This window comes from Pelobates fuscus, chromosome 4 (genome assembly GCF_036172605.1).
Source record: "Pelobates fuscus isolate aPelFus1 chromosome 4, aPelFus1.pri, whole genome shotgun sequence".
In the NCBI taxonomy this organism is placed as follows: domain Eukaryota; kingdom Metazoa; phylum Chordata; class Amphibia; order Anura; family Pelobatidae; genus Pelobates; species Pelobates fuscus.
This window is the reverse complement of record NC_086320.1, coordinates 384,261,794-384,333,882: the sequence shown is the minus strand read 5'-3', so window position 1 is coordinate 384,333,882 and position 72,089 is coordinate 384,261,794. Positions and strand designations below refer to the sequence as shown.

Genomic DNA, 72,089 nt, shown 5'->3' with positions numbered 1-72,089 from the left:
CCCTAACTACAGCATCCTGCTAGAGAAAGCAAAAAAGAGGGGGTGGGGGGGTGATCTGCTGAACCAATCACAAATAAAGCAACATAGCGTATAACTGTGTATATAAACAGATTATAGGAATTGCGTTCACAAGTGGCCACTCACACTTTTACTGAAGTGGCCACTTGTGAATGCAATTCTTATAATCTGTTTATATACACAGTTATACGCTATGTTGCTTTATTTGTGATTGGTTCAGCAGATCATCCCCCCTTTTTTTTGCTTATACTGTGTGGAAGACAAGAGGAAGTCTTTGGGGATATTGTTGGGAACCTTATCCTATGCAGGGAAGTTTCTTTCTGCTGATATAAATTGAGCACTTATTCCACCGTGGTTGGTGCACACACACATTGTTTATTTTTGCACTCCTGCTAGAGAAGGCAGATCAAGGGAGTCCTATAATCCTGACCGGAGCCCAGCTGGCGCAGTATTATATACCAGAGGTAGATGTATCGCCATGTCCAAACCAAGCGACCAGAAGATACAATAAACCATCATAACGCCTTATTTATTTAATAAATGTAATATTAAACATTTCTGGGTTCCCCTTTAACCCCTTAAGGTCACATGACGTGTGACATGTCATGATTCCCCTTTATTCCAGAAGTTTGGTCCTTAAGGGGTTAATGTGCCTCGACCAACAATGAATCTTTATTGAAATTCAGTCAAATGTCCTGATCTTGCAGGTTCCCTCAACCCACAACGTCTGCACTTCTCATTGTGATTACAATCTGGTCTCCTTTAAATTTTATTTATTGGCCTTACACTGCCACCTAGTGGCTGCACTACAGCCAGCATGATCTGCATTTAAAGGAATAATAGGCACCAATAATTACATGATTTTACCATTTCATTACAGAAATTCATGATTTTATAAAAGAGACAGAGGAGAGTATTGCTTAACCCTTCCTTTACTGAACCACAATAGCAGCAAAGCAATAATATACAAATAGAAGAAAAATCATACTGGGATACCCTCAACCAATCCTAACACATCATACTTCCTTTCTTTAATAGAGAGCCAATTAATAAAGACCATAATTGGAATGATATCCATGCTTGGCCCCTTGGGGGGCCCCTTGGGGGGGGGGGGGGGGGGCAGGATACGTGAATAGTGTTTCCACAACATGTTTGTATTCCAGACACTATAGTGTTCCTTTAAGCAAATTAAAGGAACATTCTGGTCACCATAACAACTTCTAAATGAAAATGCTATGATGCAAGAAAGCCCCTGGGTGCTCTCTTTACTTTAAGGGGTTAAACCACTCTCAAATGGTTTAACCCCAAAGGCTTCCTCCACCTCCAGGTGCTCAGTAGTATTCAGCATCTGAAACGGAGTGCTGCTGATTGGCTAGAGTGTTCAGCTGACGCTCTAAGCCAATAACTAGTTCCCAGTTCATAAAAATGTTTTACTTTTTTATGCATGGGGAGCTACTGATTGGCTTAGAGACCGCTCTAGCCAATCAGCAACACCCGTGCTTCCTGACCTCAGTAAATAAAAGTGAACACATTAACACTATTTCTTTTTTTACCTTGGGAGGTGAGAAGGTCCAAGGTTTCCCTGCCAGGCTCAGGTACCAAAGCCTTGTGATGTGGTGTGGTGTCCAGAATGAAGTGGAGGGATTCTGCTTCCTTTGTGTCCTTCTGCTCCTTTCTCTTTCTGATCCCTTTCTGCTACTTTTGCTCCCTTCTGCTCCTTGCTGACCCTTCCTGCTCATTTCTGTTCCTTTCTGCTCCTTCTCCTACTTTACCTTTGTGCCCCTTCCAGCTCCTTGCTGGCCCTTTCTGCTCCTTCTCCTAATTTACCTTTGTGCTCCTTCTGATTATTGTTGCTCCTTTATGTTTGTTCTCCTTCTGTCCCGTCCTGCTCCTACTGCCCCTTTCTGCTCATTTCTGTACCTTTGTGCTCCTTCTGCCCCTTCCAGTTCATTACTGACCCTTTCTGCTCCTCAATGTCCCTTCCTGCTCATTTCTGTTCCTTCTCCTACTTTACCTTTGTGCTCATTCGGTCCCTTCCTGCTCATTTCTGTTCCTTTGTGCTACTTCTCCTACTTTATCTTTGTCATCTTTCTGCCCCTTCCAGCTCATTACTGACCCTATCTGCTCCTTGATGTCCCTTCCTGCTCATTTCTGTTCCTTCTCTTTTCTGTTTCTTCGCCTACTTTATCTTTGTGCTCCTTCTGTCCCTTCCTGCTCCTTGCTGACCATTTCTGCTCCTTGCTGACCATTTCTGCTCCTTCTCTCCCTTCCTGCCCCTTTTCCTACTTTACCTTTGTGCTCCTTCTGTCCCTTCCTACTCCTTGCTGCCCCTTTCAGCTCCTTGCTGACCCTTCTACCTCCTTGCTGATCCTTTCTGCTCCTCGCTGTCCCTTACTGCTCCTTTTGCTGCTTTACTTTTTTGCTCCTTCTGACTCTTTCTGCTCCTTAACCTTTGTGTTTCTTCTGCGCCTTGCTGACCATGCCACCTCCTTGCTGACCCTTCCTGCTCCTTTTTCTACTTAACCTTTCTGCTCCCTGCAGACCCTTCCTGCTCATTGCAGGCCACTCCTGCTCCTTGCTGACCCTTTCTGCTCCTTACTGCCCTTCCCAGCTCCATGCAGACCCTTCCTGCCACTTGCTGCTCATTTCTGTTCCTTTGTGCTCATTCTTATTATTTTGCTCCTTTGCGCTCCTTCTGTCCCTTGCTACACCTTTTCCTACTTAACCGTTCTGCTCCTTGCAGACCCTTTCTGCTCCTTGCTGACCCTTTCTGTTCATTTATGTTCCTTCTCCTACTTTACCTTTGTGCTCCTTCTGTCCCTTCCTACTTCTTGCTGCCCCCTTTCTGCTCCTTCTCCTACTTTACCTTTGTGCTCCTTCAGATTATTTCTGCTCCTTTATGTTACGGCACCCCAGGTAGGGAAGGGGTTAAAGCCACGTAAGATGTTCCCTTTCCGAATGCAGAGGCAGCTACCAATCACTCCAAACAGCCGAACAGAAATCATATGAATCATCCACACTCCAAACAGCCAAACGGGAGAAAACCATACGAATAATTCCCCCAAAATACGAGACAAGGCTCCGTATTGAGGGTCAGCAGGAATCTGGTTTAATGTGGGCTACCTGCCCGGTATTTATGCAGGTCTTCCATCAGGTGGACACTCCCCTAGGGGACCTGGTGGAAAACTGGGACAACTTAAGGCAGTAACCAATCATAGCATGGCACATAGTTGAACACTCCCACAGGTAGATGTATTCCCTCCTCCCTATGCTGGAAATAATTGGGAAGTAACTCAATTATCTCCGGGGATAGGGACTAGATTCCATTTTACAAGTAAACTGAAAATTACATAAAAATATATGTCACAAAATACCGAATGCACTAGGTACAATTAATGTATCCCCAGATAGCTTAGACCTGAGCACACATTATTACTGAATGGCGCTCAGATCACATTCATACAGTTCAATCGCCATGGAGCCAAAGTTTTTCACATTGTCTTTCAGTATACGAATGAGCTCCATGGGATGACTATCTGGGGTAACTTTGTTCACACAGCCAAAGTCCCGAATGGCCCGGTGTTCGTATACGAATGAGAACAAGAGAAGGGGGTCGGCGGCTTCAGCGGTGTTCGTGAGAAATAGTGTCCGTTTTTAGTTCCATGAAATCGTCGACAAACACCGCTGAGCGTTCGTATGTCCAAGATGGCCGCCGCCTCGTGTTTGTTCATACGAAGGACGAACACCCAGCCGACATTCGACACTTAGGAAGTGTCTGCGGTTAACCACAACATTCTGATGGGGCCAAGCAGCACACTTCCATGCTGGGTGGCCAGCCGTTCGGCAGTTGTTCGGTAAAAATAGGAAATAAACGTAGGGGCTGTATGGACAGGGAAATAGCCGAACAAACAGACAAATGAAGGGAAAATAAAAGTAATCCACAGACAGTTGGTTCTGTCACACTTTACCTTTGTGATCCTTCTGTCCCTTCCTGCTCCTTTCTGACCATTTCTGCTCCTTGCTGACCCTTCCTACTCCTTCTGTCCCTTCATGCTTCTTGCTGCCCCTTTCTGCTCCTTCTCCTACTTTACCTTTGTGCTCATTCTGATTCTTTCTGTTCCTTTACCTTTGTGATCCTTCTGTCCCTTCCTGCTCCTTGCTGACCATTTCTGCTCCTTGCTGACCCTTCCCTCTCCTTCTGTCCCTTTCTGTTCCTTTATGCTCCTTCTCCACCTTTATACTCCTTCTGATTCTTTCTGCTCCTTTACCTTTGTGCTCCTTCTGTCCCTTTCTACTCCTTGCTGCCCCTTTCTGCTCCTTACTGCCCCTTTTCCTACTTAACCTTTCTGCTCCTTGCAGACCCTTCCTGCTCATTTCTGTTCCTTTGTGCTCCTTCTGCCCCTTCCTGCTAATTACCGACCCTTTCAGCTCCTTGATGTCCCTTCTGCTTATTTCTGTTCCTTCTCTTTTCTGATCCTTCTCCTACTTTACCTTTGTGCTCTTCCTTCTGTCTCTTCCTGCTCCTTGCTGCCCTTTCCAGCTTCTTGCTGTCCCTTCCTGCTCCTTCTCTACTTCTATGCTCCTTTACCTTTGTGATCCTTCTGTCCCTTCCTGCTCCTTGCTGACCCTTTTTGTCCCTTTATGCTCCTTCTCCTACTTTACCTTTATGCTCCTTGCTGACCCTTTCTGCTTCTTTTCTTTTGTGCTCCTTCTGTCCCTTCCTGCTCATTGCTGCCCCTTTCTGACCCTTCCACCTCCTTGCTGACCTGATCTGTAGTCTGCCCCCCCACCCCTCACTTCCTTGATCTATAGGCTGCCCCATCCTTCACTTCCCTGATCTATAGGCTGCCCCCCAAGCCTCACTTCCCTGATCTATAGGCTGCCCCAAGCCTAACTTCCCTGATCTATAGGCTGCACCCCAAGCATCACTTCCCTGATCTATAGGCTGCCCCCCCCAAGCCTCGCTTCCCTGATCTATAGGCTGCCCCTTAAGCCTTGCTTCCCTGATCTATAGGCTGCCCCCCTAAGCCTCACTTCCCTGATCTATAGGCTGCCCCCCCAAGCCTCACTTCTGTGATCTATAGGCTGCTCCCCAGGCCTCACTTCCCTGATCTATAGGCTTCCCCCCCCAAGCCCCACTTCCCTGATCTATAGGCTTCCCCCCCCAAGCCCCACTTCCCTGATCTATAGGCTTCCCCCCCAAGCCCCACTTCCCTGATCTATAGGCTGCCCCCCCAAGCCTCACTTCCCTGATCTATAGGCTGTCCCCCAAGCCTCACTTCCCTGATCTATAGGCTGCCCCCCAAGCCTCACTTCCCTGATCTATAGGCTGCCCCCCCAAGCCTCACTTCCCTGATCTATAGGCTGCCCCCCCAAGCCTCGCTTCCCTGATCTATAGGCTGCCCCCCAAGCCTCGCTTCCCTGATCTATAGGCTGCCCCTTAAGCCTTGCTTCCCTGATCTATAGGCTGCCCCCCTAAGCCTCACTTCCCTGATCTATAGGCTGCCCCCCTAAGCCTCACTTCTGTGATCTATAGGCTGCTCCCCAGGCCTCACTTCCCTGATCTATAGGCTTCCCCCCCCCCCAAGCCCCACTTCCCTGATCTATAGGCTTCCCCCCCAAGCCCCACTTCCCTGATCTATAGGCTTCCCCCCCAAGCCCCACTTCCCTGATCTATAGGCTGCCCCCCAAGCCTCACTTCCCTGATCTATAGGCTGTCCCCCAAGCCTCACTTCCCTGATCTATAGGCTGTCCCCCAAGCCTCACTTCCCTGATCTATAGGCTGCCCCCCCCAAGCCTCACTTCCCTGATCTATAGGCTGCCCCCCCAAGCCTCACTTCCCTGATCTATAGGCTGCCCCCCCAAGCCTCACTTCCCTGAACAATAGGCTCTCTCTTCCCCCGCCCACCCTCCTGCCCCCCCAAGCCCTCACTTACCTGATCTGTAGGTTGTCTCTGCAGTCTGGGAGTTGCTGGCTGCATGTACGGCTCCCCTGCGGATTCAGTCAGGAGAGAGAAGCAGGGATAAGATGTAGCTTCCTATCCCTGGCTTTCTCCATACTCAGCGCCATCACCACCTACTGGTCTGCTCCGGTATTGCAGCTTATTCTCAATCACACCAGCACATGTTGAAAAATCCAGGGGGGGGGGGCCAAGTACACCCCATTGCCGTTTCTGTGGCCGCCTGTGCCAGTAACACAGTCTCCATAAACTACAAACAACCGTCTGTGATTCCGAAGGAAAAACAGCGAACATAGACTCCAGACCAAACATAGTTTCTGCCAAATCATACTGCAAAGACGAGAACACGGGATCCTAAAGATTAGATCAAATACAAAAAAAAATTCAAAGTGAGCCAACGACATGGTATAACACAGCCAAATAAATGCAATCATAAAGAAAATTACTGCATACCGAAGCACATTTAAACCATGATGCAGATCAGACAATAAGGCGAACAAACAAGCTGACAATAAGGCGAACAAACAAACGATCTGAGGTCGAAGGAGAGACCTGTTCAACTCTGTGCAAATAGTCAGAACCTAGGATAGTGAGAAACTTCACTTCACGTTCCCGAGGAAACCCAGGAATTCCATTGTCGTGGACAAAATTGGGCAAGACCTCTCCCATTTGATCAAGAACCTGAGGAGGAAGAGGAGATCCATTTCCCAACAGAGATTAGGCAAAAGTGTGTGTCGATCCTGCGCCATGATGACAGCATCCAGATAAATAATTAGAAGAACCCCACAACTGCGTGCTAGCTGCCTCAACAACTTTGTATAGCATTAAGGAGCTGACAACCCTCCCACTGAAACCAGAGTAGGTCACGAGAGGTGTCATCCAGGGGAATCCATCAAATCGAGTTTCACCATCCAATTGCCTCGGTGGGGTGAGTCTTGTGACAGTGAAGTCTTCCCCCCCCTACAGGTTGTGATGAAGAAGACAGAGCTAATCAAACTACTAGAGCCAGATGGTCCTTTGTAGAGACCAGGTTGTGGAGCACCCTTTGCTTAGAGGACTGTGCCTTATCCAGAGCTGTGAAGGTTCCCATAAACCTCTCTAAAGTTTTTAATAAAACTATCGACAATAAGAAGACCCTTGACATTCTTGCTGGCTTTGATGAGGGTTAGATTAGCCAATTTAGGCTCAAATTTAAACAAGACGCCCTTAAATAGCCAGGGAGATATTGACACTCTCCACAAAACATATTGCTCTTTGGTCCCCCCTGCTCAGGGCATCTGGGTCAATCAGTTGCTACTGCCCTTGGCCTCCTCGGCTAACTCAAATCATTTGGTAAGAGGTCCACATATATACTGGTGTATATCCTTGCAGGATCGTAGTGCCGATTCCAGACCTTGGATAATGAAGCTCATCCAGGTCAAAGAGTGGTTCACTGTGCGGATCCAGGATCCCATGGTGCGTCCGGCCAGCATAATGCTGCTCTTCCTTAGGAGCAAAAGGCTTTGAAACACCTGCAGAATCATCAGTCGCTAGGCATGTGCACGGGGAAAATTTTCGGTTCAGTTCGGCATTCCGAAATTCGGGATTTTCGCAATTCGGCACTTCAAGACTTCGGAACTTCGGCACTTTCAAACTTCGGCACTTCAGCACTTCGGAAATTCGGGACTTCTCTTGCAGCTGCTTGGTAGATAACTCCCTAATCCCCACGGTATTAGGGAGTTATCTACCAAAATGCTGAAAGACCTAAATTGGTCTTTCAGCCAAATTTACTAATGCAAAGTAAAAATTACTTAGTATTAGTAAATTTTGCCCCTACTCGCTATACCGTGAGTAGGGGCATGTCTAGTAAACAGTGACCAGCCTGTAACTGCTCACTGTTTAAAAAATAAAATAGTGCCCCCCCCCGGAGCAGCGGGTGGGGGCCCTAAAGTAAAATGATGGGGGGGGGACCTATTGTCCTCCCCCCTGGCCCCCACCCCTGAGCGGTGGGTGGGGGCCCTAAACAAGAATATGTGGGGGGGGACCTAGTGTCCTACCCCTGGCCCCCACCCCTCAGCGGCGGGTGGGGGCCCTAAATACTAATAAGGGGGGGCCTAAGGTCCTCCCCCCTGGCCCCCACCCCTGAGCGGCGGGTAGGGGCCCTAAAAAAAAATGTTGTCGTCCCCAGGTGACTAGGGGTCCCCAAACCCCTAGTCACCCCCCTCCCCCCCAATAAAAATTATCCCCCTACCTACCCCCCTCACCCTAAAAACTAATGAGGGGGGACCTTTAACTAAGTACCTGTAAAAAAATAATTAAACTTACCATTCAATGTTTTCTTTCTTCTAGAATCTTATTTTTTCAGCCCCAAAAAAGGCCAAATAAAAAACCATTAAAAAAAAAATCCATCTTCACCCATGGAGGGCTCCGCGCAGACTGAGCTCTGCAGGGCAGGGGAAGGCTTATAAAGCCTTGCCCCACCCTGCAATTAGGCTCAGAGCAATCTAATTGGTGGGTTTAAGCCATCCAATCAGAGTGCTCTAACAGGTAAATGAAGAAACTGACAGGTAAGTCTCTACATTTACCTGTCACAGCACTCTGATTGGTTGGTTTGAAATCACCAATCAGAGTGCTCTGTGTCATTTTACACAGCGTGGGAAAGTTCTTTGGAATTTTCCCACGCTGTGTAATTTGACTCATAACTCTCTGATTGGTTACTTAATTCTCTGCAATTTAGGAGTTAAATCACTTTGTTTATACAGCCCTAGTCACACCTCCCTGCATGAGACTTGCACAGCCTTCCTAAACACTTCCTGTAAAGAGTCATCTAATGTTTACACTTCCTTTATTGCAAATTCTGTTTTATTTAAAATATATTATCTCGTGCTCTGTTAGAAACTTGCTAGACGGGGGGGCGGAGCCTAACTGCCGAGCTAGCCGGACGCATCTTGGCCGAGCTCCTGGGGAAAATTATCTATGCTATTGACTAACCACGATTTTCAGTGAAAAAACGAAGATTACAATACCTACAGCGCTAGTATGAGCCCTCACGCATATTAATCGACCGGAGCTTGACCGGCATCTGGCGGTTCTGGATCTCGGGAGGATGGAGGCCTACTACACGAGGGAGAGAGGGAGGCGGCCGATCCCTCTACCCTCGGGCTCCTACACCTTCGCAGGGTCCATCAGAGCACAGCCAAATCCCCGCCCCCTGCCGGTGAGGGAAATCCCGGCACCTACCAGCCTGCTGTGGGGTCTGGAGGCATGTCTGATCAGCGACAAGAAGAGGAGGATAGCTCCTGTAAAATGGCGGTACAGAGCACCCCTGATAAAAGAAGACAGCTGCCCGACCTCCAGCTCAGACTAGACCAACTATTTGAAAAATTCTGGCACCAGCTAGAGAGCAGAGCGCACCTACCTGCCTCACAACTGCCAAGCAGCCATCTGCCCAAAAAGCAGCCTCAACAAGGGAGAAGGAACCCAAAAGTCCTCACTGCAAACCGAACCTCAAAATGGCGGAAGACTAAGCGGCATTCTCTACCCCAGCGCAAGAACACAAACACCCACATGAAATACCGCCAGGAACATAAAGCACAACTGAATAACAAGAACACTCTAACTTACCTGGCAACTCCGGGGTCCAGAGGACTGCATCGTCCCGCTCCACTCCAGCCTTGGATACAGCATGCAAGCCAGCCACTACTATCACCATATGGGCACGGAGACCCACATGCGGCTTGCATGCAACACCAGCGGCTCTGCAGATTGGGAGTCGGTTGACTTAGAGCTACTCAGAGGACAGAAGCCGAAATATTTCACCCGAGCATGGGAGATGACTTCTGCACGACGGCATGGACTTTCAGTCTCTTTAATTTCTGTTGACCTGTTGTCCCTTTTTATATAATTTAGAATAACCGTGCACTCAAGGTCAGATTTCAAGCTACATCATACTAACATGAAAGCGTGTTTAGGTACTGACAGCTAGACTTAACCTGTTTTCTAGCGACATTTTCCTGTACAGAAATCCCAATGTTTGGCTAGCCTGTCTATCTCACCATACACGTGTCCAGCCTAGACAGGTTGAATAAGCCTGCTCCTGCTCACGGTGTCCCTTACCTTATCATGATCAAATACACTAATTACACTAAGTACCTATCTTTTACCAGAAAGAGGATATACCAAATGCCATGTTTGATAATTACTCTACCATAACTACTCTTAAGTTTCACCAGTGTTATTGCAAACATATACTATAAAATTGTGCAATGCCTAGCGTTTAACCTACTTGTTATCTATGCCGAGCAGCTTGAGGAAAGCAAGTATTCATTATATGCACTGCAAAAAAAAAAGACACTGCAGGAGCCTCCTGTATCTAATTAAAGTTCAATTTATAGAGCAGGAGATAAAAACTTTTAAGGCAATCATGTCAAACTCAAAGGCTAAGATGAGCTAAATAAACAAGGTTTACGTTTATGTGGGCCGCAAAAACAAACAAACTTCAGTTTCCATAGGTTTATTTAGAAAAGTACAGTATAAAAAAAGTTGCCTGACACTGGACGTCCTCGCGCTCGTAGGGCTTCAAAATAAACAAAAGAGTGAATTTATTTTAAGAAATAACTTTGCATATAAACGTTTCCGTCCAACTACCTTGACATATTAAGAAATGTTTGGTAATGGGACTGAAATGGTGAATGTATGCTGTTGCACAGCTGTAAAAAACAAATGAGGTTTTGAAGTTCTATGAGTGTGTTCTTCACTTTGGCTGAGATCATCAAACTTGATGATCTCAGCCAATCCAATGCTTTCCTATAGGAAACCATTGGGAGGCTATTGTGTAACAGACCGTTTTGCACACAAGAGGTTAAAAACCGTGTAGTCGATATTCCCCTTTCAGATGCACAGACAGCTACTGAAATCCCCAATCTCCCGAACTGGAACCATGCGAATCTTCCAACTCCTGAACTGGAACCATACGAATCCTCCAACTCACGAACAGGAAACACACAAATGCTGTTAAACAGCCGAACAGGAAAAACCATACGAACAGCTTACACTCCTGGCAGTCACACTGTAACAGCATACAATCCAATTCCTCCCAAGAACGAGACGACACTTCGTTTGAGGGTCAAGCAGAACTGGTTTACAGGGGCTACCTGCCTGGCTTTTATGCAGGTCTCCCACCTGGTGGACACTCCCCTAGGGGACCAGATGGGAAACAGGGACACAAAGGGTAAAAGTACCAATCACAAGCTTACACATTTAAACAAATCCCACAATGCATTGCAATCCCTCTTTTCTGTCCTGGAGATAATTGGGAAGTAATCCAATTATCTCCAAGGACAGAGGCAAACTCCATTAAGCACATGTTACCAAAAAGACAGAAAAATATACAATGTTGCAAATATTACACAAAACTTATACATTCAACATATCCCCAAATAGCTTATATCTGAGCGCACATTATTACCGAATGGTGCTCAGATCACATAAACATAGTTCAATCACCATGGAGCCAAAGTCTTTCATACAGTCTTTCTGTATACGAATGGGCTCCATGGCATAACTATCTGGGGTAACATTGTTCACATAATGAAAGTCCCGAATGAACCAGTGTTCGTTTATTTGCAGGAGAAGGGAAGCCGGCGGCTCAGCGGTGTTCGTGCAAATAAGTGTCCGTTTTGAGTTCCATAGATGTGGAGCTGAACACCGCTGGCCGTACAGGAATTTAAAATGTCCGCTGCCACGTGTTCGGCAAACGAACAAAGGCCACCCAGCGTTCGTCGATTAAGCTGCGGTTAATTGACGGCACACTCCAGTTCCCAGGTGGTCGATCGGTCGTTAGTTTGTTCGGTAGATTCAATCTACCGAACGCCCAGAAAGAAAGGCACGAATAAGACGTTCTGCAGGGAAAATAAAAGGTTTTTAACATGGGGCCATAGTCCAGCGGCAGGAGGCTGGCGACCAGGCTCCTCCAGTGGCCAGTGGCGAGGTTGGTTCTGCCACATTTCTCCCCTTTACCAATCAGACTAACAGGGTATCTGACCTCCTGTCTGTCAGTGCCGTGGTTAATCCAGCAACACACCCACAACACGTAATCAATAGAGTGGCCCACCCACAAGAATTGGTTACTGCACCTGGGGTAGTGGGTAGTTTGTCCATGTCCAGGGGCTCCACCACGGCTCTGGGGGTACTAGCCCTCCAGATCGGTGGGTTGCTGAGTGGGCAGAGACCAGCGGTGCCAGCGCTACCACGGGGGTAGCCTGGTAGGGGCCCAGCTGAGGAGAAGGGGTAGTAGGCTCCTCCCTCTGGACATGGTGTTGCGGCTGGAGGGGAAGACAGGCTGTCTCCCCTTTGGATAAACAGCCCTGCTGCTGGGGGTCAGGACTGACTGTCCCTACCCCCTGTGGTTTGGGCACAGAGACCACGGTCCCATCTGCACCAGTGTGGGGCTTATCATCTCCCCTTGGTGGGCTACGCTGCCGCTGGGGAGAGGGGGTAACAAGCTCCTCTCCCTTACATACTTTCAGCCGTTGGGAAGAGGGGGTAACAGGCTACTCTACCTGACACTCTCTCTGCTGGTGTAGAGGGTGACCGACTGTCTCCCCTTTTGATAACCAGTCCTGCTGTTGGGGCGGGAGACCGACTGTCTCATCTGCCCCACCTGGGAGAATAGGGTCTCCCCTTTGTGAAATAAGCTACCGCTGGGGAGAGGTGGTAACAGGCAGGACCGGACTGGCCATCGGGCATACCGGGCAAATGCCCGGTGTGCCGCGATGGCCGTGGCCGCCAGGGGAGATCACAGGATCTCTCCTGCCAGCCCCTGCAGAGCCAGCGCTACCCGAGCGTCGGCCCTGCTGTGTGCCTCCGTGGGCCAGTGGGGAAGGAGGGAGGGAGAGAGGAACCGGTAGAACTCTAGCCAGCAGCTCTGCCGGGTCCTCTTGCGAGGTCTGAGCGTTACCGCGGTTACCACGGCAACGCTTAGATCTCGCGAAAGTGAACTCTCACCACTGGACCACCAGGGAAGGCAGCACCATCCTGCATGGCAGAACAGCTCCCCCCCTCCCAGGCTAAAGGTAAGAAGGGAGGGGGGATATAACTTTTCTTTTTTATTAATAAAATAAATATATATACATTTAGATAAAAAATACATTCACACATACAGCACCCTGAGACACACAGCACCCTTACACACACAGCACCCAGACACACACAGCACCCAGACACACACAGCACCCAGACACACACAGCACCAGGGCCGTCTTTAATTTTGATTGGACCCTGGGCAAGCATTTACTTGGGCCCCTCTGACTACATATAGATACGCACAAATACACTACCTGACACACACACGCAGATACACACTGACCGCATATAGATACACACAGACTACATATAGATACACTGACACACACAGATACAAACACTGGCACATACAAAGGTACACACACTGACTTCATATAGATACACCGACACACACACTGACACACATACAGACAATCAAATACACAACCTGACACACATGCAGATATACAGATACAAACACTGACACATACAGATACACACACACAAACACAAATGGACAACATACAAATACAGAGAGACACATTCTGACAGACGTACTGACACAGACAGCCATACTGAAACACACATACACAAAGACATACTGAACCACACAGACACTGACGGACTCACACACACAGACATACAGATGCACTGACAGACATACTGGCACATATACACACAGACAGATGGACATACTGAAACACACATACACTGACAGACATATTGACAAACACAGACATACAGACTCACACATAGACATACAGACATTCTGGCACACATACTCACAGACATACTGAAACACACATACTGACAGACTCACACACACACACACACACACAAACATACTGACACACGGACAGACATACACACATACATACTGAACCACACAGACACTGACAGACTCACACATACAGACATACAGATACACTGACAGACATACTGGCACACAAACACATACACACATACATATATACTGACACACACACACACACACTCAGACACTCATGCAAAATTTGATAACCACACACAGCAACCCCCAGACACACACACACAGCACCATTACACACAAAGCACCCCCAGAAACACACAGCACCGACAGACACACACAGCACCCTCAGACACACACAGCACCCTTACACACACAGCACCCTTACACACACACACACAGCACCCTTACACACACAGCACCCTTACACACACACACACAGCACCCTTACACACACACACAGCACCCTCAGACACACACAGCACCCCCAGACACACACAGCACCCCCAGACACACACAGCACCCCCCAGACACACACAGCACCCCCCAGACACACACAGCACCCCCCAGACACACACGGCACCCCCAGACACACACGGCACCCCCAGACACACACAGCACCCTCAGACACACACGGCACCCTCAGACACACACGGCACCCTCAGACACACAGCACCCAGACACATTCAGAAACCCCAGACACACACAGCAACCCCAGACACACACACAGCAACCCCAGACACACACACAGCATTCAGACACACACAGCATTCACACACACATAGCATTCAGACACACACAGCACCCTCAGACACACACAGCACCCTCAGACACACACAGCACCATCACTCACACAGCACCATCACTCACACACAGAACCCTCAGATGCACACAGCACCCTAAGACACACAAAGCACTCTCACCTCACACAGACAGACCGCACCATCACTCACACAGCACCCTCACTCACACAGCACCCTCAGACACACACATCATTCAGATACACACAGCACCCTTATACACACAGCACCCTTACACACACATAGCATTCAGACACCCCCAGCATCCCCCAGACACACACAGCACCCTACAGCACACAGCACCCTCAGACACACACACACACACTGCGCCCCTCACACATACAATAGTCCAAATATATATATTATATATTATATATACATGCACACACACACACTACAGCACCCCTCACACTGCACCACTACACACATTACGCTCCAGATACACTCTAGATCCCTTACCCTATATACACTCTTAATCCTCTACACACACACACACACACACACACACACACACACAATCTCCTATACACATTCTGGGTCCTTTACACACTAGATCTCCTACACACACACACTGTACCACCTACACGCACTACATTCCTTGTCAGCAAACACATACAACATTCTCTAAACACACCCTCTCTACAACCCCTACACACACTACAGCCCGTATGCACACACTCGCTACATCCCCTATAACACTATGCCCCCTCTACACACACTCTGTACAGCCCCTTGTCACACATATTACACCACAAACACAAATGAAATTGACCTATACAAAATACCACACCACACTCTACACACACACAATCCCACAAGCAGGCTCCAAACACATGCACCATACGCTTTCCTGACCCTTTTGTCCTCTGGTATCCCACTTGTGGAGACACCAGAGACTAGTTAAAAGCAAACACAGCGCAAGCATGTTATTAAATTTGCTTGCGCTGCGCAGAACAAATACAGGGCCTTTTTCTAATGCTAGAGCTCTTCAGCGGGGCTCTGCGCATTGAACTATGCTCACTTTGAGAGGGGGCGTGATTGTCATTAGTGATGACAAAACACACCCTCTCTGGCCCCGCCCCCTTCTTAGAAAAATATACAATGCCCGGGCCTAATTTTTTTCCCAGTCCGGCCCTGGTAACAGGCTCCTCTCCCTGACACTCTCTCTGCTGGTGGAGACACTCTGCCGCTGGGGAGGAAGGACGGCACCTTCAGCTCCCTGTGATACATACTGCCACTGGGGAGAAACTGGGGAGCACACTTCTTTTCTTGCAACTCCCTGGACTGCTGCGGAGGGAGACCGACTGTCCCCTCTCCCAAAGATACACACTGCCGTTGGAGATCTCGGGCCAACTGCCCAGCATCCCTGTAGGGCCGGTTGAGAGACTTCAGTCCCATCTCCACCTGCCATTTGTGGGTCTTCCCAGGACCAGTCCATGAGGTCCCCTACTTCTGCAGTTGGTAGGGAAGCAGGGGGTACCTCAGCCAGATCTTCCCAGTTGTAGGGTGGCAGGTCTGGGGATGTCACCCAGCCCTCCTGTTCTGTGCCACTATCTGCTGCCTGAGCTGCGTCGAGTAGCTCCACATAATGTCTTTCAATTTCCCACTCCATTGCGGCCAGACAGGCAAGGTCAGGTCCCAGTCCTAGGAGTGAGGGAGGCCAGTAGCATGACTGGGCAGGACTGCTGTCCTCCTCAAGGGCCCTCAATATCAGACCAGGGCCACCATAGTCCTTCCCTTCCGGCGAAGCCCCCTCCGACAGCCAGGCATCCTGTTGTATCCCGTGCCACCACAGCGCCCGGTAGGCATCATCCAGTACTAGTTCCAGTTGATTCCAGGCAGCTTACCCACTCCGCCTTGGGTTGCTCCCCCAGAAGCGGCCTCTGTTGAGCTACCTGGTCCCACAAACGCTGGTATACACCGGGGAGTCCCTCTCCTCGCTGAAACTGGATCTCTTCTAAGTCAGCTTCCCAGCGTAACCCTCAGGTTCTACTCCTCCACTCTCATCCCTGCGTGTGAATGCTGCTTGCAGGTCAGCTTGCTCCATTCTGCTGAGCTCCTCTGTGGATGGGGCGCTGCACGAGTGCTAGCATTACCCTCAATTTCTAAATCCAGGAACTGGTGTTGCCCTGTAGCTGTCCTCTTGGGCTGTGGGAATGATCCCGTCGCTTGCCACCAATTGTAACGTACCGTTTTTCACACAAAAGGTTAAAAAACGTTTAGGCGATATTCCCCTTTAGATGCACAGGCAGCTACTGCAATTCCCAATCTCCCAAACTGCAAACACACAAATTCTCCAACTCCCGAACTGGAACCATACGAATCCTCCAACTCCCGAACTGAAACCATACGAATCCTCCAACTCCCGAACAGGAAACACACAAATGCTGTTAAACAACCGAACAGGAAAAACCATACGAACAGCTTACACTCCTGGCAGTCACACTGTAACAGCATACAATCCAATTCCCCCCAAGAACGAGACGACACTTCGTTTGAGGGTCAGCAGAACTGATTTACTGGGGCTACCTGCCCGGCTTTTATGCAGGTCTCCCACCTGGTGGACACTCCGCTGGGAAACAGGGACACAAAGGGTAAAAAGGCCAATCACAATCTTACACATTTAAACAGATCCTACAATGCATTGCAATCCCTCCTCTCTATCCTGGAGATAATTGGGAAGTAATCCAAGTATCTCCAAGGACAGAGGCAAACTCCATTAAGCACATGTTACCAAAAAGACAGAAAAATATACAATGTTGCAAATATTACACAAAACATAAACATTCAACATATCCCCAAATAGCTTGTATCTGAGCGCACATGATTACCGAATGTAGGAATGGTATGATCCATTGAAACGTCCTGTACTGTTTGAAAGCAGAGGATGAGCTGACGTTATTAGCAACTTTACATTAATTGTATCCAGGGTCAGATTAAGAGTCCAGTGGGCCTGGTGCTGACAATTATGATGGGGCCTAATTACAGAATCTTATCGACCAAAAACACTAAAACAGTCATACCTCTCAAGCGCCATGTATCTGATGGAGATGGTGTTGGAGGGAAACTCAAAGGAGGCAGCTATAAGAAAACACATACTCTATGCTAATCTCAATCTATTGTATGCTTTAATCTTTCAAGTAAATCCATACCCCCGAGTAGCAGTGTCCAGTGAAGCAGGAAGTCAATGGGCGGGGTAAAAGGGTGGGCCACTGACACGAATCACGTGACCAGAACTGCCAAAAGGGGCGAACATGCCAAAAAGGGGCCATGTCTGTCCAAAGCATTGGAAGGCCAGCCTGGCATCAGTGTCCCTACGTATCACAGTGTCAGTGTCCCCATGTCACCCAGTCCCCTAATCTCCAAGTGTCCCCATGTCGCCCAGTCCCCTAGTGTCCCCATTTCTCCCAGGGTCCCCATGTCTCAGTGTGTCCCGTGTCACTAGGATAGGACACTGAGAGACCTGGGGACACAGAGACTTGGGGACACTGGGAGACATGGGGCACTGAGGCACTTGGGGACACTGGGAGACATGGGGGCACTTGCGGATACAGACATGGAAACACTGGGAGAAATGGGGACACTGGGGAAAAATAGGGACACAGACATTTGGGGACACTAAGACACAGGAACACAGACACTGGGAGACGCATGGGGACACTGAGGGACATGGGGACACTGAGACACTGGCTGGGAGACACATGGGGACACTGGGAGACATGGAGACACTAGGGACACTGGCTGGGAGGCATAGGGACACTGAGACACTAGGGACACTGGCTGTGAGACATGTGGACACTGGGAGACATGGAGACACAGAATTTGGGGACACTGAGAGACTAGTGGACACAAACACTGGGAGACAAGGAGACACTAGGGACATTGGGGGACATTGTGTCCCTAGTGTATCCATGTCCCAATGTGTCTCCCAATGTCCCTATGTCTCACAGCATCCCCATGTGTCTCAGTGTTCCCATGTTTCCCAATGTCCCTAGGTCTCCCAGTGTCCTCTAGTGTCTCAATGTCCCCATGTCTCCCTGCTGCCCTTCCCCCCCATCCTTCAGTTACCTGAGCTGTAGTTTGTCTCTGCAGGCTGCTGTCTGGACTCGCTTTGCTGTGTAGATGCTCCCCCACGGATCAGTGAGTAGTAGAGAGAGGCAGGGAGATGCTGTAACTTCCTATCCCTGCCTCTCTCCACACACAGTGACCCCCTACTGGCTGGTGCTGGTATTGCAGAGTAATCTCCGTTTATACTGAGAAAAATATTTGCATTTGTATTGCCAGTATAACTGCAATACGGGCACGGCCAGGCAGCCTCAAATACCGGCTGTGCCAGTAAAATACCAGTCAGGTGGCAAACCTTAACGTAGTGGGTAAAAAAAAAAAAACACTTTTTTTTTTTTTTTTTTTAATGGGCCTATTGCATGGGCTGCAGCTCCATCAGCCCCTATGTTAATCCGGCCCTGATTGTATCAGTGACTAGTGGTTTCTTGCAAAGAAATGAGTCCTTCTACAGGATGGCAATTATAAAAAGATAAATTATAGCTATAGTATAAACAAAGGTGAGTGAGGATTTATTGACTAGATTTCAGTCGGCAAAACACATGAAAATAACAATATGTTTATATTCGTATTTGGAATTGAGGTGGATAAAGACTTAAATTTACTTTGGATTCTCACTTTTTAGTCAGTAAATTCAAAACTGTAGCCTGTAAGTGTAAATTACTTCTTTTAAAAACTTCTTCTTCAGGAAAGCATATCAATTAAACTATGAACAGCTTTCTCTCCCTGCACCCTGATTCCTCTCCTGAAACTGTAATCAAAACAAAACACTAAGCCCTCAATGAACACTATCCTAGCAACCTACTCCTCTACTCTACCCTACCTTTGTGTCACTATACCCCACTCCCTCTAGCATGTAAACTCACTGAGCAGGCCCTCAATCCCTCTGTTACTGTGTCACTATACCCCACTCCCTCTAACATGAAAACTCACTGAGCAGGGCCCTCAATCCCTCTGTTACTGTGTCACTATACCCCACTCCCTCTAACATGTAAACTCACTGAGCAGGGCCCTCAACCCCTCTGTTACTGTCACTATACCACACTCCCTCTAACATGTAAACTCACTGAGCAGGCCCTCACAATCCCTCTGTTACTGTGTCACTATACCCCACTCCCTCTAACATGTAAACTCAATGAGCAGGGCCTCAATCCCTCTGTTACTGTCACTATACCACACTCCCTCTAACATGTAAGCTCACTGAACAGGGCCCTAAATCCCTCTGTTACTGTGTCACTATACCCCACTCCCTCTAACATGTAAACTCACTGAGCAGGGCCCTCAATCCCTCTGTTACTGTGTCACTATACCCCACTCCCTCTAACATGTAAACTCACCGAGCAGGCCCTCAATCCCTCCGTTACTGTGTCACTATACCCCACTCCCTCTAGCATGTAAACTCACCGAGCAGGCCCTCAATCCCTGTTACTGTGTCACTATACCCCACTCCCTCAAACATGTAAACTCACTGAGCAGGGCCTCAATCCCTCTGTTACTGTATCACTATACCCTACTCCCTCTAACATGTAAACTCACTGAGTAGGCCCTCAATCCCTGTGTTACTGTGTCACTATACCCAACTCCCTCTAGCATGTAAACTCACTGAGCAGGGCCTCAATCCCTCTGTTACTGTATCACTATACCCCACTCCCTCTAACATGTAAACTCACTGAGTAGGCCCTCAACCCCTCTGTTACTGTGTCACTATACCCCACTCCCTCTAGCAGGACCCTTAATCCCTCTGTTACTGTGTCACTATACCCCACTCCCTCTAACATGTAAACTCACTGAGCATGGCCCTCAATCCCTCTGTTACTGTGTCACTATACCCCACTCCCTCTAACATGTAAGCTCACTGAGCAGGGCCTCAATCCCTCTGTTTCAAAATTATTGCTGTAGTACCTGAAGATAATGTTGGCTTGTTTGGTCAGGCAGTCTCGTTAAACGTCCTCGTCCACAGAATCTCGGGCAGACAGCTTGGCTCCTGTAGTCTCCAGACCTTGTTAAAGGGGAGCACTCATTTCTCGGGAATTTATACCATTAAATAAAACATTGAAAATCACTGATAACTTGTGTTAACACCTTTTTTTTTACTCCCTTTTTCACTTTAAGAAACTCAACAATCTTAATCTTCGTAAACGAGGAAAAAGAACAGAATTAAATATTTATTTAACTTTTAATATTAGATCCACAATATATACACAGTTATGATTTGTCACAGTAATTAATTTATAACTACAGCAATTTATATATAAACCAAATGTTTCAGATTACATTGCTGGAGTAATCTAAATGCTTGTTACAATAGTTTAGAAATAAACATTAAGTGCAACATGTTATGATCCAAAACAATTGTCATTTCTGCTTCTTTCATTTGTAATAAATTGTCCGCTATTAGGATCAACTGGGAATATTTTCGTTGGTGTTAAGTAAGCAGAAGGATCAGTCTGTCCTGGACATGTCGTATAGGATGAGCATTGTAAATGATGCCAGTTTCTGCCTAGGGCAGACGTGTAATGGTTATAGCACGGACCGACACCAGGATAACTAGAAGACGCATGTGGCATTCTAGAGCAGCAGAGGTTATTCATATTGTGTTCCAAAGCAGAAGGGGGAGTAGTTCCCAAGGAATCCTGAACTGGGCAGGTCCTGTACTCTTCACTCCTAAGCCGCAGTGTGTGGTCTTTCACTGAAGCTGTGGGCTGTGCTGTTTAGTAGATCCACCAGCACAGACAGAAGCTCTGTGTATTGCTTTTCAACATGTGGCTGCAAAGAAGGCAATTCCTGGCACAGGCTTTTCTCCACCATCTGGGAAAGAGCTCGACGCAAATCTCCGAGCAGCCTTATTGTGCGAGAATCACTTTCCAGTTTCAGAAGGTCTGAGTCAGAGAGGGCAACCACCATGTTCTGCCCATCGTCTGTAAATAAAGTGAAATATTAGCTACTATAACTCCACAAGAAGATGTGCGCACACGATACAGTGAGGATAACAAATGTTTGATCTCCTGCGGATTTTGAAGGTTTGCCCACTGACAAAGAAATGATCCGTCTATAATTTAATGGTAGGTGTATTTTAACAGTGAGAGACAGAATAACAAAAAAAAAAACAAGAAAAACGCAGGTCAAAAAAAGTTAAACTGATTTGCATGTCAATGAGTGAAATAAGTATTTGATTCCCTATCAATCAGCAAGATTTCTGGCTCCCAGGGGTCTTTTATACAGGCAATAAATTGAGATTAGGAGCACTCTCTGAAAGGGAGTGCTCCTAATCTCAGCTCGTTACCTGTATAAAAGACACCAATCCACAGAAGCAATCAATCAGATTCCAAACTCTCCACCATGGCCAAGACCAAAGAGCTGTCCAAGGATGTCAGGGACAAGATTGCAGACCTACACAAGGCTGGAATGGGCTACAAGACCATCGCCAAGCAGCTTAGTGAGAAGGTGACAACAGATGGTGAGATCGGAAATGGAAGAAACACAAAATAACTGTCAGTCTCCCTCAGTCTGGTGCTCCATGCAAGATCTCACCTCGTTGAGTTTCAATGATCATGAGAACAGTGAGGAATCAGCCCAGAAACACACTGGAGGATCTTGTTAATGATCTCAAGGCAGCTGGGACCATAGTCACCAAGAAAACAATTGGCAACACACTGCCAACACGCCGTGAAGGACTGAAATTCTGCAGCGCCCGCAAGGTCCCTCCGCTCAAGAAAGCACATGTACAGGCCCGTATGAAGTTTGCCAATAAACATCTGAATGACTCAGAGGAGAACTGGGTAAAAGTGTTGTGGTCGGGGGGGGCGGGGCCTGACCGGGGAGCCGAGCAGACACGCTTTTCGTGAGCTCCCAAGACTGGACCCGATTTTCGGCGGAAAACGAGGGGAAACCCACCCAATCTGGACCCTCAGCACACCTAAACTGGCACTGAGACAACTGGGGCACAGAGGGGCACTTTTCAGACCCATTAACCCGCTGGGAATCCGGGCTGAGACTTTGGGGCCTACACCGCTCTCCCAGCCTACCAAATTAAGCAGCACCCGCAGCATCGGGCCCTTTTACCCCCCCCCCCCCCTGGGACCAGTGGGGGTTATCCTGGTCCATTTAAGCAAACACCTTAAGCTAAACTCGGCTGCAGCAGGAGTACACTGTTAAATGCACGAGACACTGCGACAAACAAACGCACCTAAAATGGCGACTACAGGCCATGCGGCAGAGCACGCTCCCACTCAACCTCTACATGAGCGACTGGACGCATTGCTCCGCCGATTCTGGGAGAAGCTGTACAGCCAGACGGCACCTTTGACCCCGCAACACGGAGAGAAGGTGAGGCGGCCTCAGACAGAGAGACAGGGCGGGCTGGCCCCGAGGAAAGCCGCTGTGCACCGACAGACGGCCCAACCATCCAGGCAGGGGAACAGAAGGAGATCCCCTCCTATACACCGGCCACACCGCAGGAGAGCCGCCCGCCGCTGGCGGCGGTTTACCACCTGGGCCCTCCGTAGCGCCCGTCATGGGAATGACCCGGCCCCGATTGGCAACCGAGTCCGTGGCCACATGGTGCGTACCCCACTTGCTGCCAGGAAAGAGGGAGAAGCCCCCTACCGCAATCACCTCCACTCCCTGATGACCCATCTGAAATCTCTGCCGGAATCCAGGACCAGAGAGATCCCAAACGGCCGACACGCGCCCGACCGCACTAAAAGAGCCTTCAGAACGGGCATAGGGTGAGGCAAGTTGGACTTATACAGGCCCCGGCCCACAACCAGCTACCCAGCCTAAACCGCAGAGACTTACTTTATGCCGAACTGAATTAAAGAATTTCTTGCATGCCTCCTTTAGTGGTAATCAGACCAAGCTGCATGTATCACAAACCACATACCTACCAAGGGAACACACTCACCTGTCACAATCAGCAATTTGCAGGCACCACACAGACAGGTAACGCACCAGCTGGAACGCGAGAATGCCCTGCTCAGCAAACTCGGATAGTGTAACTCCACTCACATGAATAGCGGTAAAGCCGCAGCATGCTCACACATAGTATAACACACATGCATTACTCTTTTTGTCACGCATTGTCGCAACCTGATCTAACGAATGCTTGTGCTCCATCACCTAGGCAGCGATTTAATTTAATTTAATTATCATAACGTAATAGCTAGTTATGCCCTTCTTCTTGTTACTTAGCCTGTTGTACAGTATTAGCGAGTTTTAATCTATGCTATATCATAAAGGTTACTCGCCTGCTGCTGTTGAGAACAGATGTTATTAAGCCATGTCTATCACATTGAATGTTCATCACCTTGACCTTTTTACTTTTTTATGTACTCTCTCTTAAGCGACAACTGTTTAAGCGACAACTGTTTAAGCGACAACTGTTTAAGCGACAACTGTTTAAGCGACAACTGTTTAAGCGACAACTGTTTAAGCGACAACTGTTTAAGCGACAACTGTTTAAGCGACAACTGTTTAAGCGACAACTGTTTAAGCGACAACTGTCTAAGCGACAAATGTCTAAGCGACAAATGCCTAAGCGACAAATGCCTAAGCGACAAATGCCTAAGCGACAAATGCCTAAGCGACAAATGCCTAAGCGACAAATGCCTAAGCGACAAATGCCTAAGCGACAAATGTCTACCATTCTAATTTTTTATTTTATTAACCACGCTTGTATAAACCTGTTTACATGACGTTCTAAAAAAACAAAAATATGGCAGTCTTTCTCAGAGGTGTATTGTCCACCACCTTGTTATACTAACCTGTGTTACCCCACAATGCTTCCTCTTTCTCTTCTGTACCCCATGACGCATATGCCATAATAAAAGAAAGATTTACAAAAAAAAGTGTTGTGGTCAGATGAGACCAAAGCAAGCTCTTTGACATCAACTCGCCGTGTTTGGTGGAGGAGGAATGCTGCCTATGACCCCAAGAACACCATCCTCACCGTCAAATATGGAGGTGGAAATATTATACTTTGGGGGTGATTTTCTGCTATGGGGACAGGACAACTGCACAGCATCAAAAGGACGATGGACAGGGCCATGTACCGTCAAATCTTGGGTGAGAACTTCCTTCCCTCAGCCAGGGCATTGAAAATGGGTCGTGCATGGGTATTCCAGCATGACAATGACCCAAAACACACAGCCAAGGCCACAAAGGAGTGGCGGATTAAGGTCCTGGAGTGGCCTAGCCAGTCTCCAGACCTTAAGCCCATAAGAATCTGTGGAGGGAGCTGAAGGTTCGAGTTGCCAGACGTCAGCTGCCAAACCTTAATGACTTGGAGAGGATCAGCAAAGAGTAGTGGGACAAAATCCCTCCTAAGATGTGTACAATCCTGGTGGCCAACTACAAGAAATATCTGACGTCTGTGATTGCAAACAAGGGCTTTGCCACCAAGTATTAAGTCGAAGGGGATCAAATACTTGTTTCACTCATTGACATGCAAATCAATTTATAACTTTTTTGACAGTCGTTTTTCTGGATTTATTTGTGTTATTCTGTCTCTAACTGTTAAAAGACACCTCCCATTAAAATTATAGACTGATCATTTCTTTGTCAGTGGGCAAACATTCAAAATCATCAGGGGATCAAATACTTTTTTCCTTCACTGTACATCCCATCCACATATTGGTCTCTCCCAATGGGTTCAATGTAAAATTCTGGTTGGGAACAGTGCATTACTAGCACCAATATGGCGGGTGTATCATATAAAATGAAGTCACATTATATTTGGTGACCATTCCATGGAATTGCATTTCTAATCAAACACTCTAAGAACCATAGCCACTGCATCCCACAGGTTTTGGTGCCAGGACTGTCCATGGCACCATCGCACTGTAAGTCAAACCATTTTAGCGCATTTCGACTTACCTGGCCCCCAGCTGCACCCACTGCATACGTTGTTCTCTAGAAAGAAAATTCAGACTGCTCTAGAGAACAAAGCAAGGCTGTGCTCATTGTCAGGGCGCCCGATTGATACTCTCAGCCAGTGAGCGCAGTCTTGCATAGTCCATGCTTTACTCTACAGCAACATCCAGCTTCCCCTGCATGACCGGATCAAATGCGCCAGGATCTGGGGAAGTTGTCAAACTGTAGTAAAAAGGTGTGGCATCTTTATCATAGGACAAAGCATCGGCATTCAAGGCACCATAGCCACTATGGCTTGCTGCAGGGGTTATGGTAACTTGAGTGCTCTTGTAAAATGCTTTTATGAATTCATGTTTAATATCTGGCTGTAAAGAAGATACCATATTTTAAGAAGACGGTATATGGTTTTTATATGTTGCAGTTACTGTAACACAATTACACAGGATTTGTTTTTCAGGAGACAGAAGCAGGGCTGCACCTAAATTCCCAAACTCACTCCCCATTCTAACACATATGCAGTAATGCAACATTAATACCAACCCGTAACACTGACTGCACTGTCCGCCAGTAACAGGACCGCCAGCGGGTGAACCATCGAGCTGTCACGTACAAACACAACACCGTTTGACTTCATAGCAAGGAAGTATGTGAGCCAAGGACTGTGCAGGTTCTGTGTACCTCTAAAAAGCAAACGGTAAGAGAAATTACTTCCTACACCAACAGAGGGCAGCGCTACAGCCGGTGCACTAATACAGTCTGAGTATGCGTCTGGTGTAAGAATACAAGAAGTAGTAATATGTACAAATCTGCTTTCTGGAACAAAAGATTAATTTAGTATAGGTTTGTTAGGTTTGTGGCATTCTAATGGCTGCTATATAGAATAACAGGGATTCTGCCGTGACCTTCTAATGGCCGCTATATAGAATAACAGGGATTCTGCCGTGACCTTCTAATGACTGCTATATAGAATAACAGGGATTCTGCCGTGACCTTCTAATGGCCGCTATATAGAATAACAGAGATTCTGCCGTGACCTTCTAATGGCTACAATATAGAATAACAGAGATTCTGCCGTGACCTTCTAATGGCCGCTATATAGAATAACAGAGATTCTGCCGTGACCTTCTAATGGCCGCTATATAGAATAACAGGGATTCTGCCGTGACCTTCTAATGGCTGCAATATAGAATAACAGAGATTCTGCCGTGACCTTCTAATGGCTACAATATAGAATAACAGAGATTCTGCCGTGACCTTCTAATGGCCGCTATATAGAATAACAGAGATTCTGCCGTGACCTTCTAATGGCTGCTATATAGAATAACAGAGATTCTGCCGTGACCTTCTAATGGCTGCTATATAGAATAACAGAGATTCTGACGTGACCTTCTAATGGCTGCTATATAGAATAACAGAGATTCTGCCGTGACCTTCTAATGGCCGCTATATAGAGTAACAGAGATTCTGCCGTGACCTTCTAATGGCTGCTATATAGAGTAACAGAGATTCTGCCGTGACCTTCTAATGGCTGCTATATAGAGTAACAGAGATTCTGCCGTGACCTTCTAATGGCTGCTATATAGAGTAACAGAGATTCTGCCGTGACCTTCTAATGGCTGCCATATAGAGTAACAGAGATTCTGCCGTGACCTTCTAATGGCTGCTATATAGAGTAACAGAGATTCTGCCGTGACCTTCTAATGGCTGCCATATAGAATAACAGAGATTCTGCCGTGACCTTCTAATGGCTGCAATATAGAATAACAGGGATTCTGCCGTGACCTTCTAATGGCTGCCATATAGAATAACAGGGATTCTGCCGGAATGGGATTCGGCCGTACCGAAGCCAGTATGCCTAGCATGAATGCAGTGGCCACACTGCACGAGATCAATGCTGGCAGCATATCAGAACCCCTTCTCACCTGTTAATTGTGGTCTTGTGGAGCTGCACTGAGCCACCTTTTGTCTTGTAGAGGAGACTGTTCGGCTTAAACTTTCCCTTAGCAACGTGACCGCGTCTGACCTGTGAGGACAATAACATGAATGCCGTAAACACAGGTGATGGTTTGGAGTCCCATAAACAAACGTCATAAAATCAGCTTCTAGTTCAGACCTATATGGGCAGGAATGGGCACATTGGAAACACTGTGACATACCTTACAGCAACCAGAACCAATAAAACATACATCATAAACTCTGTCTTAATAATGTCTTCTAGCCAGTCCCAGGCAGGTAACCACTCGATAATTTTCTAGACTCGATAATCAAATACAGATCTTTCTAGACTCTGTAATCAAATATGGTTTCGTGATATAGACTCATAATCGGATTGGATCAATCAAAAAGGAGACCTAGTTTTAAACATTTATTGCCATGAAAATAATTTATGAATACATAGATTAAATGGAAGCACCACCTGAAAATAATTAAACTAAACCACACCATTTAAGCTGTTTTTATTTATTGGGGAGATACCAAGTATCAGATCACAGATAAGAAAAAATTATTTAGACAGATATATGAAAATGTAGGGTAAAGGGAAAGATGGTTAAACAAAGAAAGAAAAAAAATCAAAAAAAGGGGGTTGAAAACAGAATGGCAACACAGAGATTGGTGGAAGAGGCCCCAGTCAGGTCTACACGTCAAGGAGGCCAAATATTGTTTAGAGTAGAGTCTCTCAGTTGAGCAGCGAGAGACCCAGTGTATGAGTTTGAGTGCACACTTGCAAAGATTGGAGACCGTGGGTTTGTCTGATAATAGGTCATCCCTGGTGTCGGGCTCAAGATTAATAACCTAAAATTTCCTATATTTCCGAGTAATTGAAAGACTGTCAGAGTGGTCGTAAAATGACACTGCCTTTAAGTGTGACACTACGAACCAGTCACTCCACACACAAAGAGAGGAATGTTTTAAATTTTACTGATGGAACCAGCGTGATAAGCATTAAGAATTGTTTTTGTTTTTTTTTAAATTACTGTAAAAGCAGTAATTTACTCCCAAATTTTTTCCCCATTGAAACTGACGTGTGTTCTACCTCAAGCACAGAGAGACGGAAGGGTTAAGTCACTCCCATTACGTCCAGATGGTGACTTATACGTTTTAAAGTGAATTAGCCTGTATTCGTCTTGTTTAATGAATTTCTTTGGTGAACTGTGGTTAGTTTGGGCAACGTGCAAAATTCTGCCCAAAACACCTAGAATAAAGCGGGGTACAGCCCAGCCAGGCCTTGCTCACCTGGATGAAGGTGGGGTACAGCCCAGCCAGGCCTTGCTCACCTGGATGAAGGTGGGGTACAGCCCAGTCAGGCCTTGCTCACCTGGATGAAGGTGGGGTACAGACCAGTCAGGCCTTGCTCACCTGGATGAAGGTGGGGTACAGCCCAGCCAGGCCTTGCTCACCTGGATGAAGGTGGGGTACAGCCCAGCCAGGCCTTGCTCACCTGGATGAAGGTGGGGTACAGACCAGTCAGGCCTTGCTCACCTGGATGAAGGTGGGGTACAGCCCAGCCAGGCCTTGCTCACCTGGATGAAGGTGGGGTACAGCTCAGTTAGCCCTTGTTCCCCTACAATAAAGCAGGGTAGAGCCCAGCCAAGCCTTGCCCACTTGGATGAGGGTGGGTTACAGCCAGTCAGGCCTTGCTCACCTGGATAAAGTTGGGGTACAGCCCAGCCAGTAAGACACTCTTTACAAGCTCATCCTCACTGCTGAACTGATTGTACTGGGACGAACGCCGAATGCAGCTGCTTTGTTCTGGCACCAGACGAGCCTCGTAAATATTGGAGGAGAATTGCTTTACGAGACCTGGGGGCGAAAATGCAGAAAGCGCAATGATTGGGAACATCAAGGAAGCGGTGTTGGTGAACTAGAAACAGATTTTCAGCATTATCATATATCATGCCTGTGGCTGTTCATTTCCAACCTACCTCCAATCATCAAGCAGATACATTATTTCAATATTTTAATTTGTTAATAGTGTTGATCCTCCCAGTTATCTAGCACATTTCCTGCTCCCGTTGTATCCAATGTCTCCTAACACTGACATTCGCTGAGTTTATATATAGCAAAGAACCAGCATAAATAATATTAATATTCACAGTTCAAAACATTCCGATTTGCACGGTGCTTGTTAAAGATCCTCAACATAACCAGTAGCACTAAACATAAAGCAACCTTCCAAGGGATCCCAACAAAGTCAAATGATTATGGTGAAAACATATTACATGGTGACCTTATTGGGATCCCTTAGTGTGCGTTCTGTAGCCACAATCGTCCCTTGTTCGGCCCACCTTGGATATAGCGCAGAGCCTGTCTGGACAACATGTTGGTCTCCAGGAAATGTTCGCGGGACCTGGTGCTGCTGTGTGTGCGCTCATCTTCCCAGCCCTGCACCGCTCGGATATAGGCCAAGTGGTCACTGCAGCTGTCCCCACTGAGAGCGGCCTTGGCCTGGGAGAAGAGAAAGACAGGTGAGTGGCCTGAAAGCGATGCGTCATGCATCAAGCAAAACCCAATGAATTCTAAGTGTTTTCTACAAAACACAAACCAGAATTTAAAAAAATAAAACATATACACATATATATATTTATGTCAATTACCTTTGGGAGAGCTGAAGTGGATAGGTTTTCCCTGAGGTCCAGTGGGGCTGCTGTAATGTCTCTGCTCCCTCTCCTGCGCAGTTTCGTGATTGCCGGATTGCCGTCTTATTCCGGCTCCCGGTATTACTGTGGGGCGCGCGAAGGCGATTACAGCTCATTCCCTCCTTGCCTCAGTTCCACACAGCCGGTCTCCTTCCCCACTCTCCCACAGGAGACCAGCCCCTTCACTCACCATCTGCTGACGCCTGCATGCTCCCAGGCACTGCCTTGCACACAGGCTAAATCATTCACGGTGCCGGGTGCCAAAAGCCAGGGCCAATAAACATAATATATCAATGGACAGGCTTGCACTCACGGTCTTGTAGTCTTACAAGGCGATATTTTATTGAAGTTCCATTAAAAACGAAGCAACATCATCAACGTTTCAGTCGTGGGACTTTCTTCAGGATGACTACAAGCCTCTCCATTGAGATTATATATATTTATTTATATCAAGTCCTGGGCCGCTAGCCAAGCCTTCAATATTACTCAACCCTTCCAGGGGAGGATTTTTGCTTGCCAACCGTTATACATAAATATCACTAAAATCCCTGTAGAGAACGGATCACAAGTAACTAATGCTAGGACAAAGCAGAAGAACTAGAGCCGCTGTTTCAGCGTGAGCTTTGCAGTTCTCTTGTCAATCCTTCACTGTACCCAATTTAATAAACTCCATAGCGCACTCTAGTGCATGGATTAGGAATGATAAAATCCTGATCATTTAACGCTTTAAGTGCAAGGTGCCAAACAGCAGACTGACCTGGCATTCAAAGCATTCACAGATATTTACTTTATTCAGCCAATATTATATATCCACGGACTGCATGCAGGATGGGTCAAGTTGTTAAATGTATAATTCCACATTAAAGGAAACTATTTGTACCATAACCACCACAGCACAGTGTACTTGTTATATTTCCAGACTCTCTGGAATGAGTCGCCTGTTTTTTTTGTTAAAACGTTTAGGAGTGGTGTGACAAAACACAAAAACAATGGGCGCTGACCGCCTGAGATTGTGCCCCCCCCTTGTGAATTAATAACGCACCATTTACAGTTCTTTCAATGTCAATCTCAGTCGCCCTGCGTAGTGGTGAAAGAATGGAAACAATGGAGGTGGATTACCTACCAGCTAAAGCCGGTTCCTTTAGCGAGTTATGATGATAATGATAATAATAATAATATATCTGCATGGTCTGCTCACCTTGTTAACCTCAGATCGGTTCTGCAGCCCGCCCTGGAAGGGCTCTCTGGTCAGACAGGCAGCCACCAACAGCATGGGGTGCAGGCAACGGAAGATGGAAGCCAGGACAATGGCCTTGGCCAGCATTGGATCAGTAGATATATTGGCAACTCGATTCCCCAGCAATGTCAGCTGCTCCTGATTGTCTATCACTCCTACAAAGAAAGAGCGTTTCTGTAGAAACCCACAACAGCAAGGAACAGCTCCAACTGTATAGGATCTCTCTGACAGAGTGCATTGCCGAACACCTCCCAGGTTTCCCAAATTGGGGCCTTGTACATTCTGATTTGAACCCAACGTGTGAGAGGATTTAGGGGACATAGGGGGAGGTTTAATATCTGCTGCAATGTCTTTACATGTCTTAAATGTTACGTAGTCTGAACTAAGAATACTGTGCGAATATTCTGCCTTGCGCTCTATGTCCAATTAATTGCAACACAAAACACAAAACAAAAACAGAAAACAGTATAAGATCAAAATGAATGAGCCTCACTAAACTGAGGGCAGATTATTCAAAGACACTTGGATAAATCTCTACTTTCAAAGTCCACCTGTATGTTTCCAGTTAATCCAATAGAAGACAGAAAACAATGGAATGTGGCCATTGAGAGCTAACTGGGCCACACTACCTCCTGAATGAAATCTTGCTGCAGAATCTCAGATTCAAAATAAAAATGGTTTGTATAAAAAGCTCAATGAATCAGGGCCTGGAGTATTTTCTCTTGCCCTTACTGATCTCCTGAAGTCGACGGACGGCATCTCGAATCGCCATTCGGTCGGGACTCTCCAAAGCTTGTGACAAGAATTCCTCTGCCTAAAAAACACAAGATGTCAGGTCAGCAAGTGCCAGCGTTCAGGGTATTAATTTGCCAGTTATGGGGTCACCCATCTTACCGTCATTTCTGGCACATGCAACTTGGCTTGAAGCACCAGATTCTCCAACGGCGTGCGCAGGATCTCTGGCTCCTGGAAAGGAGGCATGGCCTGGTGCTGTGCGCGGGTAAAGAGGTGGTAAGAAAAACCTGGCTGACAGCGACCGGCTCTTCCTCGTCTCTGGGTCACATTCGACATGGACACCCAGGTGGTCTCCAGGCAGGAAACCTACAGTAAATGTATAGACTTATAACGCAGGAAGAATACTTTTAGACAGCATCTGTTTACAGGTATGAGTGTGCTGCTCAGGTAGTGTGTGTTATAGGACGTGTGGGGAGCTGCAGTGAGTGTGCTGCTCAGGTAGTGTGGGTTATAGGAGGTGTGGGGAGCTGCAGTGAGCGTGCTGCTCAGGTAGTGTGGGTTATAGGAGGTGTGGGGAGCTGCAGTGAGTGTGCTGCTCAGGCAGTGTGTGTTATAGGAGGTGTGGGGAGCTGCAGTGAGTGTGCTGCTCAGGTAGTGTGGGTTATAGGAGGTGTGGGCTGCAGTGAGTGCTGCTCAGGTAGTATGGGTTATAGGAGGTGTGGGGAGCTGCAGTGAGTGTGCTGCTCAGGTAGTGTGGGTTATAGGAGGTGTGGGGAGCTGCAGTGACTGTGCTGCTCAGGTAGTGTGTGTTATAGGTGGTGTGGGCTGCAGTGAGTGTGCTGCTCAGGTAGTGTGTGTTATAGGAGGTGTGGGGAGCTGCAGTGAGTGTGCTGCTCAGGTAGTGTGGGTTATAGGAACTGTGGGGAGCTGCAGTGACTGTGCTGCTCAGCTAGTGTGTGTTATAGGTGGTGTGGGCTGCAGTAAGTGTGCTGCTCAGGTAGTGTGGGTTATAGGAGGTGTGGGGAGCTGCAGTGAGCGTACTGCTCAGGTAGTGTGGGTTATAGGAGGTGTGGGGAGCTGCAGTGAGCGTGCTGCTCAGGTAGTGTGGGTTATAGGAGGTGTGGGGAGCTGCAGTGTGCTGCTCAGGTAGTGTGTGTTATAGGAGGTGTGGGGAGCTGCAGTGAGCGTGCTGCTCAGGTAGTGTAGGTTATAGGAGGTGTGGGGAGCTGCAGTGAGTGTGCTGCTCAGGTAGTGTGGGTTATAGGAGGTGTGGGGAGCTGCAGTAAACGTGATGCTCAGGTAGTGTGGGTTATAGGAGGTGTGGGGAGCTGCAGTTAGCATGCTGCTCATGTAGTGTGTGTTATAGGAGGTGTGGGTAGGTGCAGTGAGCGTGCTGCTCAGGTAGTGTGTGTTATAGGAGGTGTGGGCTGCAGTGAGTGTGCTGCTCAGGTAGTGTGGGTTATAGGAGGTGTGGGTAGGTGCAGTGAGCGTGCTGCTCAGGTAGTGTGTGTTATAGGAGGTGTGGGCTGCAGTGAGTGTGCTGCTCAGGTAGTGTGTGTTATAGGAGGTGTGGGCTGCAGTGAGTGTGCTGCTCAGGTAGTGTGGGTTATAGGAGGTGTGGGGAGCTGCAGTAAACGTGATGCTCAGGTAGTGTGTGTTATAGGTGGTGTGGGCTGCAGTGAGTGCTGCTCAGGTAGTGTGGGTTATAGGAGGTGTGGGGAGCTGCAGTGAGCGTGCTGCTCAGGTAGTGTTATAGGAGGTGTGGGCTGCAGTGAGTGTGCTGCTCAGGTAGCGTGGGTTATAGGAGGTGTGGGGAGCTGCAGTGAGCGTGCTGCTCAGGTAGTGTGGGTTATAGGAGGTGTGGGGAGCTGCAGTGAGCGTGCTGCTCAGGTAGTGTGGGTTATAGGAGGTGTGGGGAGCTGCAGTAAACGTGATGCTCAGGGAGTGTGGGAGGATAAGGTGAGGGGTTGATCTGAATTTGATTGTTATCCATTTCACTGCACCATATGTGCCACATGGAGCTCAATTGAGGCACCTTTGTCTTGAGATCATAGCGCTGCTCCTTCTGCATCCCGCTGTCCACCACGTGCACAATGTCATCGATGGTTACAGATGTCTCAGCGATGTTTGTCGCCAGGACAATCTTTCTGACTCCCACCGGGGGGCGCTGGAATATGTTCTGCTGGTCCATCATTGGAATATTGGAATGAACTGGGGAGAAATAAAACACAAACAACAGAGACAGGGGGTGAAATACTCCACAAAGAGACTGTGCTTCGAATGTAGTATGGGGGTCATAGGAGACCCAGCGTGGGACGGGGCTAGCGGGGTGTGTGTCACATAATACAAGCATTGGAGACGCCTAATAATATATAGACAATTTATATATATACTGTACACACACACAATAACAAACAAATCCAGCCACATACATGTAACATATGGCAACGTCCGATGACAACATCTCATGGCATTCATTTAACAACAGAACTTTCAGACACATCAAAATACAGCTTGGAATTCAGTGATTTGTTTTAAAATACATGTTCACAAAAGGCACCCCTTCTATATAACCCATGATCCTCTCTATTAGTGACCCTGTAAGAGGTAATGATGGTGTGGGGGCACGGACCACCCTGTTACTAAGTGTACTCTGTTCATTCGTTTCTTTTTCCCCCTGTTGTTCGGTTACTGAACAAAGTCCCGTTATTCCCTTTTATACCACCCATATCCAGACCACCACCAGGCTCGTTAACCTTTTTGACCCTGTTAACTCAAGTGTTCTCCTAAGTGGCCGCCATTTTGTGTTAGCGAATGCAGGCAGCAGTACTCTGACGTTGAACAACTGGAATTCAAATCGGACACACTATTCTGCGAACACCGCTCAACGTGTACCGCCGCCTGTTTCTTTCCCAAATATACCAGGAGAGCTCTTTTTGGTCAAAACGTTCGCACGGACAGACAGAACATTCGCTCCCTAGAGTCAGGAAGGAACATTTGTTTGTATACCCACAGGAATTCCCGAACGATCAGTCCAAACATTACCCGGATGGCGATTCCGCTCAACCGAACTGATCCGAGCGCTAATTGGACAACTTGGGCGCTCGGATTCGGGCTATCTGGGGATATAAGATTTGTGGGGGTTCCTGGGGAAATTGTATTTGTTTTGGGGTATTTTCTGTGTGGGTCCCTGTAACAGAGATAATTGAGTTACCGGTCTTTGACTCAATTATATCCCAGACACAGGGACGCTTGGGAGGAGTTTATATTGAAATGTATGAAGACCCCATGCTGGGGGTCTGTGTATAAATTGCGTGTACCTTGCCCTAATAAACTAGGCTACTCCCAGCATTATGTCTCGGCTAATGTCTGGGGGGGGAGGGGGGAAGCTAGATCACACTCCTATAAATCACTGAAGACAGCGTTGACGGAGATCCAGAGAAAGGGAAAGAGCATCTTTGGTGGCGTGTCCCTACCCAAGTATCCGCCACAGGTGGCATCAGAGAAAGTGCTTGCCCACCTGGTAAAATAAGATGCCGATCCTTTTGATACTTCGGACTCTCCATCAGTCTCTGCTGCACCCCACGGATTTCCTGCCACCCTGGGAGAAAGCAGAGGATCCCACCTGAAAAGCACAAAAGGATAAAAAAAAGATAGAGCGTAGCGATAAAATTACACAGCAGCAACTAAAGCCTGGAGCTACTGTGCAAGAGTTACATTGCAGCAACTACAGCCTTGAGCTACATTGCAGGAGTCACACCGCAGCAACTACAGCCAGGAGCTACATCGCAGGAGTCACACCGCAGCAACTACAGCCAGGAGCTACATCGCAGGAGTCACACCGCAGCAACTACAGCCAGGAGCTACATCGCAAGAGTCACATTGCAGCAACTACAGCCAGGAGCTACTGTGCAAGAGTTACATTGCAGCAACTACAGCCAGGAGCTACTGTGCAAGAGTTACATTGCAGCAACTACAGCCAGGAGCTACATTGCAGGAGTCACAACGCAGCAACTACAGCCAGGAGCTACATCGCAGGAGTCACATTGCAGCAACTACAGCCTTGAGCTACATTGCAGGAGTCACAACGCAGCAACTACAGCCAGGAGCTACATCGCAGGAGTCACACCGCAGCAACTACAGCCAGGAGCTACATCGCAAGAGTCACATTGCAGCAACTACAGCCAGGAGGTACTGTGCAAGAGTCACACTGCAGCAACTACAGCCAGGAGCTACATTGCAAGAGTCACACTGCAGCAACTACAGCCAGGAGCTACATCGCAGGAGTCACAACGCAGCAACTACAGCCAGGAGCTACATCGCAGGAGTCTCAACGCAGCAACTACAGCCAGGAGCTACATCGCAGGAGTCACAACGCAGCAACTACAGCCAGGAGCTACATCGCAGGAGTCACAACGCAGCCACTACAGCCAGGGGCATATAATATGAGACTCTAAACATTCAGCAAAATCCCCAGACTCCAAGACGTCAAAAGGGGCCAAAGCAGCAAATTTAGTGAGCCTGCCATTTACAGGAAGCTTGTTATGCTGTTTATAATTTATTGTATATTGGCTAGTGAGTACAGGAACAGAGACTAATGTCACTCCCTTCAGGACCCAGCACGCTGGCAATTAAGTCACAGAGAAGTTGTGTCCTTCTTGTAATAGTGTCCCCACTAGGGCAAATTAAGGAAGACAGCGGAACAACCACTTATGAGGACTTAGTGGCGCTAAGTCAGGGGGTGATGTAATGGGTCATTCATTAAATTGTGAAATGTTGGAGAATCAACAAGTACAATTCTTAATTTTGGATATTTTCACAAATTCATAATCGGAATCAGGTACCATCAAATCAACGTTCAGATTTTCCATTTAATTTAATAAATTGTGTTTACAAACTAATAAAATGTATTCACTCGGAATCCTAGTTAACTGAAATTATCAATATGAAAGCCCAGTCAGAGAACGCTTCAGTTAATTTGGCCTAAGAAATACCACTACGTATTCAATTCAGTAAATCTAGTGTTTAGTGAATCCTAATGCAATAATAAGGATAATAGTAACTACACATTGTCTAGCACAGGTGTGAAACGCGTCATTACGGACAGTCTTACCCGGCAGTTTGTGTTCATCGATATGAAGTATCATTCTACTTATTAAATCCAAGTCTGGAGCACATTCCTCAGTCTCCTGAAAACAGAAAAAAGAGAGAAATTGTTTCTAGGTGTCTGCGCGAGGGGAGGAGCCGCACATTCATTGCATCAAGTTTAGCATCAGTTCAATCCAACACATGCCCTCCTCACCAGGGCTAAATGTCACCAATAGTTATTAGACAAGTGCCAGTCTTCACACACCACCATAAAAACATATTGAATTAACAAAAAAAACACAACTATGTATAGCTGTTTCAGGTGACTGCGGTTATTTTGTACATTATATGTTCCCTGCCGTGCTCAATCTAACAAAGTAAGCTCACATTCTGTTAATGGCCAAGGCCTCCGTTTATTATTTTATTAACGTTAATCCAGTTGGAATGGCATTACAGTGTAACCTACCTAGGCTTTCCTTAGAATGTTCGCAGAACACACAAGTATAAGATGGGCACACTTACCTCAACCTCAGGGGGCTGGTAGGACGAATTCCCCAGCATGACCATGACATCCTCCAGGTAATGCTCCCTCACTGGGTACATGAAGCCTGGCACACGGACTATAGGACAACCACTAAAATAGGTGGAAATTCTTTCATTGTCCCCCGTGGCGCTCATCAGTACCACTTTCAGCTGGGGATTGAGTTTCTGTGCCCTCTTCAACAAAATGAGAAGGAAATCGGTATTGACATCCCTCTCGTGGACTTCATCTACCAGAACGTGGCTCACTCCTACCAGTGTGGGATTACTCTGCAGCTTTTTTAAAAGAATTCCAACAGTACAGAATAAGAGTGCACCGCCACGAGGGGGCAACATGCTCTCCAGTCTCACTTGGTAGCCCACATTTCTTCTCAGTCCAGGCCCCAGCTCATGACTTACACGATGAGCCACGGATACAGCACTGATCCGGCGTGGCTGTGTTATTATCATGTTACAGTGGGACCCCTGCCCCCTAAGAATTGTGTCTTCCAGCAAGTACTGAGGAATACGGGTGGTTTTACCACATCCGGTATCACCAGCAATCACCACCACCGGGTGCTTTTCAATGGCAGACACAATAGTTTCTACTTGTGCGTCAGCAGGGAGGTATTGTAAGGCCGGCCCCTGCTCCTCTCTCTGTCTCCATAGCTGCTCCAGGGTGTGGCTAATACGTGACGTCTCCTGCTCTGACATGGGGATGTACTCCCGTCCTGTGATGGGGTCACAAAAGTCATGGGCTGGATCCATGTCATCCGTAGAATCTATCTGTAGAGGGATTTCCGCTTCTTCTGTGTATGAAGACTCCATAGTAACTACGGGATACTACAAGAGACGGCACATTCAAACCAATCGTTAGTTCATTACAAAACAATGCAGGCAATAGGTTTCCACAAACCAGCAATCTTCATTGGAATTAAAGCAACATTCCTTATTGCACAAATATCATGTTTATTGGCTCAAACTCTAAACCCAGAATCGGGGTGCTTGCTTCTCTCCAGATATGTTTAGCATGCTTTTATTACAAAATCTTATTTTTCGATCTTTGACGGCTGGTAGCCCCAGACAGCCGAGACCTATGTGCCTTAAATTATGTTTTTGTCATTTATTCTTTTTATTAGGACATCGTTATACCATATACAAGACAGTGGCTTTCTGCTACTTCCTCCCCATTTGCAAGAACAATGTGGTACTCCGCAATATGAGTAACTTCTCGTTTATATAGAGGGTCTCACGGTCAGCAAGTCTAAGGCTCACTCTATATTTTCTGGATAGACAGACCTTTTTAAAAATCTATTTATTTTTTAAACTAAATCTATTTTCATGTATTTTGGCATAGATTTCAGATGTGCTTGTTGTGTCCATAAAGATTATCTATGACAAGCATTTGATTGGACGCTGCCCAGCTTGAACAAGGAAGTTGTTCTAGACTTTCCCTTTAACAGTTAACAGATAAACCCCACAGCTGAACTACTGCAGTGTGACTGTGTCAGAACTCTGGTTATTTAGTTATTTTCCGGGTTTTTTTTTTACATTTTATCATACATTTATGATCGCTGATAATACAAAGATATTTCTCCTATTAATATTTATAAACATAAACACAAAGAGGCACATAACCAATATAATGAGCTCTGCTCGTATTCAATACAGTTTAGTTACTCTAATTTATTTATTACATAAAGACAAGCTGAAGAGAGACTTGCGTCCATCAAGTTCAGCCTTCCTCACAAATGTTTTTGCTGTTGATCCAAAAGAAGGCAAAAAACCCAGTCTGAAGTGCTTCCAATCTGACCCCAAATATATTTGTATAATGTTATCATATCCGAACTGAAGCGTCGTTTTTCCAAACTAGAGAGATTTTCATTTTCTAACCTTTCTTCATAGCTGATATGTTCCATTCCTTTGATCAATTTTGTAGCTCGTCTCTGGACTTTTTCTAGTGCCATGATATCACAGCATATTCAAGGTGTGGTCTTACCAGCGATTTATAAAGAGGCAAAATTATATTTTCATCTCGAGAATTTATGCCCCTATTTATACATGACAAAAACTTACTGGCCTTAGCAACTGCAGATTGACATTGCATATTGCTGCCTAATTTGTTGTCTATAACAATTCCCAAATCCTTCTCGTGTGTAGTTATCCCTAGTTCACTACGATTTAGGGTGTAAGTTGCCTGTGCATTCTTTACCCTGAAGTGCATAACTTTGCATTTCTCTACGTTAAATTTAATCTGCCATTTTAGTGCCCAATCCCCCAATCTATCTAAATCCCTCTGCAGCAAGGCAATATCCTGCTCACATTTTATTACTTTACAAAGTTTTGTGTCATCTGCAAACACTGAAACATGGCTTTCAATGCGTATTTAAAGTACCATCAAGTTTTAAATTATGGAGGTTAGTATAATATCTTGCCAATTCCTCTACTATTTCATGTGGGTTGAACATTTTATAATTTGCATTAATATTTAAATATGGGATTTTTGACAATTGATATTTTGATTCTAATTTCTTAGCCAGCAATTTTCTAGCTTTATTCCCTTGTGTGTAGTATGTGCATTTAAAGGACCACTCTAGGCACCCAGACCACTTCAGCTTAATGAGGTGGTCTGGGTGCCAGGTCCTTCTAGGGTTAACCCATTTTTTCATAAACATAGCAGTTTCAGAGAAACTGCTATGTTTATGAATGGGTTAAGCCTTCCCCCTATGTCCTCTAGTGGCTGTCTCATTGACAGCCGCTAGAGGCGCTTGCGTGCTTCTCACTGTGATTTTCACAGTGAGAGCACGCCAGCGTCCATAGGAAAGCATTATGAATGCTTTCCTATGTGACCGGCTGAATGCGCAGGCAGCTCTTGCCGCGCGTGCGCATTCAGCCGACGGGGAGGAGAAGAGGAGGATCGGAGGAGGAGAGCAGGAGGAGATCTCTCCGCCCAGCGCTGGAAAAAGGTAAGATTTAACCCCTTTCCCCTTTCCAGAGCCGGGCGGGAGGGGGTCCCTGAGGGTGGGGGCACCCTCAGGGCACTCTAGTGCCAGGAAAACGAGTATGCTTTCCTGGCACTAGAGTGGTCCTTTAAGAGTGGCTCTTAAAGGATCACTATAGTGTCAGAAAAATAAACCCGTTTTCCTGACACAATGTAATCCTTCGGGGACACTCACCCTCAGGGTCCCCCTCCGCAGCTTACCTTAATCCAGCGCCGGGCTCCCTTGGCGCTGGTGATCTCTCATCCCTCGCCGACGTCAGCTCCTGAGTGGAGCGGAGTGCACATGCGCCGCAAATGCCGCGCGCCCATTCTAACAGTCCATAGGGAAGCATTTCTCAATGCTTTCCTATGGACATTTAACCCTGCTATGTAAACATAGTTTCTCTGGACCTGGCACCCAGACCACTTAATTTAGCTGAAGTGGTCTGGGTCACTATTGTGTCCCTTTAATAACCGTTTTCCAAGTTCCCTTTGAATCTGAGATATACGTTTAGTTAAACCTTTTGAAGGAGTTTTTTTTGTTTTGGGAATCTAATCTTTCAAGTTCCTCAAGAAGCTCAGACCGGGCCGTGTGCATCACCTTTTTACTTATTGATCCCAATGTTATCATAACCCCCCTAAGCAGTGCCTTACGGGCAAGCCGTTGGTTAAATATCGAAGTGTCATTCATTTTATTTTCAGAATAATGGTTAGTTATTGTTTTTGTTATCTCTTCTGCGTATATAGAGTTATGTAATAGTGCCTCTTTAACGTCCAAGTTCCACGGCCAGGTGCAGGGTTAATCAAACGGAATGTAATAAAAAGAGGTGCATGGTCGGACCATGTCCGTTGACCTATTTCAACCACTATTATATTCATCAAGGTCACTTTATCCACCATACACATATCTATACGTGAGTACATCAAGTGAACAGGAGAGAAATATGTAAATTATTTTGCATTTGGATATTTACACCTCCATGTGTAATATGAATTATACTTGTGCAACAACGCACACAGTTTAATTGTTGAGACAGTAGAGGGAAGATGGCTTTTATCCTTGAAGCTAGATACATCCATTTTAGGGTCTAAGCAGCATTTCAAATCCCCATAAATGATAAAATGACCATTACCCATCCTCTGTACCAACAGAAAACTTCTTGAAATAAACTTAGTTTGTGCCTTATTGGGTGCATAAATCGAAACGATTGTTATAAATATTCCATTCAAAGATCCTACCAGGATCAGAAGGCGACCCAAAAGGATCTATACGTTGTTTATCAAGTAGAAAAAAAAACAATCTTTCTAAAACAATATTGATACACCCCGTGTCTTATTAGGTGAGCGTGCATGGTATGGCTGAGAATATTGATACACCCCTTGTCTTATTAGGTGAACGTGCATGGTATGGCTGAGAATATTGATCCACCCCTTGTCTTATTAGGTGAGCGTGCATGGTATGGCTGAGAATATTGATACACCCCTTGTCTTATTAGGTGAGCGTGCATGGTATGGCTGAGAATATTGATACACCCCTTGTCTTATTAGGTGAGCGTGCATGGTATGGCTGAGAATATTGATACACCCCTTGTCTTATTAGGTGAGCGTGCATGGTATGGCTGAGAATATTGATACACCCCTTGTCTTATTAGGTGAGCGTGCATGGTATGGCTGAGAATATTGATACACCCCTTGTCTTATTAGGTGAGCGTGCATGGTATGGCTGAGAATATTGATACACCCCTTGTCTTATTAGGTGAGCGTGCATGGTATGGCTGAGAATATTGATACACCCCTGTAGGTTTTGGAGAGGCCTGCTTGCCAGCCTCTTGCCCTGTGACTATGGCCCTTGGGGTGTGTGAAGAAAACCCCTGTTTTATGGACTTAGTTCAACTGTTTTATCCCCCAACCCCCCCCCCCGCCGAACACCAGTTAATCCCTTAATACCTTGTTACATTCATACACCGTCTGACCCAATAACTGTTACATTCATACACCGTCTGACCCAATAACTGTTACATTCATACACCGTCTGACCCAATAACTGTTACATTCATACACCGTCTGACCCAATAACTGTCACATTCATACACCGTCTGACCCAATAACTGTTACATTCATACACCGTCTGACCCAATAACTGTTACATTCATACACCGTCTGACCCAATAACTGTTACATTCATACACCGTCTGACCCAATAACTGTCACATTTACACTGTCTGACCCAATAACTGTCACATTCACACACCGTCTGACCCAATAACTGTCACATTCACACACCGTCTGACCCAATAACTGTTACATTCATACACCGTCTGACCCAATAACTGTTACATTCATACACCGTCTGACCCAATAACTGTCACATTCATACACTGTCTGACCCAATAACTGTCACATTTACACTGTCTGACCCAATAACTGTCACATTCACACACCGTCTGACCCAATAACTGTCACATTCATACACTGTCTGACCCAATAACTGTCACATTCAAACACAGTCTGACCCAATAACTGTCACATTCATACACAGTCTGACCCAATAACTGTCACATTCATACACAGTCTGACCCAATAACTGTCACATTCATACACAGTCTGACCCAATAACTGTCATATTCAAACACCGTCTAACCCAATAACTGTCACATTCAAACACTGTCTGACCCAATAACTGTCACATTCATACACTGTCTGACCCAATAACTGTCACATTCAAACACAGTCTGACCCAATAACTGTCACATTCATACACAGTCTGACCCAATAACTGTCACATTCAAACACTGTCTGACCCAATAACTGTCACATTCATACACAGTCTGACCCAATAACTGTCATATTCATACACTGTCTGACCCAATAACTGTCATTCATACACTGTCTGACCCAATAACTGTCATATTTAAACACAGTCTGACCCAATAACTGTCACATTCATACACTGTGACCCATAACTAACATTGGAAGTGTTGCTTGCAAAAAAAATAAAATAAAAAAGAAGTATAACCAGCATCCAAAAAAAACAAAACAGAAAAACAATCAAAAAACAAAATCTAAACAATTACCCTTAAGGTATCACTATAGGGTCAGGAACACAAACATGTATTCCTGAGCCTATAGTGTTAAAACCACCATCTATTCCCCCTGGGCCTCTTATGCCTCCATAAATATAGCAAAATCTAACTGTATTCAAGCCTGAAGCTGTAACTCTGCATGCTGTTAGACTCATAAAAACAAGCAGTCTGCTGACATCAACAGAAGTGGTAGCCTGATCCAATCACAATGCTTCGCCAAGATTGGTTGAGACTGACAAGGAGGCAGATCAGGGGCAGAGCCAGCATGATTCAAACACAGCCCTGGCCAATCAGCATCTCCTCATAGAGATACATTGAATCAATGAATCTCTATGAGGAAAGTTCAGTGTCTGCATGCAGAGGGAGGAGACACTGAATGTTTGGATGCATTTTAGTCAGCCATGACCCAGGAAGGATCTCTAGCAGCCATCTGAGGAGTGGTCAGTGAAGTTATCACTAGGCTGTAATGTAAACACTGCATTTTCTCTGAAAAGACCGTGTTTACAGCAAAAAGCCTGAAGGTAATGATTCTACTCACCAGAACAAACTCAATAAGCTGTAGCTGTTCTGGTGACTATAGTGTCCCTTTAAGAAAAAGGATACATATTTGGCTGATGTAAAGATCCATATACTGCTCTCCATGTGAGCCAAGGGGCATGTTAAGAGGTTTACTCACGCAACGCCCTAATATTGCTTATTTATAACCGAATTCACTATAGCAAGAAATCTAAGAAATGCCAGCCTAAACATCACGTTGTACTTTATTAACCCAATTCTCCCCCTTTTCCTTTGCTCCTCTTTTCTTCCACCTCCTTCTCCTCTCCATAGGTACTAACACTTTACACAGCGCTGTAATATATGCTGGGAGAGAGTCCATATTAACGGTGTTAGCAATGCCTTTAAAACACACATTATTTACAATATCGGCCATTTTAATTCTTTTAAAAACTTTACTTCTTCCAATGTCAAAACTTTGCTTACGGCTTAATTATGGGCCCCACATAACTCCTCTTGTCTGCTCTCTAGGTGATCAGTTCTACCACCTAAATCAGCCAACTCCTTGAGAAATCCTCTTGTATAGTAATGTGGAGGTGATGTGGCATTTCATGCAATATTCTATCCGTGACAGGACTTCCCTGTATCGCTTGATTACTGTATTGACCCCCCTCTGCTAGCTCCAACTCAGGGAAGCTGTGGATAAAGATGTTACAGACTGATCCTCCCCAGCTTCTTGTGTACTTTTTCCTTTATTTTTTTTCTGCTCTGATGGCTTGTATCCGTAATTTGAAGCTGTTTAGAGGGTGCCATTATAACGCTAGCCCTCTTAATCACAATCCCCACTCCCTCACTAACTCCAGACCCAGGGAATAAAGACTCACGGTATTGCTCGTTAAAACAGGAACATACAGATTTGCCGATCACAAAGACTTACATTTTGAGACAAGCTATTCCCCTTTGGGTACCTGTTTTATGCCTTTGATTGTCTTACCTGTGTATAACCAAATTTGACTTCTGTCTCCTATTTTTTGGCGCACCCTATTACCTTGTTTTTTCTGATATTGATCTCTCATACTCTGCTTAAAGGGAAACTATAGCGCCAGGAAAGCAAACTACAGCTTCCCTCTCATCTTTATTATTGGCCTATTCTATGGCAAGGGGCTTAGATACAAACATCCCACAGTTTGCTTAATAAGCCTTCTTTGCCAGTTAGCTAGAAATATGAACCATCAGCTGTGAGTTACATTGAATGGGAGCCACCGACAGTAACACAACCAGAATGGTACTTTAAATCCTCTCTAGGTGAATATTCCACTAAATTGTGGGGTAACAGTTTCTTGATCCAAGGATAAATCTGACTGGGGTCAACAAGGATTTGGTTTCCCTAGTTTGTTGCAAAATTGGAAGAGCTTCAATCTGGGTTTTTTTTTGCCCAACAGCAAAAATCAGACGTGAGAACAAGGCTAAACGTGATGGACATGTCTCTCATCAGCCTTTGTAACTCAATACATTCGTCCTCCATTACCTGATACAGATAATCCTCTATGTTTTGCAAGACTCGCTCTGGTACTTGGAACCTCTTTGGCTGCCGCTGCTGCTCTCGTAGCTGCTGTATATACTCCATGTTGTAGCGTGCATGCGACAGAGGCTGATTGTTACTGTCCAGGAGTCCGAGAACCTGAAAGCATTGGAAATAAAGCGTAATGAGCCTGTATTAATATGTGAAGTAATAGTGCCCCCAGCAGGGTCATCGATTTACCACCAGATGGAGGTTTCTTTTTTATATAATAACTTTTCTCCAGGTTTAGCATCGTTTGCTTTTTCACAGCAAGAAGCAAGCCTGTCTGTCCCATAGATAGGAACGTTATTAAAATATTCCCACACTGGGTCTCCGTTACGGCCGCTGCCATTAGAATTATCACTAAGCAATAATAAACCTTCACTCCAAACAATATTCTATTCATTGAACTTCCTGAAACCCAGCACTTAACAGGTAGTGTGTGAATTCCATGTCCGGAGATTTACAGAGTAACAATGGAGTTAGCTCTGTGTGTTTATTTTAGAAGATTTGTGCTACGAAGAAGATACATATTATCTCCATGGACACAAATTGAGAACTTCAAATCCAGGCATCTCTAATAATATCTTTGAAATAGAAAGTTATCCTGAATAGTCTGAGAGGGACAGACCTTGTGACTGTATTAATGGAATGAATTTACTAAAAAATGTAAACATTGCACAAAAACACAGCCTCCCACTTCATATTATTTCATGATCAATAACCTCTGGACTAGAACCTATTTAAATAAAAAGCTGCCTTTACTTGGATTTTTTTTCCTTATAAAGCGTTTTATAAAATTTTGAGAGAAAAAAAACAACCCTAAAAACAAAACTGTCCAAGTAATAATCGCCCACTCTAACGATAGGCTATAGAGAGCGGTTATATAAAATAATACCTTAAGCTTCTGGCACGCCAACGCGGCTGCTTTATTCTCGGCTTCTGACCGGCGCAGAGCTCTGGCCACGAAGGTTAACGGTTCCGGCCAGTTCAAGGTCAGCTTACACGTCTTGACCCGGCCTCCTTCGTGTTGGTACTTTATGAACTCCTGCAAGACAGACAGACTTACAATTAGCATGTTCTAGCTCATGCTGGGTAATTACTGTAAGATTTATATAAGAAAAGATTCTTATAATGCATCTCCGGAGGAGGAAACAAAAACCAAGATGTAATTGTATTATTTAGATTTTAAATTGTGTTCTCCTGTGAACATTGAAATGCAGTTACCAGTCCTCAGATCAAACAGCATGAACAGAACAACAAAGCTAAACTGGCAGAACCAGAGCCCTGCTGCAGAGAACACGTACCCGGGATGTTGGACTGGAGGTTGCGATCTGGATCAGTCTGGTAAGAAGATTTTTGGGATGAGGGAACTGGGCCAAAGCCTTCACAGCGTTAGCATCGTCTTCAGCATCAAGGATAGAATACCTGGCAAACGGGAAATTCTCAGTTTAATTTGTTACATTTCAGGTTATACTGCAAGGGAAAAATAAAAATCACAAACAAATTATACAATACTGCAAGCTGTAAAATCATCTGCTAGCTCCTCTGAAATGTGTGTAGAAGTAGTAAAAATGGCTCCTAAACGTACTCCGTAGAGTGAGAACAGTGATGGTAAGGAATCCGGAAATTCTATTTCTTTAAAAAAGTTGGACGTAATATAGAAAGGTATAAGAAAGGCTAACGCATTGTGCGTATCGATAAAGCATTATTGGCCACCTATCAACTTTATGTTCAGCGTATTATTCGCCCCTAGTTTTGGGGAAATATTTTTACGCTTAAAATATCCACTTCTACCCCAGAATATATGGGAAATTGTAATATAATTATATAATATATTGAGTCTGAGTTGGCAGAAACATAAATTGAGTCAGAGTCAAAGTTATTTTTTTGACTAAGTTATGTTCCACAGCCCTGCTTATGGAGTCCCAAAAGCTTACAATCAAATACAGGTTGAGAAGTACCTGAGGTCCTTGTTGGACTTCCTACCATCATGTCGTGTACGAGGCAGACGATGTGTTACCCCCTCCATAACCTCCTCGCTCTTTCCCTGGTTCTCTGCACCGGGGTCCTGGCCTGACATATAAATGTCACCGGATGTACCTTCACCATCAGAGTGAAAATGGGTGGCTAACACTCTGTATTTCTTCTGTCTGAACAGCTCGTTTCCAGGGCCCAGCAAGCCCATGTCCTTAAAAATAATATAAAGTCCACATTAGCAGAGTTTTTCCACTTGCTTACATGTACACACAGTTACCATCATAAGTGCGAATAGATCTACCCATCCAATGGATTGCACACAGATAGACTCCATATACATGAACTCATGTGGTGGGTTTCCTCTTCACGTGGTCTAATTAAGGATGACGTGCATGGCAAGTGACACTAATAGTGGCCAAGTCCCAACCTTAATTTAGAAATCACACGCTGTCTGGGGATTAATCATGCAAATCACTAGACTTGTGTAAAAAATGGTTTTGTCCATAAAACAATCGATGCATCTGAAATAAAATCCATTTAATACTAATAAAGTGACACGCATTGTGATTTTAGTTCCTCATAACCATATAGATCAAGTAACTACAGGAAAATCAGCCGACGGTTGTTCGTATGATCAGTTGAATGGCCTGCCACAGTTTGACAAGCCCTGGCTATAGTTTCTCTGCGCTCAAACAGAACAGGATCAGACAATCTGTATACACTGTGCCGGTGTACACTGCAGTAAGAAGGATGTTGGATTATATATATATGCACTGACTGTACGCATACCTGGAACATCTTGCAAGCTAAAGCCGCTGCCTGGCGTTCTGCGTCAATCTTCTTTAGTCCGTAACCCTGAACCTCAATATGCTTTGGCCATTTCACATGCAGCGTTACTCTCTGAAAACAAGAAATGGAAACAGTGACTAGATCTAGAACAAACACAGGAAACAGTTGTGGATATTTACTAAAACTCCTATTTAACCCCTTAAGGACTGAGCCAAATGTACACGTTGTGAACAGAACAAAACGTAAACAAAACCTGGCATTTGCGCTATATGTCTGTCCAACCGTAATTCACCTCTTTCATATTAAATGCACCCCCCCTTATTATATATCATTTTATTCAGGGGAAACAGGGCTTTCATTTAATATCAAATATTTAGCTATGAAACATAATTTAATATGAAACAAATCTACATGACATTTTAACTGTCAATGTCATAATACTGTTTGCTTTTACTGCAATAAAATACACATATTTGTATTCAGCGATGTCTCACGTGTAAAACAGTACCCCCTATGTACAGGTTTTATGGTGTTTTGGGAAGTTACTGGGTCAAATATAGCACGTTCCACTTTTCAGTTTTTTCACATTGAAATTCGCCAGATTGGTTACGTTGCCTTTGATACTGTATGGTAGCCCAGGAATGAGAATTACCCCCATGATGGCATACCATTTGCAATAGTAGACAACCCAAGGTATTGCAAATGGGGTATGCCCAGTCTTTTTTAGTAGCCACTTGGTCACAAACACTGGCCAAAGTTAGTGTTAATATTTGAAAATGCAAAACAACTAATTTGAACACCAATTTTGACCAGTGTTTATGACTAAGTGGATACTAAAAAAGACTGAACATACCCCCTTTTGCAATACCCTGGGTTGTCTACTATTGCAAATGGTATGCCATCATGGGGGTAATTCGCATTCCTGGGCTACCGTATGGTCTCAAAGGCAACATAACCATCCTGGCGAATTTCAATGTGAAAAAACTGAAACACAAGCCTTATATTTGACTCTGTAACTTTTTAAAACACCATCTAAACCTGTACATGGGGGGCACTGTTATACTCGGGAGACTTCGCTGAACACAAATATTAGTGTTTCAAAACAGTAAAACGTATCACAACAATTATATCGTCAGTGAAAAAGTCACTTTCACTGACGAGATCATCGTTGTAATACATTTTACTGTTTTGAAACACTAATATTTGTGTTTAGCCAAGTCTTCTGAGTAAAACCATATGCCCCATGTACAGATTTTAGGGTGTCTTGGAAAGTTACAGAGTTAAATATAGTGATGGCAAATACGTATATATACTTATGTATATAGATATATATATTATTTTGTTCTACGTGTATTTTGATATCAATATATATTAATTTTAAAATACAGTTAGAACGAAATTACACATTTTTTATTTATTTATTTTTTATGTATTTACATATTTATTTTATATTATATATAATGATAATTATATATATTTAATCAATATCATTCTACGTGTATTTTGATATTAAAAAAAAATATATATATATATATATATATATATATATATATATATATATTTATTAAAATACACTTAGACATTATTTTATTTTAAACTGTTTTAAACATTTATTATTTGTTCTTTCCAGGCAGCACGCCCCCTGCTGGCACTGCCTTGGACGGCTATGCTGTCCATGTGATCGTGAGGTCCTCACAAGGACCTCACGATCACATGGCCGAGGGGGGCCGAAGAGGAAGGAGGTGGACTCCCTGGGGGCCCAGATAAGTCCCCACACCGCGATCGCCAGCGTGGGATCGCCGGCGACCGGGTAAGTATATAGGACGGCGGGGACGTGCTATACTGCCCCCGGCATTTAGAGCCAGGTCCCGAAGGACGGCATAGCATGCCCGCAAATCTATCTCCAATTACACTGAACAAAAGTATAAACGCAACACTTTTGTTTTTGCCCCCATTTTTCATGAGCTGAACTCAAAGATCTAAGACTTTTTCTATGTACACAAAAAGCCTATTTCTCTCAAATATTGTTCACAAATCTGTGTTAGTGAGCACTTCTCCTTTGCCAATCCATCCACCTCACAGGTGTGGCATATCAAGATGCTGATTAGACAGCACGATTATTGCACAGGTGTGTCTTAGGCTGGCCACAATAAAAGGCCATTTTAAAATGTGCAGTTTTATCACATACTATACATCACGCTGCATGCCGCACATCACGCTGCAGTTGTTTGGGTGAATATAGTGTTTCTTTAATATATTGGCATGTTTCAGGTCAGGTTCAATATAAAGAAATGTTATACTCACATATTTGTTGGCGTTGCTGCTGTGGGTATAAACCAGTTTGTCTTTAATTTCTGTGGATCCCAGTGCCCTACTAATCACATTATTCAGCAAACCTTTAGGCTCAGGAAATTCCTTTAATAAATCACACAAGTCTGCAAACATACATTAATAAATAAATAGATTAGACTAGTGAATAAATGTCATCAATCTGAGTCCAAACATCACTAACAGCCTGAAAATGGGATGCTTTGTACACAGGAACGGTTGTGGCAGTGACCCACAGAGAGGGACCCAGGTATCCTACAACAGACACCCACAGAGAGGGACCCAGGTATCCTAAAACAGACAGACACCCACAGAGAGGGACCCAGGTATCCTACAACAGACACCCACAGAGAGGGACCCAGGTATCCTAAAACAGACAGACACCCACAGAGAGGGACCCAGGTATCCTACAACAGACACCCACAGAGAGGGACTCAGGTATCCTACAACAGACACCCACAGAGAGGGACTCAGGTATCCTACAACAGACACCCACAGAGAGGGACCCAGGTATCCTACAACAGACACCAACAGAGAGGGACCCAGGTATCCTACAACAGACACCCACAGAGAGGGACCCAGGTATCCTACAACAGACATCCACAGAGAGGGACCCAGGTATCCTACAACAGACACCCACAGAGAGGGACCCAGGTATCCTACAACAGACACCCACAGAGAGGGACCCAGGTATCCTACAACAGACACCCACAGAGAGGGACCCAGGTATCCTACAACAGACACCCACAGAGAGGGACCCAGGTATCCTACAACAGACACCCACAGAGAGGGACCCAGGTATCCTACAACAGACACCAACAGAGAGGGACCCAGGTATCCTACAACAGACACCCACAGAGAGGGACCCAGGTATCCTACAACAGACACCCACAGAGAGGGACCCAGGTATCCTAAAACAGACACCCACAGAGAGGGACCCAGGTATCCTACAACAGACACCCACAGAGAGGGACCCAGGTATCCTACAACAGACACCCACAGAGAGGGACCCAGGTATCCTAAAACAGACAGACACCCACAGAGAGGGACCCAGGTATCCTACAACAGACACCCACAGAGAGGGACCCAGGTATCCTACAACAGACACCCACAGAGAGGGACCCAGGTATCCTACAACAGACACCCACAGAGAGGGACCCAGGTATCCTACAACAGACACCCACAGAGAGGGACCCAGGTATCCTACAACAGACACCCACAGAGAGGGACCCAGGTATCCTACAACAGACACCCACAGAGAGGGACCCAGGTATCCTACAACAGACAGACACCCACAGAAAGGGACTCACGTATCCTACAACAGACAGACACCCACAGAGAGGGACCCAGGTATCCTACAACAGACACCCACAGAGAGGGACCCAGGTATCCTACAACAGACACCCACAGAGAGGGACCCAGGTATCCTACAACAGACACCCACAGAGAGGGACCCAGGTATCCTACAACAGACACCCGCAGAGAGGGACCCAGGTATCCTACAACAGACACCCACAGAGAGGGACCCAGGTATCCTACAACAGACACCCACAGAGAGGGACCCAGGTATCCTACAACAGACACCCACAGAGAGGGACCCAGGTATCCTACAACAGACACCCACAGAGAGGGACCCAGGTATCCTACAACAGACACCCACAGAGAGGGACCCAGGTATCCTACAACAGACACCCACAGAGAGGGACCCAGGTATCCTACAACAGACACCCACAGAGAGGGACCCAGGTATCCTACAACAGACACCCACAGAGAGGGACCCAGGTATCCTACAACAGACACCCACAGAGAGGGACCCAGGTATCCTACAACAGACACCCACAGAGAGGGACCCAGGTATCCTACAACAGACACCCACAGAGAGGGACCCAGGTATCCTACAACAGACACCCACAGAGAGGGACCCAGGTATCCTACAACAGACACCCACAGAGAGGGACCCAGGTATCCTACAACAGACACCCACAGAGAGGGACCCAGGTATCCTACAACAGACACCCACAGAGAGGGACCCAGGTATCCTACAACAGACACCCACAGAGAGGGACCCAGGTATCCTACAACAGACACCCACAGAGAGGGACCCAGGTATCCTACAACAGACACCCACAGAGAGGGACCCAGGTATCCTACAACAGACACCCACAGAGAGGGACCCAGGTATCCTACAACAGACACCCACAGAGAGGGACCCAGGTATCCTACAACAGACACCCACAGAGAGGGACCCAGGTATCCTACAACAGACACCCACAGAGAGGGACCCAGGTATCCTACAACAGACACCCACAGAGAGAAACCCATGTATCCTACAACAGACACCCACAGAGAGGTACAGAGGTCTTCATACAATTGGTAAAAAGAAGAACTGTGTACAGAGGTTCCATTAGCCACAGCTAGACTCAAAATGTCCAAAGTTCCTACAGCTATACTAGGACTTCACAAGGTCACGGACACCCTTTCAGCAGCTGGCTCCCATTGGGTAGCAGTCTAATGGTCAATGGACTCCCATGACAAAACACTATTCTAAAACTAAAAGTGTTTCCAAGGGCAGCAGCATATAGCTCTCTTAACTACACTATATATTTATTAAATACAGACATAGCATCATTGGCTAAAAGAGAGGGATCTTTGGGTAGGCAGCTAACTAATAATGCCATTCCTAGACAAACATACTGAACCCCAATGGCAGGAGAATAAAGGTCACTGACACCGCCCCGGGGCAGGAGGATAAAGGTCACTGATACCCCCCTGGGGCAGGAGGATAAAGGTCACTGATACCCCCCTGGGGCAGGAGGATAAAGGTCACTGATACCCCCCCTGGGGCAGGAGGATAAAGGTCACTGACACCCACCCCCCCCCCCCCCGAGCAGGAGGATAAAGGTCACTGACACCCACCCCCCCTGGGCAGGAGGATAAAGGTCACTGACACCCCCCCCGGGCAGGAGGATAAAGGTCACTGACACCCACCACCCACCCCCGGGCAGGAGTATAAAGGTCACTGACACCCACCCCCCCGGGGAAGGAGGATAAAGGTCACTGACACACACACCCCCGGGGAAGGAGGATAAAGGTCACTGACACACACACCCCCGGGGCAGGAGGATAAAGGTCACTGACACCCACACCCCCGGGGCAGGAGGATAAAGGTCACTGACACCCACCCCCCAGGGCAGGAGGATAAAGGTCACTGACACCCACCACCCCGGGGAAGGAGGATAAAGGTCGAGACACCCACCCCCCCCGGGGAAGGAGGATAAAGGTCACTGACACCCACCCCCCCCGGGGAAGGAGGATAAAGGTCACTGACACCCACTGCCCAGGGGAAGGAGGATAAAGGTCACTGACACCCACCCCCCAGGGGAAGGAGGATAAAGGTCACTGACACCCACCCCCCAGGGGAAGGAGGATAAAGGTCACTGACACCCACCCCCCCGGGGCAGGAGGATAAAGGTCACTGACACCCACCCCCCCGGGGAAGGAGGATAAAGGTCACTGACACCCCCCTCCGGGGCAGAAGGATAAAGTATAACCGGGGGGGGGCAGTATAACCAGGGGGGGGGGGGGGCAGTATAACCAGGGGGGGGGGCAGTATAACCAGGGGGGGGGGCAGTATAACCAGGGGGGGGGGCAGTATAACCAGGGGGGGGGCAGTATAACCGGGGGGGGGGCAGTATAACCGGGGGGGGGCAGTATAACCGGGGGGGGGCAGTATAACCAGGGGGGGGGCAGTATAACCAGGGGGGGGCAGTATAACCAGGGGGGGGGGCAGTATAACCAGGGGGGGGGCAGTATAACCAGGGGGGGGGGCAGTATAACCAGGGGGGGGCAGTATAACCAGGGGGGGGCAGTATAACCGGGGGGGGCAGTATAACCAGGGGGGGCAGTATAACCAGGGGGGGGGCAGTATAACCAGGGGGGGGCAGTATAACCAGGGGGGGGGCAGTATAACCAGGGGGGGGCAGTATAACCAGGGGGGGGCAGTATAACCAGGGGGGGGCAGTATAACCAAGGGGGGGCAGTATAACCAAGGGGGGGGCAGTATAACCAGGGGGGGGGGCAGTATAACCAGGGGGGGCAGTATAACCAGGGGGGGGCAGTATAACCAGGGGGGGGGCAGTATAACCAGGGGGGGCAGTATAACCAAGGGGGGGCAGTATAACCAGGGGGGGGGGCAGTATAACCAGGGGGGGGCAGTATAACCAGGGGGGGGCAGTATAACCAGGGGGGGGCAGTATAACCAGGGGGGGGCAGTATAACCGGGGGGGGCAGTATAACCAGGGGGGGGGCAGTATAACCAGGGGGGGGGCAGTATAACCAGGGGGGGGGGCAGTATAACCAGGGGGGGGCAGTATAACCAGGGGGGGCAGGGGCAGTATAACCAGGGGGGGGCAGGGGCAGTATAACCAGGGGGGGGGCAGGGGCAGTATAACCAGGGGGGGCAGCGGCAGTATAACCAGGGGGGGCAGGGGCAGTATAACCAGGGGGGGCAGGATAACCAGGTTGGGGGCAGCACACACACAGAGCCCGGCTCACCTCTTCCTATCTCCCGGCTCCGTCCCTCCTCCTCTCCCAGCGGCTGAGCCCGGGAAATGCCCGCACACCTCGGCCGGACTGGCTGCCCCGAGAGCCGGCACATGAACCGGCCGAACAGCGGCATGAGGACCCTGTAGGCAGCCATGTCTGCCGGTCACAGCGAGGGCAGAGCGCAACCAGAGCGGCGAGGGGTCAAACAGCGACATCGGAGGACCAGCGGCGGCACTGGGAACTGCAGCGTCCTGACTCAAGATCAAGGCACCCACTGACAGCATCTGCAGAACTACTGCAGCTTAAAGGGACAGTCACCAGAACTACTGCAGCTTAAAGGGACAGTCACCGGAACTACTGCAGCTTAAAGGGACAGTCACCAAAACTAAAGCTTAAAGGGTCAGTCACCAGAACTACTACAGCTTAAAGGGTCAGTCACCAGAACTACTACAGCTTAAAGGGACAGTCACCAAAACTAAAGCTTAAAGGGACAGTCACCAGAACTACTACAGCTTAAAGGGACAGTCACCAGCACTACTGCAGCTTAAAGGGACAGTCACCAGAACTACTGCAGCTTAAAGGGACAGTCACCGGAACTACTGCAGCTTAAAGGGACAGTCACCAAAACTAAAGCTTAAAGGGAGAGTCACCAGAACTACTACAGCTTAAAGGGTCAGTCACCAGAACTACTACAGCTTAAAGGGACAGTCACCAAAACTAAAGCTTAAAGGGACAGTCACCAGAACTACTACAGCTTAAAGGGACAGTCACCAGCACTACTGCAGCTTAAAGGGACAGTCACCAGCACTACTGCAGCTTAAAGGGTCAGTCACCAGAACTACTACAGCTTAAAGGGACAGTCACCAAAACTAAAGCTTAAAGGGTCAGTCACCAGAACTACTACAGCTTAAAGGGACAGTCACCAGCACTACTGCAGCTTAAAGGGACAGTCACCAGCACTACTGCAGCTTAAAGGGTCAGTCACCAGAACTACTACAGCTTAAAGGGACAGTCACCAAAACTAAAGCTTAAAGGGAGAGTCACCAGAACTATTACAGCTTAAAGGGACAGTCACCAGCACTACTGCAGCTTAAAGGGTCAGTCACCAGAACTACTACAGCTTAAAGCGTCAGTCACCAGAACTACTGCAGCTTAAAGGGACAGTCAGCAGAACTACTACAGCTTAAAGGGACAGTCACCAGAACTACTACAGCTTAAAGGGACAGTCACCAGCACTACTGCAGCTTAAAGGGACAGTCACCGGAACTACTGCAGCTTAAAGGGACAGTCACCGGAACTACTGCAGCTTAAAGGGACAGTCACCAGACCTACAGCTTAAAGGGACAGTCACCAGAACTACTACAGCTTAAAGGGACAGTCACCAGCACTACTACAGCTTAAAGGGTCAGTCACCATAACTACTACAGCTTAAAGCGTCAGTCACCAGAACTACTACAGCTTAAAGGGACAGTCACCAGAACTACTACAGCTTAAAGGGTCAGTCACCAGAACTACTACAGCTTAAAGGATCAGTCACCAGAACTACTACAGCTTAAAGGGACAGTCACCAGAACTACTACAGCTTAAAGGGTCAGTCACCAGAACTACTACAGCTTAAAGGGACAGTCACCAGCACTACTGCAGCTTAAAGGGACAGTCAGCAGAACTACTACAGCTTAAAGGGACAGTCAGCAGAACTACTACAGCTTAAAGGGACAGTCAGCAGAACTACTACAGCTTAAAGGGACAGTCACCGGAACTACTGCAGCTTAAAGGGACAGTCACCGGAACTACTGCAGCTTAAACGGACAGTCACCAGAACTACAGCTTAAAGGGACAGTCACCAGAACTACTACAGCTTAAAGGGACAGTCACCAGCACTACTACAGCTTAAAGGGACAGTCACCGGAACTACTACAGCTTAAAGGGTCAGTCACCAGAACTACTACAGCTTAAAGCGTCAGTCACCAGAACTACTACAGTTTAAAGGGACAGTCACCAGAACTACTACAGCTTAAAGGGTCAGTCACCAGAACTACTACAGCTTAAAGGGTCAGTCACCAGAACTACTACAGCTTAAAGGGTCAGTCACCAGAACTACTACAGCTTAAAGGGACAGTCACCAGAACTACTACAGCTTAAAGGGACAGTCACCAAAACTACAGCTTAAAGGGACAGTCACCAGAATTACTACAGCTTAAAGGGACAGTCACCAGAACTACTACAGCTTAAAGGGTCAGTCACCAGAACTACTACAGCTTAAAGGGTCAGTCACCAGAACTACTACAGCTTAAAGGGTCAGTCACCAGAACTACTACAGCTTAAAGGGTCAGTCACCAGAACTACTACAGCTTAAAGGGACAGTCACCAGAACTACTACAGCTTAAAGGGACAGTCACCAAAACTACAGCTTAAAGGGACAGTCACCAGAATTACTACAGCTTAAAGGGACAGTCACCAGAACTACTACAGCTTAAAGGGTCAGTCACCAGAACTACTACAGCTTAAAGCATCAGTCACCAGAACTACTACAGCTTAAAGGGACAGTCACCGGAACTACTGCAGCTTAAAGGGACAGTCACCAGAACTACTGCAGCTTAAAGGGACAGTCACCAGAACTACTACAGCTTAAAGGGACAGTCACCAGAACTACTACAGCTTAAAGGGTCAGTCACCAGAACTACTACAGCTTAAAGGGACAGTCACCAGAACTACTACAGCTTAAAGGGTCAGTCACCAGAACTACTACAGCTTAAAGGGACAGTCACCAGAACTACTACAGCTTAAAAGGTCAGTCACCAGAACTACTACAGCTTAAAGGGTCAGTCACCAGAACTACTACAGCTTAAAGGGACAGTCACCAGAACTACTACAGCTTAAAGGGTCAGTCACCAGAACTACTGCAGCTTAAAGGGACAGTCAGCAGAACTACTACAGCTTAAAGGGACAGTCAGCAGAACTACTACAGCTTAAAGGGACAGTCACCGGAACTACTGCAGCTTAAAGGGACAGTCACCGGAACTACTGCAGCTTAAAGGGACAGTCACCAGAACTACAGCTTAAAGGGACAGTCACCAGAACTACTACAGCTTAAAGGGACAGTCACCAGCACTACTACAGTTTAAAGGGACAGTCACCGGAACTACTACAGCTTAAAGGGTCAGTCACCAGAACTACTACAGCTTAAAGCGTCAGTCACCAGAACTACTACAGCTTAACCCCTTAAGGACCAAACTTCTGGAATAAAAGGGAATCATGACGTGTCACACACGTCATGTGTCCTTAAGGGGTTAAAGGGACAGTCACCAGAACTACTACAGCTTAAAGGGTCAGTCACCAGAACTACTACAGCTTAAAGGGTCAGTCACCAGAACTACTACAGCTTAAAGGGTCAGTCACCAGAACTACTACAGCTTAAAGGGACAGTCACCAGAACTACTACAGCTTAAAGGGACAGTCACCAAAACTACAGCTTAAAGGGACAGTCACCAGAATTACTACAGCTTAAAGGGACAGTCACCAGAATTACTACAGCTTAAAGGGACAGTCACCAGAACTACTACAGCTTAAAGGGTCAGTCACCAGAACTACTACAGCTTAAAGCGTCAGTCACCAGAATTACTACAGCTTAAAGGGACAGTCACCAGAACTACTACAGCTTAAAGGGTCAGTCACCAGAACTACTACAGCTTAAAGGGACATTCACCAAACTACTACAGCTTAAAGGGTCAGTCACCAGAACTACTACAGCTTAAAGGGACAGTCACCAAACCCACACACTCTGCTCTCTGGAGTTCCACCTTCTGCAAAGTACTTCACAGTCATTGATCTGGCCAATGCCTTCTTCAGTGTACCCCTGGATCCAGTCTGTCAATACCTGTTTGCCTTCACACATGAAAAACAACAGTATACATGGACTGTCATGCCCCAAGGGGCACAAAATTCTCCAAGTCAATTTGCAAAGGCCATGTGTTCTATTCTTGATCCATGGCAATCTGACCATCCAGAGGTTGTCTTGCTTCAGTATGTGGATGATTTGCTGCTCTGTGGAGATGACATACCCACAACAGAAGAATGCTCAATTAATCTCCTTTGCTATTTAGCAGAACAAGGATGTAAAGCTTCACGTCTCAAGCTTCAATTCTGTCAACCTACTGTTATCTTCCTTGGCCATTGCCTATCTCAGGGTACCAGACATCTCACCCGTGACCGAGTTAGAGCAGTACTGAATATTCCACCTCCAAGGACTTCAAAGTCTCTACATGCCTTTCTAGGCCTCATTTCTTACTGCCGTGCCTGGATCCCAGAAGCTTCTCTGCTCATGCAACCACTCTATGATACCCTCAAATCAGACCCATTCTGCATGATGTCATGCCTTAACCACGGTATCCTCTTACTTCCTGGTTCCACGGAGCCTAGCCACACCCCTTTATGACACGGTCTGCCTATTTAATCTGACCGCACCAGCTGATCGACGCTGGATTATTGAACTACGTTCCGTACTCACGAACCGGCTACAACATCGTTGTGAAAGCCTCTGTTACCAGACCGGACTGAAAGACTTCAAGTTCCCTTCACCTTTCCTCATCCACGACTAAAGCTTAACACTCTTCATCCGCCTCTGAGGAGATCTCGGGAACCGGTGTTCTATGTGCCGGAAGCTAAGTAAAACCTCTGTGATAAGCGTTGCATCTCAAAGCTGTTATTTCCTGTCTCCAAAGTCCTTCGATAAAACAAACCCGTTACAGCTAACTTCAACTCATACTTTATCTCAGTTAGCTGCATCTGTCTTGCTTCAGTTAAAGCTATGGAACAGCTATTGTAACTACTTATCACCTAAACCGTTAATTCTACTAAGAGACTCTCTATTGATTCAGTGTCTGCAAATTACTATCGTTTACTCCTTAAAGCTACAGTGTCTGTAATTGTGGACTTCAGTTATCATTTACTACTTAAAGCTACAGTGTCTGTAATTGTGGACTTCAGTTATCGTTTACTCCTTAAAGCTACAGTGCCTTTAATTGTGGACTTCAGTTATCGTTTACTACTTAAAGCTACAGTGCCTGTAATTGTGGACTTCAGTTATCGTTTACTACTTAAAGCTACAGTGCCTGTAATTGTGGACTTCAGTTATCGTTTACTTATTAAAGCTACAGTACCTGTGAATTGGACTAACGTCCCATTATCTTTTACTTTTTATAATAAATATTCAAACTATTCGAAATCTACAGTTGTGTTCCTTCATAACAAATGTTTAGACGTGACACTTGACCATAGAAGCCCATGACAACTTCTGCACTCTAAAACGTGCTATTGCATCTGCTCCTGCCCTTGGCCTACGAGACTATACCAAACCCTTCAAGTTATTTGTCTCTGAAAGACAGGGCCATGCTACAGGAGTTCTTACCCAAGCACATGAATCTAGAGGACGACAAAGGCCTATTGGATTTTTCTCCTGCCAACTGGATCTTGTGGCCAGAGGAACCCCTTCTTGCCTTCGGGCCGTTTTTGCAGCCAGAGAACTAATTGAAAGAACTGCAGACCTGGTCCTTGGCCACCCTCTAGTTGTTTTGGCCCCTCATGACATTTCTGCCATCATCAACCAAGTACAACTCAAGCATGTCTCTCCTGCCAGACACCTCCGTCTTCAATGTCATCTTCTGTTACCTGACAACATCACCCTACAAAGATGTCAGGTTCTCAATCCGTCCACCCTTCTCCCACTACCTGAGGGGGGTATCTACTATGGGTTTATCATGGATGAAACCTATATTTTTCTTCTTACTGGCACCATCAAGAAGATGCATCCCAATTTATCCTTCTATGACGGTCAAACACCTCTCTGTGATGGAGCAGGATATGCCTTCTGTACCATGTGGTACAAGCCAAACATCACTCCTGAACCTTGCTATGAAGATGAGCTCTATCATCTGGTAGAGGTGAAACTTACTTCACAAGACTTCTACTGTGACTCTGAAGGCAACAGCATGGTCTTGATTCATCTACCTTCAGAACTCAAACATTTGTATCGTCATTGGGACATTGCCATTCCACATGTCCCTGTCACCAAGTTAAAGACAAGATCATGGAATGATCTTGGGCCCATGGCAAAATTATGGGTCACCATGAATGAATCACAGCTACAGGAAAATGGCGTTGTCAAATACCCAGCAACTGACCATCTAGAAGCATGGCCACGCCACTTCCTGGAAAATGAATTTCAAGATCTGGTCATAGTAAATGACTATGACCCAGAGACACCTCATGACTGTTTTGAACAGATGAAAATGGAGACAACACATTTACCAACTGTGCATGAGGATCCACTAGTAGATCCTGATCTCACTCTGTTTGTGGACGGTTCAAGGTATGCTGATGAAGAAGGAAAATACCACACAGGATATGCCGTAACCACAACAGATGAAATTATCAAGTCATCATCTTTACCACCAACAATGTCTGCACAAGAAGCCGAATTGCAAGCCCTGACTTCAGCGTGCAAGATCTCTGAAGGAAAGCGCGCCAACATCTACACTGATTCAAGATATGCATTGGGCGTGGCACATGACTTCGGATTAATTTGGAAAACAAGAGGATTTCTTACCACTGCCGGTACGCCGGTCAAACACAGTTCTGCAATCAAGGAACTAATGGACGCCCTCCTACTCCCAGAAGAAGTGGCCATTCTGAAAGTGAAGGCACACGGGAAATTGGATACAGATGAAGCAAAGGGCAACCATTTAGCTGATCAGGCTACTAAGCAAGCGGCAAGAGAATTGCAGGAAGTGGATGAAGGAGTGTCCGGACACGAAGAAATTCCTATTTTTACCTTGCAGACTCTTCCTACTGACCTAAGAATCCTACGGGAACAGCAAGCTGCAATTGCCCCTGAGGAAATACAGAAATGGAAGAAGAAAGGAGCAGATCTAAAAGATGGAGTATACTACAACAATCTTAGATTTTGCCTCCCTAAGAATTTATACCCAGCAGTCGTCCAATGGGCACATGGACCTGCACATCTGTCAAAAGACCTAATGGCTGCTCTCATACAGAAGTATTATGAAGCACCTGGAATTACTACACTGGTCAACAACTTTTGCAAGGCCTGTGTTATTTGCGCAAAGTGCAACCCAGGAAAACCAACCAAAGTGCCCTTGAAACACCTGGCTAAGCCTATGTACCCATTCCAGAGAATTCAGATTGACCACATACAAATGCCAAAGAGTGGTCCCCATGAATATGCACTAGTAATAGTGGATATGTTTTCAGGCTGGCCAGAAGCCTACCCAGTAACCAATATCACTGCCAAAACAACAGCAAGACGTCTGCTCACAGATATTGTATGTAGATTTGGACTACCAGAAGTTATTGAGAGTGACCAGGGCCCAGCTTTTACAGCAACAGAGACTAAAGAAATTTGGACCGCTCTGTGGGTGACCCTAGCTTTCCACACCCCTTACCACCCACAAAGCAGTGGCAAAGTGGAACGCATGAATGGTACCCTAAAAGCTAGAATGTTAAAAATGTCGCAAGAAACAAAGATGCCCTGGCCAGAAAGCTTGTCAATAGCTTTATTCAGCGTTAGACACACACCTAGAGGGAAGCACTCACTATCCCCATATGAGATTCTATTTGGGACTGCACCCAGACTAGGTTGTTATTACCCCCAACAGCTTCAGCTTCAAACTGATGTTTTGGTAGATTATGTGACTGAACTTGCAAGTGCTTTGAACAAAATACATGCCCAAGTTTTCTCTTCAATTCCAGATCCCGATTTTGATACGGGTACCCACAGCCTGCTCCCCGGAGATTGGGTCCTGGTCAAGAGATTTGTGCGGAAACACACCCTGGAACCAAGATTTGACGGACCATTCCAAGTTCTCCTGATCACTTCAACCTCCGTCAAGTTGGCTGGCAGGCCACATTGGATCCACGCTTCCCATTGCAAGAAGACTCCTGCCCCAGAGGAAGCAGACACCGCACAACCATGTACCCCTGGTACATTATCACCTTAATTAGCCTAATTAAGGCCCAACAAGTAGCCATTACTAAAGATGCCAGTGGGTATACCTTCTGGTACAATTCCTCATGTACCCGTGTGGCTACAGATACTTTTGACTATTGTGACATTGTAGACTGCCCATTCCCTACGTCACAAATTCAAACTATCTATAGAGATATACCTCATGTAAAAGACCCCTATGTTTGTGTAGTTGACAAACAATGGGGGCATAACTGTAACCATTGGGGGGCTGCAGGGTGGAATGCTGGGCCTGCCTGGGGTTACAAACCCAAAAGTGCCTTATCTAAGGTAGATGACCATGGTAGATCCCTCCTCCAAAGAATGACTTTAAGGAAGCCTGGAGGAGGTACACCCATAAAATTAATCCTAAACATAGAGCATCCCAGCCCAACGGATGCAGACCAGTATGTAATGGGAATGTATTGGAAGAAAGGTTCCTATAACAAATTGGGGCACTTCTACCTAAAATATATGTGCCACTCTCCAGAGTGGCAAGGGGCCACCCACATGGTCTCAAATCCATTAAAACCACACATCCAGTCCTTTAAAGACATGATGGCCATTGCTAATCCCACCTTTGAAGATACCATGGCCGCTGAAACAGGTTTTAATGATGTTAATTTATGGTTGGAATGGATGAAATATAATGCCAACAAACATAACAGAACCGCATGCTATGTGTGTGGTGGGGCCCGGCCTCACCTCGGCACCGTGCCCTTGACTTTGCCATTAGAAATAGAAAATTGCATATTAAGTCTTTTTGCCTACCATTACAATTATAACAGGTCCCTCTGCAAAGCATGGACAGTAGAATACCCCCTCCTAATCAAGGATGTCAAACCCCCAGATGGTATTACAATCTATAAGGGAAACTACACCTGTTATGCCAATTATGACGGAATTGGTAAGTTCATGGGTAACTTTTCCGAAGGATATTGTGCCACCTACAGAACTGTCCCTATGTACCTATTACAATTCCATACTAGGTCATTAGGAGATATTTACTGGTTGTGTGGGGATTTACAGTTAAGATCCAGAATGGACAAGGAATGGTGGGGGGAGTGTACTCTGGCTAAAGCCATCATGCCCATACATATTATCTCTGACACACACCCTGACATACATGAGTCCATACTGTAGCGGTACTTACCCTCTCCAGGGGCCGGCCGGGGTCCTCTCTTCTCGCCGCGCGCGGTCCTGCTCCTGCACGAGCCGCGCGCGGCTCAGCCAACGATAAGATCAGTCAGGCGGGCAGTGACCGCGAGAAGCGGTCACGTGTCCCGCCCGACACTAAGAGCGCGCCGCGCGTCTCGGGCGCGCTCTTAAAGGGACAGTGGGAGACTAAATTAGAATCAGTCTCCCATTGGCCCCTGTCATACCACGTTCCCCATACACTCACGTTTTGGGGGCGTGGATATGACAAGGGCCAATCAAAGTGAACTTTAGGGTATTTATACTCACCTGTTTCCCTTGCTCCTTGCCCTATCGTGGTTTCTGTCCAGTTCCCTTTAGTGCTTATATCGTTCAGTTGGTTTTTTGGTGCTTGACCTTGGCTTTGTTCCTGACTCCGCTCTCTCCTTATCCTTGCTTGCTTATCCGCTGTTTTGTCCTCTGTGTACCAGTCCTCGGCTTGTTCTACGTTACGCTGTCTCTCAGTTCCCTTGACCTCGGCTTGTTCTAGACTCTGTCTTTCTTACTCGTCCTAGTCCGGCCATTCTAAGGTCCGGTAAGACGAACCCTGGTTTCTTGTCTATTGACTATTGAACTATTCCTGCGTGTTGGGGTATATTACCGTGACATTACGATAGGGCCATGGACCCCGCAGGTTTAGGACAACAGATGGCCACTCATGAGGCTAGATTCGCAGAACAGGATCACCGTATGGATCAAATGGCTCAAGCCATCCAGACACTGTTATCCAGATCAGCTCCGGTACCTGTACCTGCGCCTCCTGTAAACCCTATACCAGACACAGCTAATATGCCTAATGCTTCAGCACATCTAACCCCGCCACCTAGGTATGGAGGGGACGCTAAGACATGTAGGGGATTCCTTAATCAAGTGGAGTTCCACTTTGAAATGTACCCACGTTCATTTCCCACTGATAGATCTAAGGTGGGTTTTCTTATGCACCAGCTTACGGATAAGGCACTAGAATGGGCAAATCCTATTTGGGAGGCTAATGGGCCTATGGTACACGACTTCACTAGCTTCCTCACAGCGTTTCGTAGAACGTTTGACACGACTAAAAGGTCAAAAAATGCCGCCAGGGCATTAATAAGAATAAAGCAAGGATCTAAATCTGTAGCCGATTATGCTATTCAGTTCCGTACCCTTGCCTCACAGGTAGATTGGACTAATAATGGGCTTACTACTGCGTTTATGGAGGGTCTGTCTGAAACTATGTTGGATGAGGTAGCAGCTAAGGACCTCCCTGTACCCCTGGAGGACCTGATTGACTATCTTATCGATATAGATAACAGGATCCGTGACAGGTTATATACCAGGTCCAGAAATAGACGTTTTGTTCCCGTTAACTCCCCTAGAGCTGAGACTCCCGAGGGATCTAAAGGTTCTGAGGAGGAACCTATGCAGTTAGGGGTTGCCAAACTTACTGACGCTGAAAAGCTTTATAGGAGAAAGGAGGGACTTTGTCTTTATTGTGGTAGGAGGGGTCATATGAGACAAGAATGTCCCGTGCGTCCGGGAAACTATCGCACCTAAGACCGTATAGAGGACTGGCCTTGGGTGTGACATCACAGTCCTCACATTTGCCTCTTAATAAATTACTTCTCCCTGTTTCCCTGCACCTTGGTAGTAACTGCGTAGCAGGGAATATACTAGCCCTGGTTCATTCCGGAGCGGCCGAAAACTTTATTGATTCCAGTTTTGTCAAGGAGAATAACATACCCACCAGAGAGAAGGAGACACCCTTGGCCGTTGAGGCCATAGATGGTAGACCATTATGCTCTCCAGTTATCACACATGAAACTGTTCCACTACATATGTCTACAGGGGTGTTACACTCTGAGACCATTCGGTTTCAGATCATTACTTCTCCTTCCTCTCACCTCGTGTTAGGGTATCCTTGGTTACGTACTCATAATCCCACCATTGATTGGGAGTCAGGACAAATAGTTTCTTGGAGTGATTCTTGCCAAGAGTCTTGTATTGTTAAAATCACCCCTTTGAATTCTACTAATATTCCTCCCGTGCCTACGGTCATACCCCCTCAGTACCTGTCTCTTAAATCTGTTTTTGATAAAAGGGAGGCTGAAAAATTGCCACCTCACAGGCCTTACGATTGTGCTATTAATTTATTACCTGGTACGATGCCTCCCAAAGGGAGAATATATCCTTTATCTCCTCAGGAGAATCTGGTTATGGAGGAATATATTAAGGAATCTCTAGAGAAGGGATTTATAAGAAGATCCTCTTCCCCGGCAGGGGCGGGTTTCTTCTTTGTATCTAAGAAAGATGGCGAATTAAGGCCTTGTATTGACTATAGGGGCCTAAATAAAATCACCGTCAAAAATGCGTACCCCATACCTTTGATCACAGAACTATTTGATAGGCTTAAACAGGCCACAGTTTTTACTAAATTGGACCTTAGGGGTGCTTACAATCTCATACGTATCAAAAAGGATCACGAGTGGAAGACCGCATTCAATACCAGGAGTGGCCACTACGAATATACTGTGATGCCCTTTGGTCTTTGTAACGCCCCAGCAGTTTTTCAAGAATTTATTAATGATGTCCTACGTCAATATATACATACATTCGTTATAGTATACTTGGACGACATATTAATTTATTCTACTGATTTACAGACTCATCACATGCATGTTAAATTAGTGTTGAGAACTCTTCTGGTTAACGGTCTCTATTGCAAACTCGAAAAATGTTCATTTGATCAATCTGAAGTCCAATTCTTGGGTTATATAATCTCTGCCAAGGGTTTTCGTATGGATCCCAAGAAACTGTCTGCCATTATGGAATGGCCTCTACCTCAGGGTTTGAAAGCCATTCAGCGTTTTCTGGGGTTCTCTAATTATTATAGGCGTTTTATTAAAGGGTTTTCTGCCATTGTAGCACCTATAACCAGAATGACCAAGAAGGATGGTAATACTCATGTCTGGAAACCAGAAGCACTCGAGGCCTTTGAATTCCTGAAGGCTTCATTTGCCTCTGCTCCTATTTTACAGCATCCTGTCCCTTCACTGCCCTTTATTCTTGAAGTTGATGCTTCTGAGATAGGGGTAGGTGCTATCTTGTCTCAAAGAGATTCACCTGAAAAGCCGTTACACCCTTGTGGCTTCTTTTCCAGACAGATGTCTAAAGCAGAGAAGAACTATGATGTAGGCAATCGTGAACTCCTTGCTATCATTTTGGCGCTCAAGGAATGGAGACATCTGCTAGAGGGTACTAGGGATCCCATCCTCATTTTAACGGATCACAAAAACCTCTCCTACCTTAGTGAAGCAAAAAGATTGTCTTCTAGGCAGGCCAGGTGGTCTCTGTTTTTGTCTCGTTTTAATTACATAATCACATACAGACCGGGTGATCGTAATGCTAAAGCTGACGCTCTGTCCAGACAATTCGAGACTACTGACAAACTCGAGGTCGATGTTACCCCTGTCATTCCGCCTGACAGAATAATAGCTACTACTGTTCTTTCTATTTCGTCTTCTCTCTTACAAGCTATTCAGGCTAAACAAAACTTGGCTCCTGGGGAGAGGCCTGCTGATAAGCTATTCGTTGATATACCGGAGAGACGAGACATCTTGTCATTATATCATGACACTAGAACTGCTGGACACCCTGGTATTTCTAAGACATTCTCAGCAGTTTCTAGATATTTCTGGTGGGCTTCCTTGCGCAAGGACGTCACCGATTACGTTAATGCCTGTAGCACTTGTGCCAGTATGAAGTCCTCCCACAGAGTTCCTTGTGGGTTGTTGCATCCGTTGCCCATACCCGAGAGGCCGTGGTCCAATATATCCATGGATTTTATTGTTGAATTACCTCCCTCTAATGGTAAAACTGTCATCCTGATGATTGTGGATCGTTTTTCTAAGATGGCTCATTTTGTGTCTCTTGTCAAATTGCCATCATCCAAGGAACTTGCCTCTATCTTTGCCAGGGAGGTGTTTCGGTTGCATGGTATTCCCACTTCGATCGTGTCCGATAGGGGTAGCCAGTTTATCTCCAGATTCTGGAGAACGTTTTGTACAGAGATGGGTATCTCCCTCTCGTTTTCTTCCGCCTACCACCCCCAGTCTAATGGAGCTGCTGAACGTGCCAACCAATCTCTAGAGCAGTATCTTCGTTGTTTCGTGTCCCACCATCAGAACAATTGGGCTGACCTTCTTCCTTGGGCTGAGTTTGCTCGTAATAATGCTGCTCATGAATCCTCCGGTAACAGCCCTTTTTACGTTGTTTATGGCCGGCATCCCGTGGTTCTTCCAGCTGCATTCTCCTTACAGGGCATGCCAGCTCTGGACGAACATTTGGCTAGTCTACGTAATACTTGGGAGCAGGTTCAGTGTTCTTTGGTGGCTTCAGCTGCTCGCCAGAAGGTTCAGGCAGACAAGCATCGCAGGGCGGCTCCATCCTATGCTGTGGGAGACCGGGTTTGGCTTTCTACTCGCAATATTCGTCTTCGTGTGCCTTCTATGAAGTTGGCCCCTCGTTTTATTGGTCCTTTTCGTATCTTGCATGTGGTTAATCCTGTCTCGTATGCATTGGATCTTCCTAAAAATCTACGCATTCCTAACGTGTTTCATACCTCCTTGTTAAAACCCCTCCTGTGCAACCGTTATACTCGGCATGTCCCTCCTCCTCCTCCGGTTTCTGTGGAGGGCCATGAGGAGTTTGAAGTGGCGGCTGTAATTGACTCTCGTTTGCTTCGGGGTCGCCTCCAATATCTGGTACATTGGAAGGGCTATGGGTCTGAGGAACGCAGTTGGATTTCCGCTGACGCTGTTCACGCTCCTCGCCTTGTGCGTTCTTTCCACGCTCGTTTTCCTGCCAGGCCTGCTCCTCCCCGCCCGGTGGGCGTGTCTTCAGGGGGGGGTACTGTAGCGGTACTTACCCTCTCCAGGGGCCGGCCGGGGTCCTCTCTTCTCGCCGCGCGCGGTCCTGCTCCTGCACGAGCCGCGCGCGGCTCAGCCAACGATAAGATCAGTCAGGCGGGCAGTGACCGCGAGAAGCGGTCACGTGTCCCGCCCGACACTAAGAGCGCGCCGCGCGTCTCGGGCGCGCTCTTAAAGGGACAGTGGGAGACTAAATTAGAATCAGTCTCCCATTGGCCCCTGTCATACCACGTTCCCCATACACTCACGTTTTGGGGGCGTGGATATGACAAGGGCCAATCAAAGTGAACTTTAGGGTATTTATACTCACCTGTTTCCCTTGCTCCTTGCCCTATCGTGGTTTCTGTCCAGTTCCCTTTAGTGCTTATATCGTTCAGTTGGTTTTTTGGTGCTTGACCTTGGCTTTGTTCCTGACTCCGCTCTCTCCTTATCCTTGCTTGCTTATCCGCTGTTTTGTCCTCTGTGTACCAGTCCTCGGCTTGTTCTACGTTACGCTGTCTCTCAGTTCCCTTGACCTCGGCTTGTTCTAGACTCTGTCTTTCTTACTCGTCCTAGTCCGGCCATTCTAAGGTCCGGTAAGACGAACCCTGGTTTCTTGTCTATTGACTATTGAACTATTCCTGCGTGTTGGGGTATATTACCGTGACACATACACACACCAGCCAAGGTTAAGCGTGAAGCCCCAGTAAGAGGCAGTTTTGACCCCCACATTTACATTGATGCCATTGGGGTGCCTAGGGGGGTACCTAATGAATTTAAAGCAAGAGATGAAGTTGCTGCGGGGTTTGAATCACTTTTTACCATAGTTACTGCAAACAAGAATTTAAATTGGATTAATTACATTTATTACAACCAACAACGCTTTGTCAACTACACCAGAGATGCCCTCCAGGGTTTAGCCGAACAATTGCAGGCCACATCCCAAATGTCCTTCCAGAACAGAATGGCCCTAGATATGATTCTAGCTGAGAATGGGGGCGTATGTAAAATATTGCCCGACACCATGACCTGTTGTACCTACATCCCAGAAAACACAGGTCCTAATGGTAAAGTCACCATGGCCATAGAGAAATTAAATAAGCTCTCTGAAGAGTTAAAAAGGAATTCTGGGGTGAAAGATCCCTGGGAAAGGTGGTTTGGTTGGATAACAGGGTGGCAAAAAGCTTTAATTCACATTGGTATGGCATTACTAATTTTTCTTTTTATTCTCGCTCTTCTCGTTTGTTGTGTCCTCCCCTGTCTGAGAAAATTCCTACAGAAGACTGCAGACCAAGCGGCACCAACTTTTGCACATTTGACAGTTGATGACCAAGATTTCCAAGATTACAATTCACCCTGTATACCGCTGCAAACTATCCCTTTTACTGATAAAGTGCAAGAGTTTTAGGTAGGGAACCAGCTTAGGGACAGCGTCCGTCTCTATGGATAGACTGCCGTGCGGAGATGTGGTGGGCAAGCCACTGCGGGATACCAGCGGAGTGAAGAAAGTTCCTGACCGTATTGACGGATGAGCTGCAGCCTATTAGGGACAGGAAGGGACAGAATTGCACTTTGCAATAACACCTAGCTAGCGGTCATGGGGTTTCTGTGCCTTTGGGCTAACACGTCTTCTGGTATTAACAAATAAAGTTTATCTTTTTAGTGCCTAACATTTCATAGGGGGGACTGTTGTAGAATTATTAAAACCTTTATTAAATTTCTCCATTAACTCCATTAACTTCATTATATGACAGATTTTCCTAACAGCATTTAGAATATTAGAAAGAGAATGTATTTTCTAGAAGGATATGAGTAACACCGGAATTTTCAAGTTCCTGTAATATGTAACAATGTATGCCATAGTTAGATCATGAGAACTGTCCTAATGAAATGTCCATTCACTAAAAAGCCTTGAACCTGACCTCGAATCTAACATCACTAACTACTCAAAAAAGCCCCCCTCCCATCGAGTAAAGCCTCGTGCTAGCAAGATGGCGCCTGGGCCATCGTGTCCACTCCCGTGTCCAAGATGACGCCACCTCTCGGTGGGAGGTCATGTAGCCGGCCACTTAACACTTAAGCCAATTAATAATATTGATGGGTGGGTATTGACATAGCCACTTAACACCTAACCCAATTAATGATGTTTATTTGTTGTTATCTTGATATTCTATGATGATGTAATATTGCTCTTATAAGGGTCTGCGAGCCCGCTTTTTAACCAGATGCCATTAAATTTTCTTGAAGTTCTTTTAACCTGAACTCCGTGTGTCAGTGTGAATTTACTTCTGCGTATACGCAATTTAATCATCTCAGATTTGGACAGGAACAGATAGACATTCAAACTTATTTGTTTGCTTAAAAGAATCTATATCATAAGGAACATTGTAACATTAAAGGGACACTATAGTCACCTGAACAACTTTAGCTTAATGAAGCAGTTTTGGTGTATATAACATGCCCCTGCAGCCTCATTGCTCAATCCTCTGCCATTTAGG

The 72,089-nt window shown here is 46.4% G+C and overlaps 1 protein-coding gene across 1 annotated transcript; it reads right to left on the bottom strand.

Annotated features, from left to right (window-relative positions):
- Positions 1-20,856: 20,856 nt before the first annotated feature.
- Positions 20,857-55,691, bottom strand: DHX30 (DExH-box helicase 30). The gene is made up of 19 exons (XM_063452869.1): positions 55,504-55,691; positions 50,926-51,056; positions 48,622-48,732; positions 47,817-48,043; positions 47,160-47,280; positions 46,751-46,900; positions 45,820-45,972; positions 37,737-38,576; positions 37,240-37,315; positions 35,647-35,751; positions 34,162-34,337; positions 32,286-32,492; positions 32,124-32,205; positions 31,353-31,546; positions 29,804-29,963; positions 29,161-29,318; positions 27,440-27,540; positions 26,058-26,197; positions 20,857-21,565 (listed from the first exon to the last, which is right to left on the bottom strand). Exons 1-19 carry the CDS (start codon positions 55,646-55,648, stop codon positions 21,312-21,314), a joined length of 3,531 nt encoding a protein of 1,176 aa, XP_063308939.1. The 5' UTR covers positions 55,649-55,691; the 3' UTR covers positions 20,857-21,311.
- Positions 55,692-72,089: the final 16,398 nt, after the last annotated feature.

Coding starts and splice junctions, on each gene's coding strand:
- DHX30 (XM_063452869.1), bottom strand. CDS start 55,648: ATGGCTGCCTACAGGGTCCTCATGCCGCTGTTCGGCCGGTTCATGTGC. Junction 38,577..45,819: donor TAGAGGATTATCTGTATCAG/GTAATGGAGGAC, acceptor CGTCTCTTGTAG/TATCCCGTAGTTACTATGGA. Junction 27,541..29,160: donor TGTACCCCAACTTTATCCAG/GTGAGCAAGGCC, acceptor TTGTCCTCACAG/GTCAGACGCGGTCACGTTGC.